Consider the following 71,651-nt stretch of genomic DNA (forward strand, 5'->3'; position numbering starts at 1 on the left):
TTTGTCTTCACGTCTCCATCTCTCACGCTCAGCCCCCGTGGTGTCTCCGTGTGTCAGGCCTCAGTGTTCCCTCTCGAGCATCGTCGTCTGAAGGGGTTAAAGCTCCGTGTTTAATAGCTGCAATGAGCAACGTTCGATTTACATCCGAACCGGTTTTGAACCGATAACCGAATCACTTTTAGAGGGGGTGGTGGAGGTGGCGGGGGAGGTCATTCCGGTGCAGAATAAATCTCTCTCTGGATTCGGTGGTGGTGGTGAATGTGGGGGTGGTGGGGGTGGTGGTGGATGTGGGGGTGGTGGGGGTGGTGGTGGTGTGGGCGGCGGGGGTGGTAGTGGTGGTGGGGGTGGTGGTGCTGGTAGGGGTGGTGGTGCTGGGGGTGGGGGTGGTGGTGGTGCGGGTAGGGGTGGTGGGGGTGGTGGTGTTGATGGTGGTGGGGGTGGTTTGTAGTGGTGGTGGGGGTGGTGGTGGTGGGGGTGGTTTGTAGTGGTGGTGGTGGTGTGGGTGGTGGTGACGGTGGGGGTGGCCTGGGGTCACCCCCACCGTCAGCTGCGCCAATGCGTCACGTGGGGCCCCACATGAGTTGAATATCCAACGCAACATCGTGGCCGCCCCCCTATAATACATACACCAAGTCTCCCAGCAAAACAAACTCCCATGCCGCGATATAGTAAAGACCATCGCGGCTGCCCTCTATCAGGCGTCATCTGGTCGAACACCATATGAGACTAGGCTCTAAAGAAAGCTGTCTCTGGTGTGGACCAATCAGTTTCAAAGACAATGCATCAATTATCAGAGTATTGTTTTTTGTTTGCATTTGACTGCAAGTATTGTGGTTAATGTAAGCATGATTCCTTGCAAAAGGTGTCAGTTTTGTTGCCAGAAAAAATGGGAAAACCCTATTAGTCTATGGGCAGTGTTGAGTCTATGGGTAGTGTTGAGTCTATGGGTAGTGTTGAGTCTATGGGCAGTGCTGAGTCTATGGGTAGTGCTGAGTCTATGGGTAGTGTTGAGTCTATGGGTAGTGTTGAGTCTATGGGCAGTGCTGAGTCTATGGGCAGTGTTGAGTCTATGGGTAGTGTTGAGTCTATGGGCAGTGTTGAGTCTATGGGTAGTGTTGAGTCTATGGGTAGTGTTGAGTCTATGGGCAGTGCTGAGTCTATGGGTAGTGTTGAGTCTATGGGTAGTGTTGAGTCTATGGGCAGTGCTGAGTCTATGGGTAGTGTTGAGTCTATGGGCAGTGTTAAGTCTATGGGTAGTGTTGAGTCTATGGGTAGTGTTGAGTCTATGGGCAGTGTTGAGTCTATGGGCAGTGTTGAGTCTATGGGCAGTGTTGAGTCTATGGGCAGTGTTGAGTCTATGGGCAGTGCTGAGTCTATGGGTAGTGTTGAGTCTATGGGTAGTGTTGAGTCTATGGGTAGTGTTGAGTCTATGGGCAGTGTTGAGTCTATGGGCAGTGCTGAGTCTATGGGCAGTGTTGAGTCTATGGGCAGTGTTAAGTCTATGGGCAGTGCTGAGTCTATGGGTAGTGTTGAGTCTATGGGCAGTGTTGAGTCTATGGGTAGTGTTGAGTCTATGGGCAGTGTTAAGTCTATGGGTAGTGTTGAGTCTATGGGTAGTGTTGAGTCTATGGGCAGTGCTGAGTCTATGGGTAGTGTTGAGTCTATGGGCAGTGTTAAGTCTATGGGCAGTGTTGAGTCTATGGGCAGTGCTGAGTCTATGGGTAGTGTTGAGTCTATGGGCAGTGTTGAGTCTATGGGTAGTGTTGAGTCTATGGGCAGTGTTGAGTCTATGGGCAGTGCTGAGTCTATGGGCAGTGTTGAGTCTATGGGCAGTGTTAAGTCTATGGGCAGTGCTGAGTCTATGGGTAGTGTTGAGTCTATGGGCAGTGCTGAGTCTATGGGCAGTGTTGAGTCTATGGGCAGTGTTAAGTCTATGGGCAGTGCTGAGTCTATGGGTAGTGTTGAGTCTATGGGCAGTGCTGAGTCTATGGGTAGTGTTGAGTCTATGGGCAGTGTTAAGTCTATGGGCAGTGCTGAGTCTATGGGTAGTGTTGAGTCTATGGGCAGTGCTGAGTCTATGGGTAGTGTGAGTCTATGGGCAGTGTTGAGTCTATGGGCAGTCTTAATTTAGGAGCTTTCGTGACTGCAGGAATTATTCTTTGGTTCTTTTCGGTTAAGTCACGTCTAAAAATAAAATAATAAATTAAAATAACATATTACGACGTTTCGATTGCAACACAAGCAATCATCATCAGGCATAAAAGAAATAGCAACAAAAATCTAACTAGAAAACTATAGACAGACATACAAGCAGACAGACATCACAACGGCACACAGAGAGAGGACACAAATCGGCACAAAGAGAGGGGTCGTTTCTGTGACGGTCCCTTAAATATAGAGAGGGGGGGCGGGGACGGAGAGAGGGAGGGGGCAGAGAGAATTAGCATATCATTGAGTGTACGGCAACGTACTGCTGCTGTTGCAAGTAAGATGACAATGTGGAACGGGCACGCAAGCTTGAAAATTAGGAGACAGGCACACGAAAATTAAATAACCTAGCAAAATATCGAAATGTGATGTAATACAACACAGAGAGTCGGTTAACACACAATTAACGCATAGCCTGGTTGATTACGTGTTTCAAAATTTGCTAAGTTAGAATTTTAAGTGTGAAAATTGGCTAGTTGTTCTCTCTGCCTGTGTCCTCTCTTTGGAATTTTCACACTTAAAATTCTAACTTAGCAAATTTTGAATCCTTGCAGTCACGAAAACTTCAAATCTAGAAATACAACACGAATATAAACAAGTGAAGGGACGTCACCAGCACACAAAGCACCAAACATTGGAAGACCCAAGGGGAAGAAATTCACGGCTCTACATTTCTTCTTTCAGGAGCGGCCTGGCTATCACAAATGATAGGGGACGGCCATAAATGACGTCACGCACCTAGGGGGGGGGGGGTGGTCAGACATTTGTGACGATGTGTGACGAAGTGGGGTGGGGGGTTGAGAAATGTGACGTCACATCAAAATGCGCAACTTTAAATAAATATAGACAACACGTTCTACTTAATTAAATATACTTTTTAATAAATGTTTCTCCCACAACATCAGAGTGCAGCGCCACATTAAATACGCACTACAATGACAATAGTTTAAAGCGATTTGAAGGATATTTTATTTGGGGGGGGGCAGAGCTTTATGACGTCATATTTGAGGGGGGGGTCTGACTTTTTGTGACGAGGGGGGAGGGGTCAAAAATCGTCCAAAAATCGCGTGACGTCATTTATGGACGGCCCCATAGCTCAACGAAGTGGCTCATCATCATCATCATCGTCGTCGTCGTCGCAATCTCAACGCAACGTTGGTTCTGAATGTGGAGGGGGGGAAAAAAATCGGAAGACCCCGAGAAACATTCACCCCGACCACAGGGAGAGAGGGAGAGACACGCAAACCTCCAAATGTACAGCCGGTGTCAGGGATCGAACCTACGCTACCTGCCGAATGCCAGGATCTTCACATATCTCACCGATTCTACAAATCCGCCAAGACAACAGTCCTCCTCCTCGCCGACCAGCACCTCTCCCACGGCCCACCCGGCGATTGGGATACGCAACGTTGTAATGTTATGCGTAAATGTGCCAGAACGCGGTGTTTTATCGGAGTCATTTGCAATTATGATGCCGTAATTGCGGCAATGTGCTGCTGTGGCAGGCAACGCGGGCAGATGGCAAATTCCGCGTTCCAGCAACGTGGCGTTGTAAACCCCGGCTGCCAAATACTGGCACACTCACACACAGCCTGGCGCACTCACACACAGCCTGGCACACTCACACACAGCCTAGCACACTCACACACAGCATGGTACACTCACACACAGCCTGGTACACTCACACACAGCCTGGTACACTCACACACAGCCTAGCGCACTCACACACAGTCGGGTACACTCACACACAGCCTAGCACACTCACACACAGCCTGGCACACTCACACACAGCCTGGTACACTCACACACAGCCTGGTACACTCACACACAGCCTGGCACACTCACTCACAGCATGGCACACTCACACACAGCCTGGCGCACTCACACACAACCTGGCGCACTCACGCACAGCCTAGCACACTCACACACAGTCTAGCACACTCACACACAGCCTAGAAAACTCACACACAGCCTAGCACACTCACACACAGCATGGTACACTCACACACAGCCTGGTACACTCACACACAGCCTAGCGCACTCACACACAGCCTGGCACACTCACACACAGCCTGGCGCACTCACACACAGCCTGGCACACTCACACAAAGCCTGGCGCACTCACACACAGCCTGGCACACTCACACACAGCCTGGTACAATCACACACAGCCTGGTACACTCACACACAGCCTAGCGCACTCACACACAGCCTGGCACACTCACACACAGCCTGGTACACTCACACACAGCCTGGTACACTCACACACAGCCTAGCGCACTCACACACAGCCTAGCGCACTCACACACAGTCTGGTACACTCACACACAGCCTAGCACACTCACACACAGCCTGGCACACTCACACACAGCCTGGTACACTCACACACAGCCTGGTACACTCACACACAGCCTGGCACACTCACACACAGCCTAGCACACTCACACACAGCCTAGCACACTCACACACAGCCTGGTACACTCACACACAGCCTGGTACACTCACACACAGCCTGGCACACTCACACACAGCCTGGCACACTCACTCACAGCGTGGCACACTCACACACAGCCTGGCGCACTCACACACAGCCTGGCGCACTCACACACAGCCTAGCACACTCACACACAGTCTGGCACACTCACTCACAGTCTGGCACACTCACTCACAGTCTGGCACACTCACACACAGCCTAGCACATTCACACACAGCCTAGCACACTCACTCACAGTCTGGTACACTCACACACAGCCTAGCACACTCACACACAGCCTGGCACACTCACACACAGCCTGGTACACTCACACACAGCCTGGTACACTCACACACAGCCTGGCACACTCACACACAGCCTAGCACACTCACACACAGCCTAGCACACTCACACACAGCCTGGTACACTCACACACAGCCTGGTACACTCACACACAGCCTGGCACACTCACTCACAGCGTGGCACACTCACACACAGCCTGGCGCACTCACACACAGCCTGGCGCACTCACACACAGCCTAGCACACTCACACACAGTCTGGCACACTCACTCACAGTCTGGCACACTCACTCACAGTCTGGCACACTCACACACAGCCTAGCACATTCACACACAGCCTAGCACACTCACTCACAGTCTGGCACACTCACTCACAGTCTGGCACACTCACACACAGCCTAGCACACTCACACACAGCCTAGCACACTCACTCACAGTCTGGCACACTCACACACAGCCTAGCACACTCACACACAGCCTGGCACACTCACACACAGCCTGGCACACTCACACACAGCCTAGCACACTCACACACAGCCTAGCACACTCACTCACAGCCTGGCACACTCACACACAGCCTAGCACACTCACTCACAGCCTAGCACACTCACTCACAGTCTGGCACACTCACACACAGCCTAGCACACTCACACACAGCCTGGCACACTCACTCACAGTCTGGCACACTCACACACAGCCTAGCACACTCACACACAGCCTGGCACACTCACTCACAGTCTGGCACACTCACACACAGCCTAGCACACTCACACACAGCCTGGCACACTCACTCACAGTCTGGCACACTCACACACAGCCTAGCACACTCACACACAGCCTGGCACACTCACACACAGCCTAGCACACTCACTCACAGCCTGGCACACTCACACACAGCCTGGCACACTCACTCCCAGCCTGGCACACTCACACACAGCCTGGCACACTCACACACAGCCTGGCACACTCACTCACAGCCTAGCACACTCACACACAGCCTGGCACACTCACTCACAGCCTAGCACACTCACACACAGCCTGGCACACTCACTCACAGCCTAGCACACTCACACACAGCCTGGCACACTCACTCACAGCCTGGCACACTCACTCACAGCCTAGCACACTCACACACAGCCTGGCACACTCACTCACAGCCTGGCACACTCACTCACAGCCTCGCACACTCACTCACAGCCTAGCACACTCACTCACAGCCTAGCACACTCACTCACAGCCTGGCACACTCACTCACAGCCTGGCACACTCACTCACAGCCTAGCACACTCACTCACAGCCTGGCACACTCACTCACAGCCTGGCACACTCACACACAGCCTAGCACACTCACTCACAGCCTGGCACACTCACTCACAGCCTGGCACACTCACACACAGTCTAGCACACTCACTCACAGCCTAGCACACTCACACACAGCCTAGCACACTCACTCACAGTCTAGCACACTCACACACAGCCTGGCACACTCACACACAGCCTGGCACACTCACACACAGCCTAGCACACACACAGCCTGGCACACTCACACACAGCCTAGCACACTCACTCAGTCTAGCACACTCACACACAGCCTAGCACACTCACTCACAGCCTAGCACACTCACACACAGTCTGGCACACTCACACACAGCCTGGCACACTCACTCACAGTCTAGCACACTCACACACAGCCTGGCACACTCACACACAGCCTAGCACACTCACTCAGTCTAGCACACTCACACACAGCCTAGCACACTCACTCACAGCCTAGCACACTCACACACAGCCTGGCACACTCACACACAGCCTGGCACACTCACACACAGCCTGGCACACTCACTCAGTCTAGCACACTCACACACAGCCTAGCACACTCACTCACAGCCTAGCACACTCATACACAGCCTGGCACACTCACACACAGCCTGGCACACTCACACACAGCCTAGCACACTCACTCACAGTCTAGCACACTCACACACAGCCTAGCACACTCACACACAGCCTGGCACACTCACACACAGCCTGGCACACTCACACACAGCCTGGCACACTCACACACAGCCGAGATGACAGCAAGCGGCGTTCCTCCGGATCTCGGGTTGTGAGATTCTAGGATCCCAGCAGCGATGAGGATTGGGGCTTGAGTCGATAGTGAAGAAGTGACATTGACGAGGTGTTGGTCGTTGATGATGATGATGTCCGGTGTTTGTCATTGGTGGCAAAGACAGCGTGCGGTTTGCGCAACTCAGCAACGAAATTTGCAAACCCGTTACCCCCAAACAAACCACACACATTAATATTGTTAGGTTTTTTTCGGTAAAGTCACGTAGGTAAAACATTAAAATTAATAAAAGTAAAATAAAATAAAAATCACGACGTTTCGGAGGCAACACAAGCTTCCGCCTTCAGGTGGAACCGTCACAGCCACGACAGCTGTATCAAGTAAATGAGAGATTACAAGAGCTACCACTCCGTTTATATAATGGTTGGAGAGGGGGGAAGGGCCAAGTACAGCACACTTTTTTATTCATATGGTAAGGTGAGGCTTAAGAGGGTGAGCCTTTGTTAAACCTAAAAATATGAATCCTTGCAGTCACGAAAGCTTCAAATCTAGAATTAACACACACATTAATTCTAGATTTGAAGTTTTCGTGGCTACAAGGGTCCATACCCCACTTGATACGGTAATGTTGCTGTGACGGTGCCACCTGAAGACGGAAGCTTGTGTTGCCTCCGAAACGTCGTGGTTTAATTTATTTGTATTCTATTTATTCTTTACCTACGTGACTTTACCGAAAAAAAAAACCAAAGAGTTTAAACCACACACGCGCAAATAAATGCGCGCGCACACACACAAAAACGCGCGCGCGCGTATAAAAATCGCATGGCCATAAAACAAATTACGAAGCGTAGACGCCAAGCAACAGGCAGTTGATTTGTAAACGCGGCGATGTGGTCACGCGCAGACGTTGTCAGAGACACGGCTCCGTGCGCTCGCCGGAAAAGAAAAAAACGCGAGGATGCATTTCCCACCCCGCCTCTCCCTCTAACGAAAAGATATCTCCGCTGGATTTGAAATAATTTCACATCAATCATCCGAGCAGCATTTCCTCGTGGGGCCAGATTAATGTTGTGCACGTGCATCTGTGTACGTACGTGAGCATGCAGATGAGTGGCTGTGTGTGTGTGTGTCTGTCTGTGTGTGTGTGTCTGTCTGTGTCCCCGTGTGTTGGGGAGCGGTGGTCTAGCGGTTAGCGCGCTGTGCTACGAACCTGGCGACCCGGGTTCGATTCCCGCTCACGGCCAACACCCAGTGACGATTATCTGAACCGGTCCCGGGCCTCCCCTAGGTCGACTCAGCCTCAAATGAGTACCCGGTGCGATGTGCAGTGAACATCGCCACTAGGGAGACAAAGGCGGCCGGGACGTGGTGTTGGCCACCCACTCCCTCGTGTGCCGTGCCGGCCTTCATAGATGCTACTCGCTAACAGCACTTGCCCCTACAGTCTGTTACAGGCTACACGGGGGACCTTTGTATTAATGTCAATTGATGGAAATGTGCCGGTTAACTCCCTCGCCCGGTCTACAGGAGGTCGTGGGTTCGATCCCAACCCTGACGCCTGCTGCTGTATATTTGGAGTTTGCGTGTCTCTCTCTTTCTCCCCGTGGTGAGATGTTAACTACCTCGCCTGGTCTACAGGAGGGTGTGGGTTCGATCCCAACCCTGACGCCCGCTGTATATTTGGAGTTTGCGTGTCTCTCTCTCTCTCCCCGTGGTGAGGTGTTAACTCCCTCGCCTGGTCTACAGGAGGTCGTGGGTTCGATCCCAACCCTGACGCCTGCTGCTGTATATTCGGAGTTTGCGTGTCTCTCTCCCCGTGGTCGCGTGGATTTTTGTCCGGGTCCTCCGGGTTTTCCCTCCACGTTTAGAATCAACGTCACCACGCGTTTAGAGTCTTTGACTGCTGCTATACGTTTCCACGTGATGATGATGGTGATGATGGTGATGATGGTGATGATGGTGATGATGGTGATGATGGTGATGATGGTGATGATGGTGATGATGGTGATGATGGTGGTGATGGTGGTGATGGTGGTGATGGTGGTGATGGTGATGATGGTGATGATGGTGGTGATGATGATGGTGATGATGATGGTGATGATGATGGTGATGATGATGGTGATGATGGGGGTGATGATGGTGGTGATGATGATGGTGATGATGATGATGGTGATGATGATGGTGATGATGATGGTGATGATGGTGGTGATGGTGATGATGGTGGTGATGGTGGTGATGGTGGTGATGATGATGATGGTGATGATGATGGTGATGATGATGGTGATGATGGTGGTGATGATGATGGTGGTGATGATGATGGTGATGATGATGGTGATGATGATGGTGATGATGGTGGTGATGATGATGGTGATGATGATGGTGATGATGATGGTGATGATGGTGATGATGATGATGGTGATGATGATGGTGATGATGGTGATTGATGGTGATGGTGATAAGCCCACTTCGGTGAGGCTATCATTTGTGATCGCCAGAGTCGCTTCTGAAAAGTATCTACACAGCTCAGTGGGAACTTACCTGGTAAAATAAAAAGAAAGTTTCTATCTTGCTGGTTCTTTCGGCAAAGTCACGTAGAGTGGAAATAATAAAATAATAAAAAGAAAACATTATTAAATAATTCTCACGACGTTTCGGCCACAACGCAAGCAGCCGTCCTCAGGTGAAGACCAGGTCTGTTGACTCTGTCTTCTCGACAGAACTGTTCTCCACCTGAGGACGGCTGCTTGCGTTGTGGCCGAAACGTCGTGAGAATTATTTAATAATGTTTTATTTTTATTATTTTATTGTTTCCATTCTACGTGACTTTACCGAAAGAACCAAGAAGATGAATCCCTGCAGTCACGAAAGCTTTACATCGAAAAAGTTTCTAGTTTAGTTGTGCTGGCTTTAGGCGTGAGAGTCAGTAACTGCTGGCTCTATAATTTATCAGCGGCATAATAATCATCGTTTTAAATATTTCCCCGAATTCCATCCTCGCGTTTTCTTTTGTTTTAAGTTCACCAAAGCCGCGACTTCCTGCGGATTTTCCTGCCAACTTACAACGACCCCGTAAAAAACAAAAATCTAGTTGATTTTTTTTTTAAAGTACCAAAAAAAATAAAATCGTAATACAAGCAACGAGACCGAACCCTCGACACTTTCATTAAAGTGTCGTAACGCTGGGGTTTGACTTCTTCTTTCTAATTAAAAGTCAGCCAATCCTTCGCGCAAACGCACTCGAGCGGTTTATGAAGCAATTTGAAGCCCAGAGCGCTTCGCCATGCGAGCCGCTGCCCAGAGAGGGAGGAGAGGCGGGGAGACGCGAGCGAGAGAACTCGAGGCAATTGGAATGTCGTCCCCTGATTTACACTCGCGCCCTTTGGGAAGGCACGCGGTTCGCGCGCGCAAACACGCACACACACACGCACACGTACACACCACACACACACCACACACACGTACACACACACGTACACACACATGTACACACCACACACACGTACACACACATGTACACACACACACGTACACACACACATGTACATACACACGCGCACACACACACACGTACACACACACACACGTACACACCACACGTACACACACACACACGTACACACCACACACACACGTACACACACACGTACACACACACGTACACACACACACGTACACACACACACGTACACACCACACACACACACGAACACACACATGTACACACACACGTACACACACACACACGTACACACACATGTACACACACACATGTACACACCACACACACGCACACACACACGTACACACACACACGTACACACACACGTACACACACACATGTACATACACACGCGTACACACACACACGTACACACACACACGTACACACACACGTACACACACACGTACACACACACGTACACACATACACACATACGTACACACCACACACACGTACACACACGTACACACACACACGAACACACGTACACACATGCACACACGTACACACACACACACGCGCCCGCGCGACCACGAGCCGGAGAGAGAAGATTTACAGGACAACAACATCAACAACAACAACATCAACAACATCAACAACAACATCAACAACATCTCTCGCTCGCTCGGCTCGGCTCCTACGCCCTCTCAAAAATGATGTCGCTGTCTCAAGATGTGCTCCGCCAGGCGGTGGTGGTGGCGGTGGTGGTCGCGGTGGTGGCCGTAGTGGCAATGGTAGTGGTGGTGGTGGCGGTGGTGGTGGCGGTGGTAGTGGCGGCGGTGGTGGTGGTGGCGGTGGTGGTCGTGGTGGTGGCGGTAGTGGCAATGGTAGTGGTGGTGGTGGCGGTGGTGGTGGTGGTGGTGGCGGTAGTGGCAATGGTAGTGGTGGTGGTGGCGGTGGTGGTGGTGGCGGCGGTGGTGGTGGTGGCGGTGGTGGTCGTGGTGGTGGCGGTAGTGGCAATGGTAGTGGTGGTGGTGGCGGTGGTGGTGGTGGCGGCGGTGGTGGTGGTGGCGGTGGTGGTCGTGGTGGTGGCGGTAGTGGCAATGGTAGTGGTGGTGGCGGCGGTGGTGGTGGCGGCGGTGGTGGCGGTGGTGGTGGCGGCGGCGGTGGCGGCGGCGGTGGTGGTAGCAGTAGTGGTGGCAGTGGTGGTAGTAGCGGTGGTGGTGACGGTGGTGGTGGTGGTGGTGACGGTGGTGGTGGTGGTGACGGTGGTGGTGGTGACGGTGGTGGTGGTGGTCGCGGCGGTAGCAATGGCAGTGGCGATGGTGGTGGTGGTAGCAGTAGTGGTGGTAGCGGTGGCGGTGGTGTTGGTAGCGGCAGGGCCCTCCTGAATAAGATGTGCATGACTCAGTGTGACTCCTCTGGATAAATAAATAATAAGTAAATAGTTTGACCTTAAATCCTATTTTATTCATTCTTCTTTAAACCTCTTTCGCTAAATCAACAAAACAAATATCGCGTTTGACTGTCGTGCCACGATTAACGAGCATTACTCTCACATGGCAGAGCGGGTGCTAGAATCTTCTTCTCTAGACTGCGTGGATTCACAGGGATCCCACTTCAAGGGATGGATCTCTCAGGAGTGGCTCTGTAGCATCCACTTGCGCAGACCGTGTCTCACACAGCGTTGAAGGATCAAACTGCTCACTGCCACAGATCCGAGTGGACACTTTTGGGCTCATGACGTCGATGTTGAAAGCGCAATTGAGATGAATATTTGGGGGGAAATCTACTTACGAAACATTCGACTTAGAAACTTTCAGAGATACGAACAAACCAATACACGGACTTCTCCACTTACGAACATTCGACTTGTGAACTTTCAGAGAAACGAACAAACCAATACACAGACTCCTCCACTTACGAACATTCGACTTGTGAACTTTCAGAGAAACGAACAAACCAATACACAGACTTCTCCACTTACGAACATTCGACTTGTGAACTTTCAGAGATACGAACAAACCAATACACAGACTCCTCCACTTACGAACATTCGACTTGTGAACTTTCAGAGAAACGAACAAACCAATACACAGACTTCTCCACTTACGAACATTCGTCACACTCTCATCGTCACGCAACATCGTGGCCCGCTAATTCCCCTCCTTCTCCCTTTCCTCCACGTGTGCCACTCTATCTTGGTCCCCTAGTCCTCCTCCTGCTGCTGCTGCCCATCTCGAGCAGACACGGGGGCAGCAAGGCGACAAGCGAAGGGCAGGGACGCCCGGACGGACAGAGAGGAGGACCACTGCCCTCGACTCAAACTGTAAACTTTAATTCTAGATTTGAAGCTTTCGTGACTGCAAGGATTCATATTCTTAGGTTTTTTCGGTAAAGTCACGTAGGTAAAACATTAAAATTAATAAAAGTAAAATAAAATAAAAATCACGACGTTTCGGAGGCAACACAAGCTTCCGTCTTCAGGTGGAACCGTCACAGCCACGACAGCTGTATCAAGTAAATGAGAGATTACAAGAGCTACCACTCCGTTTATATAATGGTTGGAAGCTTGTGTTGCCTCCGAAACGTCGTGATTTTTATTTTATTTTACTTTTATTAATTTTAATGTTTTACCTACGTGACTTTACCGAAAAAACCTAAGAATACTGTAAACTTTGTTTTTATCACAAGCCAACTGCCCGCAGAAGCCAGCTCAACGAAGGTGGCTTCATCGTCGCGCGGGAAATGAATGTCTCGCAGGCAAAATAACTCCGAGCGCGTGAACGTTGATTCTTAACGGAAAATCCACGCGAGCGCGGTGGAGAGAGACGTCGCAAAACCCCAAATTTACAGCAGCAGGCGTCAGGGTCGGGATCGAACCCACGACCTCCTGTATAACTAGCGAGGTAGTTAACATCTCCTAGCCACCGTGATGATGATGAGAGAGAGCAAACTCCAAATATACAGCAGCAGGCGTCAGGGTCGGGATCGAGCCCACGACCTCCTGTATAACTAGCGAGGTAGTTAACATCTCCTAGCCACCGTGATGATGATGAGAGAGAGCAAACTCCAAATATACAGCAGCAGGCGTCAGGGTCGGGATCGAGCCCACGACGTCCTGTATAACTAGCGAGGTAGTTAACATCTCCTAGCCACCGTGATGATGATGAGAGAGAGCAAACTCCAAATATACAGCAGGCGTCAGGGTCGGGATCGAACCCACGACCTCCTGTATACCTGGCGAGGTAGTTAACATCTCCTAGCCATCGTGATGATGATGATGAGAGAGAGACGTCGCAAAACTCCAAATTTACAGCATCAGGCGTCAGGGTCGGGATCGAACCCACGAACCTCCTGCACACCAGGCGAGGTAGTTAACATCTCCTAGCCATCGTGATGATGATGATGAGAGAGAGAGACACGCAGACTCCAAATAACACAGCAGGCGTCAGGGTCGGGATCGAACCCACGGCCTCTTCTGTGCAAGGAGAGGCAGTCAACATCCCTCCTCCGTATGAACACCGCCTGTATTCTTGCCAGACAAGGTATAAGCCTATTGTTTTTTTTCGTAATAATTTAGATGATTATAATTATTTTTGTTGTTGATATTGTTACGATGAGTATCCCATCTAATGAGGCCCCTCCCTGCAAATGCGCGTTTGCGTCCACGGGGTTCACACATCACGGGCTCACGCAACTCCTCCAATGCTTGAGCAAATGTCTTCCCCACCGCCCTCCCCACCTCCTCATCTTCTTTGAGCCGGGAATCTATAAACGGATCGCGCGCGAGTTGTTTTATTTACAGTCTGAGCCAGAAGGCGGAGAGGGCCCGCAAGTGACTGAAAATATTAAGGACATATTCTTTTTTTTTTGGACGACGCTGGTGGTGTAAAATCGTGAATTTCAGGGCAACCCGCGTTTGGCATCTGTTGGGGCACCCCAACCACCAACATCCCCCCCCCGCTCCCCCCAGTCGGGAAGAGATGTTCACGCGCCGAGATGTTCATGCGCCGACACCCACGGCGACGATGAACCGACCTCGCGGCGTGGGAGGGCGCGGCGCTCGTGCCGAACGGTGATTTCGGCCGTGAAATCTGGCGCCGGTGACCTCTCCGAGTCTCAGTGACCTCTCCAAGTCTCCGTGACCCCCGACCCCCCCCCGAGTCTCCGTGACCTCTCCAAGTCTCTGTGACCCCCGACCCCCCCCCCCCCGAGTCTCCGTGACCTCTCAATGTCTCCGTGACCCCCCCCCGAGTTTCCGTGACCTCTCCAAGTCTCCGTGACCTCCCCCCCCGAGTCTCCGTGACCTCTCCAAGTCTCCGTGACCCCCCCCCCCGAGTCTCCGTGACCTCCCCCCCCGAGCCTCCGTGACCTCCCCCCCCGAGTCTCCGTGACCTCCCCGAGTCTCCGTGACCTCTCACCCCCGAGTCTCCGTGACCTCCCCGAGTCTCCGTGACCCCCCCCCCGAGTCTCCGTGACCTCTCCAAGTCTCCGTGACCTCCCCCCCCCCGAGTCTCCGTGACCTCCCCCCCCCCCGAGTCTCCGTGACCCCCCCCCGAGTCTCGGTGACCTCCGATGACCTCTGAGTTTCGGTGACCTCCGATGACCTCCGAGGCTCGGTCACCCCCGACACCTCGGTGACCTCCGAATCTCTGTGACCTCCAATGACCTCCGTGTCTCAGTGATCTCCTTGTCTCGATGACCTCCGATGGCCTCCGAGTTTTGGTGACCTCCGAGACTCGGTGATCTCACTACATCATCTGTCTCCTCTCGACATCTCTCTCATCTCACTACACCATCTGCCTGCATCTCTCTCATCTCACTACACCATCTGCCTGCATCTCTCTCATCTCACGACACCATCTGCCTGCATCTCTCTCATCTCACTACACCATCTGCCTGCATCTCTCTCATCTCACGCCATCTCAATCTCTTGAGTGATCTCATTCGGAATGTATACATTGAATGTATACATTGAATGTATACAGTACATTGAATGTATACATTGAATGTATACATTGAATGTATACAGTACATTGAATGTATACATTGAATGTATACATTGAATGTATACAGTACATTGAATGTATACAGTACATTGAATGTATACATTGAATGTATACATTGAAATTTTTTGAGGGAGGCGGGGGGGAGCAGGGATGGAGGGGGGTGCACACAGAGTGGTGATTGCCAAAAAAAAAATCCGCTTCGCCCCCCCCCCACATCCAATGGGCAACCACCGTCACCTCTACACGATTAGGGGGCACATTCGTGCCCGGCGCAGTTACTGTCCGCAGGCAGCAAGCAGCTGTTGCACCGGCAAGAAAATAATTAAGCGAGGGCCGGCGAAAGCGATGCGACCCCGACGGATGGGATTTCATCACCATCCGTCAAGCCAACAGCAAACAGCAGCAAGCAGGAGCGAGAGAGAGAGAGGAGAGAGAGAGAGCGCGCGCGGGAACGATTTTCGTTCACAATGCGGCAGCATTTTAAAGATTTGCAACGCGCCGCTAAATGGTCCCAGCCGGCTGCTAATGCTGTCACCCCATCCTCGAATCTCACCCAGGTCTGGAGGATCGCTGCTGATGCTGACCCACAGAGATACACAGAGACCCACAGAGATACATAGAGACCCACAGAGACACACAGAGACACACAGAGATACACAGAGACCCACAGAGACACACAAAGACCCACAGAGACACACAGAGACCCACAGAGACACACAGAGACACACAGAGATACACAGAGACCCACAGAGACCCACAGAGACCCACAGCGAGCGGCCACTCCGCTGCTGGATGACGGCCTCCCTCCCCGCACTGCTGATGTGACTCGCGATTAACTCGTTAGGGGGGATGGGGAGCGGTGGCGCAGCGGTTAGCGCGGCTGCATCGCCACAGTCGCAAGACTGTGGCTCGTCTTGAGCGTAACTCTCTTTACACCCAGAGTTGCTGTGTTCCTGCATGTGTCGTTTATGGGTCTCTGTGTGTCTCTGTGGGTCTCTGTGTGTCTCTGTGGGTCTCTGTGTGTCTCTGTGGGTCTCTGTGTATCTCTGTGGGTCTCTGTGTGTCTCTGTGGGTCTCTGTGAATCTCTGTGGGTCTCTGTGAGTCTCTGTGGGTCTCTGTGTGTCTCTGTGGGTCTCCGTGTGTCTTTGTGGGTCTCTATGTATCTATGTGGGTCTCTGTGTGTCTCTGTGGGTCTCTGTGTATCTCTGTGGGTCTTTCTCAATCTTTGTGTATCTCTGTGGGTCTCTGTGTGTCTCTGTGGGTCTCTGTGGGTCTCTGTGGGTCTCTGTGTATCTATGTGGGTCTCTGTGTGTCTCTGTGGGTCTATGTGTGTCTCTGTGGGTCTTTGTGTATGTCTGTGGGTCTCTATGTATCTCTGTGGGTCTCTGTGTATCTCTGTGGGTCTCTGTGTATCTCTGTGGGTCTCTATGTATCTCTGTGGGTCTCTATGTATCTCTGTGGGTCTCTGTGTATCTCTGTGGATCAGCATCAGCAGCGTTCCTCCAGACCTGAATGAGAATCTAGGATGGGGTGACAGCAGCAGCAGCGATCCCAGAAGGGATGGGAATCGGGAGTTGAGTCGGCGGTGGCGAGGAGGTGACATTGATGAGGTGTCGGTCGATGATGATGATGGTGCTGGTGGTTGTCATTGGTGGCAAGGCAACTCCCTTGCAGTTTGGTGACACGGTAGCGACAATGGTTATCTGCACTGGAGCGGGTTGTAAGGACTATCCGGCCTGTGCGGTGTGCGCAAGCCGCGACGGGCACGTCTGGGGCTGATACTCTTAGCTCTTTCGGTAAAGTCACGTAGGTAAAAAATGAAATTAAAATTAATAAAAATAAAACAGTAAAATCACGACGTTTCGGAGGCAACACAAGTCTCCGTCATCAGGTGGGACCGTCACAGCCAGATTTGCTGCATCAAGATCTGTATCTCTGTGGGTCTCTGTGGGTCTCTGTGTATCTCTGTGTGTCTCTGTGTGTCTCTGTGGGTTTCTGTGTCGTCTCTGTGTGTCTCTGTGAGTCTCTGTGTGTCTCTGTGGGTCTCTGTGTATCTCTGTGGGTCTCTGTGTGTCTCTGTGGGTCTCTGTGTATCTCTGTGGGTCTCTGTGTATCTCTGTGGGTCTCTATGTATCTCTGTGGGTCTCTGTGTGTCTCTGTGGGTCTCTGTGTATCTCTGTGGGTTTCTATGTATCTCTGTGGGTCTCTGTGTATCTCTGTGGGTCTCTATGTATCTCTGTGGGTCTCTGTATATCTCTGTGGGTCTCTATGTATCTCTGTGGGTCTCTGTGTATCTCTGTGGGTCTCTGTATATCTCTGTGGGTCTCTGTGTATCTCTGTGGGTCAGCATCAGCAGCGATCCTCCAGACCTGGGTGAGAGTCTAGGATGGGGTGGCAGCAGGAGCAGCAACGATCCCAGAAGGGATGGGAATCGGGAGTTGAGTCGGCGGTGGCGAGGAGGTGACATTGATGAGGTGTTGGTCGATGATGATGATGATGGTGGTGCTGGTGGTTGTCATTGGTGGCAAGGCAACTCCCTTGCAGTTTGGTGACACGGTAGCGACAATGGTTATCTGCACTGGAGCGGGTTGTAAGGACTATCCGGCCTGTGCGGTGTGCGCAAGCCGCGACGGGCACGTCTGGGGCTGATACTCTTAGCTCTTTCGGTAAAGTCACGTAGGTAAAAAATGAAATTAAAATTAATAAAAAATAAAACGATTAAATCACGACGTTTCGGAGGCAGCACAAGTCTCCGTCATCAGGTGGGACCGTCACAGCCAGATTTGCTGCTTCAAGATCTGGCTGTGACGGTCCCACCTGATGACGGAGACTTGTGTTGCCTCCGAAACGTCGTGATTTTATTGTTTTATTTTTATTAATTTTTATTTCATCATCATTCTCTTAGTTATTTCGGTAAAGTCACGTAGGTAAAAAATGAAATTAAAATTTATTTAAAAAAAATAATAAAAAATAAAGTAATAAAATCACGACGTCGTGATTTTATTATTTTATTTTTTATTAATTTTTATTTCACTTTTTTACCTACATGGTGACTTTACCGCAAGAACTAAGAGTACGAATGCTTGCAGTCACGAAAGCGTCACGTCTGGGGCTGCTTTAAACTCGCGGTGACGATGTCTTCCCAGTGCCGAGCCCGGCCATGCGGCTGCGCGATTGAGACGCCGGGAATTGTCGAGGTGGAAACCAAAAACGCGTGACCCAAACCACGGGTTTGGGGGCAACCATGAAAAATACACGTATTTTTTTAAAGATATAAATAAATAAATATATATCCTCAGTCATGCCGCTCTTTTGACTCTAAGAGATAATGGATTAACTGAATAAGTAATTCTCGGAGGGTTAAATGGCTTTCATCTGTGCCCTGGAGGGTAATTGGTTTTTTTTGGGGGGGGGGGGGCAAAATTATTAAATAAATGCGTGGCACATTCGGCATCGCATCCTCCCCGCCACCACCAGCAGCAGCAGCAGCACCACCCATAGGGACACTTCACATACAAGCTCCCCCGTCACAACAAAGTGCAACATCAAAGCACGAGGAAGCAAGGGGGGTGGGTGTGTGGGGGGGTGGGGGACTGCCACTTTCCACCACAGCTCCCCGACAAACCACCGCGTGGGTTGTACGGCACTCGAGCGCGGCCCTCTGTGCTGTGTGTGAAGAGGCAGTCGTTTGGCCCTCTCAAGCGAAATTAATAAAATACAACAACAGAAAACGCTAACGTGCCAGACAAATGTTTACGATGATCAATCAATCGTCATCAGCTGCTGCTACTGCTGCTGCCATGGCCAATCCACTGCTGGATGGAAGTCATCATCACGGTGGCTAGGAGATGTTAACTACCTCGCCAGGTATACAGGAGGTCGTGGGTTCTATCCCGACTCTAATGATGCCTGCTGTATATTTGGAGTTTGCGTGTCTCTCTCTCATCATCATCACGGTAGCTAGGAGATGTTAACTACCTCGCCTGGTACACAGGAGGTCGTGGGTTCTACCCCGACTCTAATGATGCCTGCTGCTGTATATTTGGAGTTTGCGTGTCTCTCTCTCTCTCATCATCATCATCACGGTGGCTAGGAGATGTTAACTACCTCGCCTGGTACACAGGCTAGTCGTGGGTTCTATCCCGACTCTAATGATGCCTGCTGTATATTTGGAGTTTGCGTGTCTCTCTCATCATCATCATCATCACATCACCCATCATCATCACCACAACATCCCCATCATTATCATCATCATCATCACATCACCCATCATCATCACAACACCCCCATCATCATCATCACAACACCCCCCTGACTCACACCGATGACGTCTTATCACCTCTGACAATTGGTGAAGAACACTGCGCTAGGAGGAGGAGGAAGAAGAAGATGATGATTGGGGGAGGAGGATGGGGGGGTGGAGGATGGGGAGAAGGAGGAGGATGGAGGGGAGGAGGAGGATGGGGGTGTGGAATGTTAACGCCACGAGGCATTGCGATGCCTGGGGTCCTGTGGATCGATCAGGCGTTTGTCTTTTCTGGACGTCCGCGTTTTTCCGAACTCTGGTCATCAATCATTCACCACATTCATTCAATCCACTCATCATCATCATCGTCATCATGATCATCATCTACCGTCATCAATTTCGTTTTCACCGAATTCACGCATCACAGATTCGCCCCCATTGCTTCCTCTCGTCGATTTAATTCACCTCGCGACCATCACATTCACACACGCGTGTACCGCACCCTTCTTAATTCACTGTAAAGCGCATTGGTTAATGTGCCTCAATAAAACACATTCATGTGGAGGGAGCTGGTGGGAACGTTGGGTTGCTCGGTCAATGGTCAGGGTCAACGGCGGCGTGGTGTATTCCGCAAATATAGATGCCACTGGTTCTTCACGTTCTGCAAATGTAGATGCCACTGGTTTTTCACGTTCTGTAGATGTAGATGCCACTGGCTGTTCACGTTCTCTAGATGTAGATGCCACTGGTTTTTCACGTTCTGTAGATGTAGATGCCACTGGTTGTTCACGTTCTGTAGATGTAGATACCACTAGTTCTTCACGTTCTGTAGATGTAGATGCCACTGGTTCTTCATGTTTTGCAAATGTAGATGCCACTGGTTCTTCACGTTCTGCAGATGTAGATGCCACTGGTTCTTCACGTTCTGCAGATGTAGATGCCACTGGTTCTTCACGTTCTGTAGATGTAGATGCCACTGGTTCTTCACGTTCTGTAGATGCCACTAGTTCTACACATTCTGTAGATGTAGATGCCACCACCGCCATCTATTGCGTGGCGGTTGAACAGACACGCGGACAGGTTTGTTCGTATCTCTGGAAGTTCGTAAGACGAGTGTTCGTAAGTAGAGGAATCCCTGTACATATTGGAACCTCCGATTAGCACGGTTGGATACGTACGGTGCGAAAAACTTCAACACACATACTGCCCATAGACTAGCACTACCCATAGACTCAACACTGCCCATAGACTCAACACTGCCCATAGAATCAACACTGCCTATAGACTCAACACTGCTCATACACTCAACACTACCCATAGACTAAACACTGCCCATAGACTCAACACTACCCATAGACTCAACACTACCCATAGACTCAACACTACCCATATACTCAACACTGCCCATAGACTCAACACTACCCATAGACTCAACACTGCCCATAGACTCAACACTACCCATAGACTCAACACTGCCCATAGACTCAACACTGCCCATAGACTCAACACTACCCATAGACTCAACACTGCTCATAGAATCAACACTGCCCATAGACTCAACACTACCCATAGACTCAACACTACCCATAGACTCAACACTACCCATAGACTCAACACTACCCATAGACTCAACACTGCTCATAGACTCAACACTGCCCATAGACTCAACACTACCCATAGACTCAACACTGCCCATAGACTCAACACTGCCCATAGACTCAACACTACCCATAGACTCAACACTACCCATAGACTCAACACTGCCCATAGACTCAACACTACCCATAGACTCAACACTCCCCATAGACTCAACACTGCCCATAGACTCAACACTGCTCCGATTAGCGCGGTTGGCTACGTAGGGCGCGAAAGAAGTTCATCACACGCACAGTCCAAGAATCCCCCTCTGCTCCTCCAGATGGCGCTGAAGCCACGCACATTGCGAGGCCGGGCAGCACTGCACACACGAGAAGTCTACGACTGGTAGATAGTAGCAGTTAGTCGTAGTTAGTAGCAGTAGATAGTAGCTACCCGAGTTCGATTCCTGCTCACGGCCACCAACACCCAGTGACGATTATTTGAACCGGTCCTGGGCCTCCCTTAGGTCAACTCAGCCTCAAATGAGTACTTGGTGCTGTGTGTAAACATTGCCAGTAGGGAGACAAAGGCGGCCGGGCGTGGTGCTGGCCACCCACCCCCCTCGTGTGCCGTGCCGGCCTTCGTAGGTGCTCGCCAACAGCACTTGCCCCGACAGTCTGTTGAGGCTACACGGGGGATCTTTGTGTGTTGTTGAAAACAGATCCCGGACTCAGAACGATGAGATTGATTGCTTAAACAAATGCTGCTTCATGATATCACTGTTTGTGCGATGAAGAAGTGTCATCGGCCGAAACGTCGCCTGTTCTATATATTTCCTTTATAAGGCCACGGTTTTATGAATGAATGTGTTGGGTTTTGTTTTATGTGAGCTATGAATCGACTCGTGCAAACGAAGAGATTATACGAGGTTTATACATTTCATAAAGACAAATTTTCACAGAAAAATGTTTAAAGACGGCGATTTAAAAAGTATGCATGTGAACATCGTTCAAGCTTAATACAGGTTTTCTTTGGGTTGGATCGTGTAAATATATAAATGTGTCGTTAAACCCACTACCACCCGACACAGCCAACTAGTAAGGGTTGTCCCCTAAAGAGAACGTCACTGGTACAATTTTAACCCACTTCCCAATGTGCTATCGACTGCAAACTTGGTATACTTATGTCATACTGATGACAATACTATATTCTATCATAGAAATATATTTTTTTTTTTAAACAATCTTTTTTATACTCTTTGGTTGTTTTCGGTAAAGTCACGTAAGTAAAACATATTAAATAAATTAAAATGAAAACAAATCAATTAAATCACGACGTTTCTGAAGCAACCGTCATCACGTGATGACGGTTGCCTCATCACCTGATGACGGTTGTTTGTGTTGGTTTTATTAGATGTTATTTATTTAAATTATTTTTGTATTTTAATTTATTGAATAGTTTTTCACCCACGTGACTTTACCAAAAAAACTAAAAAGTTTGGATCCTTGCAGTCACGAAAACTTCAAATCTCGAACTATTTTTAAATCCTTTATATTAAGTTCGCGTGCTTGCTTGCTTGCTTGCGTGCTTGCTTGCTTGCTTAGGACCGTGCAAATCTTTCGGTCGTTTTTTAACCCACTTCCCGTGATCCAATCGAGCTGACATTTTCCACACAGACTCGTTGTGCCAGACAATTATTGTTCGTGAAAAAAAAATCCAAAATTGTACACTGTTTAGGGAAAACAAATTAAATATTTAATTACCAATTGCTTAATGGTGGCAGACAATCATCTGACGCATAGGTGGCAGCCATCTCAAGCCAGAGGACGAGAGGACTCTAGCCGCCACGCATATAAAGGATTTATAGTGAAAAACTTTGTTTTTACGGGTTTACTTGTTATATGTTACTAGCATAAGTACCCAGCGTTGCCCGGGTGAAAAATATATTTCTTAATAACCTTACATATATACACAGATGGGCTGCTACCCCCCCCCCCCAGCCACGATCTCCTGGGCCGCTGTGCAGTAATATGTACGGCCAATCGTGTCTCGCAAATCCCTCACATTTCGTCCAATGAAACTGCGTATGGTCCGGCGACACACAGACAGACAGACACACACACAGACACACACACAGACAGACAGACAGATTTGCGATTTTATATATATAGATGTTTCGTCTTGGGTCTAATTGTCCATGCTCAACTCACGTTGGCTGTAATTGGCCAGACCCTGACTTATGGCAAGCTTCGGGGCCACTTCCTGGAGTCGTGGAGTTCTTCCAATACTAGTTCATTTCATAAAAGCGTGTTTTTAAAAAAGTTGTTTTTAATATTACTTGTTTTTTTACCAGGTGAAAAGGCCCCACTGAGCCCATATGGCTCTTTTTCAGAAGGCTATCGTCGCAAATGATAGCTCAACGAGAGTGTGGAAACTTATAGCAACCAAATACTTCTAAACGCACGTTCATGAATGAGGGAAAAACCTGGAGGACCCGGAGAAAAATCCACGGGGAGAGCGACACGCAAACTCCAAATATACAGCAGCAGGCGTCGTCAGGGTCAGGATCGAACCCACGACCTCCTGCATACCAGGCGAGGTAGTTAACATCTCCTAGCCACCGTGATGATGAAAGAGAGACGCACACAAACTTCAAATACACAGCAGGCGTCGTCAGGGCCGGGATCGAACCCACGACCTCCTGCATACCAGGCGATATAGTTAACATCTCCTAGCCACCGAGATGAGAGGAACGCATACTCCAAATACACAGCAGGTGTCAGGGTCGAGATTGCACCCACGACCTCCTGCATACCAGGCGAGGTAGTTAACATCTCCTAGCCACCGTGATGATGAAAGAGAGACACACAAACTCCAAATACACAGCAGGTGTCAGGGTCGAGATTGAACCCACGACCTCCTGCATACCAGGCCAGGAAGTTAACATCTCCTAGCCACCGTGATGATGAGAGGAACGCAAACTCCAAATACACAGCAGGTGTCAAGGGTCGAGATCGAACCCACGACGTCCTGCATACCAGGCGAGGTAGTTAACATCTCCTAGCCACCGTCAAGCAGTGGCGATTGCTTGTTTCGGGGAATGCCTTCGCCCAGTAGCAAGTGAACCATGGCTGATGATTATGGCGACAGTCCGTCGTAGTATCTTTCTTTTAAAATGTCAAATTGTGTTGAACTTGTCGCCAGCCGCGCTAATCGGAGGTGCGGGAGGGGAAGGACAACAAACTAAACACAACAAGAAGCAGCAGTTCTAAGGAAAAGAGTTTGACAATCGAGATGATGACCTCAAAAATCGGAAGAGCGTTCCAGACGGCCGCAGGAGCGCGTCTGGAAGCGCCGTGCGATGCCGATGCGGTGACCGCCGCCTTGGTTCCATGGCTGAGCCAAACGCCGCCGATGCTGCAAGGGGACCCGGAGTTGGAGTGACGATGGTTCATAGCGCCTTGTCGAACTCGGCGAGGTCTTGTGGTTTATGGTCAAGCATGTAGCGCGTGTTGAGTGTTTAAAGTTCCGATTTAAAGCTTTCGTGACTGCAGGGATTCATCTTATTGGTTCTTTCGGTAAAGTCACGTAGAAGGGAATTAAGAAAATAATAAAACATAATATAATTCTCACGACGTTTCGGCCACAACGCAAGTAGCCGTCCTCAGGTGAAGACCAGGTCTGTCGGGGAAACAGCGTCATTCAGTGGCCGAAACGTCGTGAGAATTGTTTTATTTTTATTATTTTATTATTTCCCTTCTACGTGACTTTACCGAAAGAACCAAGAAGAAAAAGTGTTTAAAGTGTTTATGACTTGCAAAGCAGGTGTTTTGTTAAGAGCATTACGCAGTTTAAGTTACCCCACCTGGCTTTCACCCCGCCAATTAAGACTTCCGAATAAGATTACAGCATGTTAAAGTTACATAACCCATGCTCACGAATGATGTTTGTTAACTTCTTGAAAAATATTACCATCGGAGAATCCAGTGGCAGTCAATTTAGAACTTACAATGGCAATACAGTAACTATATAGTGCTACAGAACCCAAGTCTTGATTTTATTACAAGATTCTGATCAATTCCATGCAGCTAGGGTAGAGAAACCTTTCCATAAACCGGCTCGCCCCTTTAAAATGTTTCGCTTTGTTCCCAATGTCAAAAAGTGCGCACCTGCGACAGAGGGCAATTGGGTTTCTGCTTCTCGTCGGCTTGATCTCACCTTTTTAAATAACTACGAGGTCATCATAATTGGATATTTGTGACATTTCTGCCTAACATTGTTCCAACAATTGGTTCCCGCTTCTTTGATCATCTCCAGGCTTAAATTCCTTTGTTTCCACACCTCCACCGCCCCCTATTTCATAAAAGTATTTAGCTGCTGCTATAAATATCCACGCGATAAGCCCCTTCGTTGAGGTATCATTTGTGATAACAAGGCCGCTTATGAAAGAGCAACACTGCAGCTCAGTGAGGTCCCTTACACGCAATAATTAAAAGTTTAGTTTGAATCTCTATGGGTCTCTGAGTCTATGGGTCTACGAGTATAGAATCAACATCACCACGCGTTTCAGTGTTTGGCTGCTGCTGTAAATTTACACGCGATGATGCTGATGCACCACTTCATCGAGCTATTATTTGTGATAGCGAGTTCGCTTCTGAAAAAAAATCTCAGTGGGCCTTACCTGGTAAAATACAAAAAAAAGTCAACAGTTAAAACAATGAACACTAAGTGTGTGAATGTAAAATAAAAAGCACAGGCGAACATGAACCCAAACGAGCCGCGTGTATTTTCAACATGTTTTTATTACCTATTACTACAATTTACTCACAAAAAACAATTTAATAAAACAGCGATGTCTGCATGACTAAGTTGTATAAAAATACAAACACTCAATTCTGAAACTGTAGAGTGACGAAACAGTAATGCTCTATTTTTTTTTATTTCATTATTAAACTTAGCTCAATGTCGAAGCCATTAAACTACGCTACCTACTCTTTTGCAATGCTTTGTGAGCTGGTATTTTGCATGTTTAAATACACACTTATCCCGAGGCAAAGGAACACACGTATAGATCATTTTTCTTATTTATACAATCCAAACTGCCTATGTAATATTATTACTCTACCACAAGACAATACAGTCAAAATTGTAATGACATGGAAAATATTTTGTGATCAAAAACACACACGGTTGCATGTTGTCTTTTTTTGCTATTTTGTGATTATAAAAGATCTACCCACCCCCTTCCTGTTTGAAATGTTATTTTTTAAATCTTGTAAAAACTGTGTACAAATGAACCTGATGTTTTTTTATTTTTAAACTTGCACCAGATGCCCTGGTAACCCACCCACCGAGGCATAGGAAACCTACTGCAATGGGGAAAAAAATAAAAAAACAACCACGTATGTATGCATCTGAAAACGGCCTTGGAAATACCTGCACAAATAAACCTGCAACCATCACCACCCCCACCCCAACCGTGCGGAGATCATGCTACGGCCAAATGCCTGGTGGGAGAGCGAGCGAGCGAGATGGGTAGGGCGGGAAGAGAAAAAACAAAACAAATATTCCCACTTTTGCCAACCGCGAATCGACTCGCAAAACCCTGGTGGGGGAGGGAGGGGTTACAAAAGTGAGCGGTGGCGAGCGGCAGAGTAACGCAACGCGCATTCGCGGGCGTTGATTTTTATCTGTCGATGGCTTTTGGGCCATAGCATTGACCCCCCCCCCACCCCCTGTGATGAACGGGGGGCGAGCGGAAGCCTAAACTTCATGCCAGAGTTCTCTCTAGAGAGAGAAGAACTCGGGCATAAAGTTCTCTCTCAAGAGAGAGAAAACTCTCTCTTGAGAGAGAAGAGCCCACAGAAAAACCGCGGACAGCAGCCAACGTCACCACTCGCCGTATTTATCGCTTAAATCGCAAATATCTGAACCGAATTTGCCGTGGTATTTTTCTCCTTTTTACATAAGTACCAATAAAAGAGCACTGCAGTCAATGGCCTGTTGTTGTTTTTACAGAATTTAAATGAGCCGCCAACATCATTACGTCCCGCTAACGCTGGGGAGGGGGAATGTAGGGGGGGGGGGCCCTAACGTGCACGAGGTCACGGGCGTTTGGCTGGAGACGCCCCTTCTCTCCGCTCCACGTTGTGACGGACTGGCGTGCCAGCCGATGGCGAACCCCCCTCGCGGTTCAATACAAGTGGAGGCCCATTGCCACTCCCCTCATCAGCGTGGGGGCCTCTTACCTGGTCACGAGATATGAGAATCGCAACAGCAGCCACTGCCCCCCCCTCCTCCTCCTCCCACCATACCTGTCACAACACGTTACACCTCCACGTAGTGATATTGAGATCGATTTTTTTTGTCGCCCTGCCAAACTAAAAACACAAACGCGCGCGCGCACACACACATTTAATATTTCCACAACACGAAACATTGATGCTATTTCCGCTTTTTTTTTATCCATAGCTCACCACTGAGAACCTGGTCGAATTCGTTGCAGGAAGGGAGAACGGAAGAAAAGAAAAAAACTCCCACACGCAAACAAATAACTCCACGGATAACCCAAAACTCCTAAGATTCAGAGGCCATTTCGAATGGAAACGTGTCCCAACCACCCCGCACCCCATTCACCCCACCGGACAAAAGCACAGAGCGGAGGAGCTCGGCCTAACATACAACGCGGAAGCCATGGTACAACAACAACAACAAGGTACAACGCACCAAATCAAGGAAATGCAGACCAAACACAACTATTTGACAGCACAGTCCAGAGCACACATTTCAGCACAAAAAAGCAGCAATGTTTGCAGGACAGACAATTCGTAAACCAAATTTTTTATATATAAAAATTCTACCTCCCAAATCAAAAATGACACATTTGCATTTGTTAGCAAAAAAAAATGGGGCTTTTGAGTGGGAAATTAAGACAAATAAGTGGAGCTAAGAGGGGGGGGGGGAAATGCAATGCTCTGGGCACTTTGTCCTGCTACAGCATCATTAGCCATTAAATCTTGACTTAAAGCTTTCGTGACTGCAGGAATTCACATTTTTTGGGTCATTCGATAAAGTCACGTAGATAGGTTCAAAGAAAATAACAAAAAAACACTATACGATGTTTCGATCGTAACACAAGCGGTCGTCCTGAACCTATCTCCGTGACTTTACCGAAAGACCCAAAGAATATCGCATCAGCCATTGTTTGGGACAAATTCCAATTTACAGCCACGCCACTGCAGCCAGCTCCAAAATGCACTTCTGCGCACGTCAAAAATTCCCACTTTTGCCAACCGCGAATCGACTACCAAACCCTGGTGAAGGAGGGGTTACAAAAATGAGCGGTGGCGAGCGGCAGAGTACGCAACGCGCAATCTGGGCGTTGCTTTTAATATCTGTCGATGGCTTTTGAGCCATAGCGTTGACCCCCCCCCCCCCCCCCCCGTGATGAACGGGGGGCGAGCGAAAGCCTAAACTTTATGCCCGAGTTCTTCTCTCTCTCAAGAGAGAGAACTCTCTCTTGAGAGAGAAGAGCCCATAGAAAAACCGCGGACAGCAGTCAACGTCACCACTTGCCGTATTTATCGCTTAAATCGCAAATATTTGAACCAAATTTGCTCGGACGCTTGCTTTTTACGCTCAACTTTCAAACGAGCCCATTAAAACGGCTTTCACGTTCATATTTGTTTTACTCCGTTCAAAAATTTACCTCTGCGCTTCAATGCCCCGACCGAACGTCTCGAACGACGTGATTACGCCGAATGACCGAGGGGCCTAACTTGAAGCAAAAGCTCCCGAGGAGTTTCGTTTATTTCAGACGCGTTGGCGCAACCCAGCGGAGTAAAGAGGCCAATGTTTAACGCAGGCGAAATGGGCGACTGCAAACCCGTTGACGTCGGGCGGTGAGAAACTCATCGAGCATCGCTCCGTCGTTTTATCAACAGCAACGGCGGCGGCATCTCACAACACGGGCCCCACAACAAACGCAAGCTGGAATGTAAAACCCACACAGCAGCCCAGCAACATAAAGCACCAACGCGAACACGACCGTGGCACAACAACAACTAATAAGGAAACAAGCGCTCGTTTGCCAGCCTTCCCCCGAGCAAATCTCCACGACAAACTCGGTACACACTCCGACACCCGCTGATAATGCTGCTGCTGCCGCCGCCACCGCCGCCGCTTCTCTCTTACAAGGAAAACTTCAGAGTTTTATAGAACACGTTGGCCATGCTACAAATGGAATTGTAGAAATAATTTCTTTGTTTTACAAAGGTGGGGGACAAGTGCGCTATTGGATTTTTTTTATGCTCGTTAAATATTACTCAAATAAACAAAACAAAAACTTGCTTTGAAAAATAAAAATGCTTAGAGTGCTTGGGAAGTGAGAGCCCAAATAAAAAAACAAAGCACAATTTCAGAAAATTAGCGACACAAAGTCTTACATTTTTGCTTTCATTAACCAACAGTGGGCAACTCCAACGAAAGGTGAGCGGTACTGAAGGAACCCAACATCAAAAAGCAGCCAATTAAAAAGAAAAATTAAAGAAAAACTAAATATTTTCCCGGGACGTCAACACATATAACGCTGTGGTGGCGAGGAGCTGTTATCTCCCTCGACTGGTACGCAAAAAGGGGAAAAACCCTATTATTATGGTACGCAGGAAGTCGTTGATTCGACCCCAACCCAAGTGTCCTTTGCATTTGGCGCTCGTGCGACCTCTCAGCGTTCGCGTGGATTTTTCTACAACGGCCTTGCCCTTCGCATTTCAAACTTAAATTATTTGGCTGCTAATATAATTTCTCACGTGTGATGATGATGATAAGCCCCACTTGGAAGAAATCACGTGTGGAAAGGTCACCTCTGAAAAACAGCTAACAGTTTGGTCTGGCTTTACACGGTACATTTTTTTTTAGTCGACTTAATTTATACGTGGACCTTCCTCTTACACCGTGGGTACCCTTACGCAACATGCTGACACCGTAGTGAAGGACACCGCTGGACTTGCGTGCACGCAAGCCGCTTACACAGAACAACGCATGCACTGCACCCGTAGACTTCACCGACCGATAGTATAATTCATCCGGACGAGTTGCATGGACGCCACACGCAAGGTACGGTTCCACCACCTCTCTAACGCTCCGTTTGCCTCTCTCAAAGTTGTTGGGCAATCATGGCCTCCCCCCTTCCATTCAGCTCCGTCCATAATATTTACTCAAGAACTAAGATGCTCCCAGTCGGGTGAGCACTTTGAAATTCTTTCGCATCGTACGTAGCCGACAGTGATAATCGGAGGCGCATCCAATTGTTCAAATCGCAGGTCGTCATCACGCCTTCAAAACAAACTTTAAACAGAAACATGTTTAACTCTGCCCATTGGACCATTCCAATTGAAGCATTTAGAAAACAAATACGGTGTTGATGACTCCGCGGACTGCCGTTATAATTCTGACAGAATTAAGACCTGCCACTTACTACACAAGTTTGCCTTTCCTAATCAAGGCAGAGTGTGGAGACAACCAACTGGTCCGAATGCGCCCGAGTTTCTCCGAGTGGCGAGTCAAGAAGTTTGATCGCAGAATGGAAGCACCGATAGCCCGAGGTTGTCAGAAGACTTGTCGAGTATCACGGTCAGTGCCACCTGGGTGTGTGTGTAGCGGTTCCAGCCCAATGCACATGCGCACGTCTAGCCAACGGCCACCTCCCCCACCGAGTGTATCGGGTTGCTAAAAAAATATACAAAGTCTGGTAAATTCTCAAACGTTACCTTTAAAATTCGTGATGCTCACTGTAAAAAAATTTTCCCCGGTTCGTACTCATAAAAACATTTTAAAATGTGCTACAAATGCAGGGATTACAAAGGTCGGAATGCCCAAACTATTTGGCCTGAAGATGAGCCCACATGTGAATGGGGCTTTGACAGCTTCCCCCCTCACCCTCACCCCCCCCAAAGAGATTAATCTATTATGCACCAACACTCAAACTGCATCGGACACCCAACGCCTTGGACGCATGGTGGTGTACTCCGCTCTGTAGTGGAAAATACAACACAAAGTTGCGGATACTTTGACCAACAGAAAATGCTCCCCTCTGAAAATATTTAGCTTTTCTGCAAAGTTATTACTCATTTCATTGTATGCCAACTATTTGAGATGGGCAAAACAAGGTGATGTGGCCATTTAATGCTTTTGTTGCCACATCTGACAGGGAAATATAAAGTTAAATAACTAAGAGTTTTATTAAATAATACTGAGAAAGGCAACATCACATGTAAATACATTAGACTTGATCAGATTCCATCCGTACCCACACTTGCCCTACACATTACCAAACAAAAGCATTTTCAGCATCGAGATAAGACTTTCGTTTTTATGTTTCCCCCGCCCCCAAGAATAATCATACACCTGTGTGCCTTTCCAGGTCAAAATCAAAGTGAGCCCAAACTAAAATCAAACCAAAAATCCCAAACAGATAGCCTAAAAAAGAAAAGCTCAATTATCTACGTTTAAAAAATAAAAATCGTGAACGCTGCCAATATTCTAGCGGTAAAAGGTACCCAAAAAAATCAATCTCGGAAAGGTGCTAAAAATCGGTTATGCTCTAAACAGAGAGAAGTCTGTATGCAACTAGCCGCAACAACAAAAAATTATATCCAAAGAAGCTAGTGTGATTCAACACAAATCGGCGTCAGCTGCAGAGAAAAATCCAATGGCTGTTATCTGTCTCACACGCGCGCACACGCAAAACGGGAGGGAGAGAGAGAGAACGATTAAAATAAACGGTAGCCGGGCATTGACGGTGGCGTCGACGATGGCGGCGCTGACGATGGCGGCGGCGACGATGGCGTCGTCTCGACGTTCTTACTCGGCCGCCTTAATGACGCCTCCTTCCGAAGTCGGCGGAGGGCCCGGCATCGCCACCATTGTCGGGCCGGGGCCCGGCACGGCCACGGCCGCCGGCGCCGCGGGGGCCGGGGCCTGCACCACCACGGACGGCGGCGGCGGCGGGGCCTGCTGCTGCTGTGGCGGCGGCGGTGGAGGCGGCGCCTTCAGGATCAGCGTCGGCGCCTGTGGGGGGGCGGCGGGGGGGGCGGCGGGGGGGGCCGAGGGAGGCGGCGCCGCCACCGCGTTCGCCGCGGGGGGGCCGCCCCCCGCCGCCGCCGCCTTGGCCGGCGGGGGCGGGGCCTGCGCCGCGACGGGCGGAGCCTGCGGGGCGGCGGGCGGGGCCTGCGGGACGGGGGGCGTGGCTTTCGCCGGCACCGCCGGGGGGGCCGCCGGCGTCGGCGGCTCGCTGGGGGGGAGCGTGGGCTTGGCCTGCGAGGCGGCGCTGGCCGGAGGAGGGGGAGCGGGCTTCACCGCGTCCGGCGCGGACGCTTTGGGCTGGGAGGCCGGTGGCGTCTGTGCGGCGGAGGTGACGGTGGCGGCCAGCTGCTCCTTCTCGGCCGGCTTCTCAATCGCCGCTTGCTCCTCCTTCGCTTTCATCTGCGGCGCAACGGGGAAGGGGGAGGGAGGGAGGGAGGGCGGGGGGACCCCCAGTTAACCGGAGCGTGCGCTTGCCGCCTAAAAAAAACCCGCGCAAAGACATTCAACGCACGTACGCTCATCGCTCGTATCCTCGCGGTAATTGAATTGCTGTTGCATTCAAATGAAAGGCGGCGATGCACGTCAGGCGTGCTGTAACGGAGCGTCTGACCGCGAGTTAAAACGAAAATAAATATTTCTGCCTCCCGCGAACAAAACGGAGCGGGTCAACGCGGCTCGGCAAACGCGCAGAGTCGACCGCGAACGATCGCAGAATGAGAGACGTGGAAAAAAAAAACTCACAAAATACGCAACGCTTCAGCCCCGTGTGCACTCTCAGAGGCAAGGATAAACCAGCCAGACCAGGTCACTGTCAGGCCATCAGAGGGTTGATCGAAGAGTCTTTGACCCAAAATGCACAGAAGAAATGCACCACTCCAATGGAATGTAGGTCACGGAGACGCTTCGATCGCACCTCATTAAGCAAAATCCAAGGGCCAGATTCACATCTTCGCAAGCCCCATTGCTGTCGACGTAACCATTCGGTTAATTTTCATTAAATATCTTGAAAGTAAAGCCCCACCAATGTATTCATATCTGCCCATTGGGGATGAAAAAGTTCTTAAAAAGCCCAACAACATTGAGAAAAAAAAAATAACGGTGCTGTTACATCAGCTGAGAAATAACAGCTTCAAACACTTCCCCAACATGAAGGCAAGAGAAGACTTTCACCCCCATGCACTCGCAAATGCCCTCCATCGCCCATGAATGGATTGCACGAGGCTGGGTGCCGTTTAAACAACACTGCCCAACTTACCACGACATTTCTAAATCCACACCGCCCACCACCGCCAGAAACGCCACAAGGCTTACAATACTGTGAGAGATGCACACATCTCACCATATTTTCTAGGGGCATGAATTACCCACGTGCAGGGCAACAGGTTTGCCGTTTGCGCGTAACTAGTTCACCGAGGTTCCGACTAAAACACACACTTCCTTCTGCCGATTTTAATACGTTGACTCACATCGTCAACTTTGACGTCAACATTTTTAAAACGACGAGAAGGGGAACACCAAAGGCGCAGCGGCCGATGCCGCCACGCCCGTTCGAAACAAACAAGCATCACGAGTTTGAAAAAGAAAAACAAGCTGCAAGCAAATTGGCCGTCACAGAAGGCAAACCACACACACACAGCAAAACACAGCAAAAAAAAAACACGGCAAAAAAGACAGCATTGCACACAGCAGCAGCGACCCATGGGATTAGTGAAACCTCATCATCTAAAAACAGGGCCGATAGCAGGTTTTGTTAGAGCACAGGGTTAATGCACAGCAGCCGGTAAAATTTTGAACGCCAATTGCATGCAAAGGAACCAAAAAAAAGAGTTTTTTTTATATAAAGCCAACTACAGCTGCGCATTTTCATGCAACTCTCACCAAACTCGAGTGTTAAGTTTCACTTTGCTTGTTAACTGTGTGGGAGCCTATTAAAAATCCAGGTCAACTCACATCGAGCCTCATTACAGAATTGACAAATTCGGGGACACTGGAGACATACACTGCTGCAAGATTTCGTCCAATTGAGCCAACATTAAATTCATTGCTCCGGGACAATGAATGGAGGCATTGCGTCAATTGCCGTTTCAGAAATCCACTAAAGAGCAGGTGGGATCCAATAATTTTGACACCTCCTTCCCCCAAGAGGCAGCAAGCTAAGACGCTAATAATTCACCTACGTGCTGCGCCTGCAGTGATACCACGGTGGCTAGGAGATGTTAACTACCTCGCCTGTTATACAGGAGTTCGTTGGTTCGATCCCGACCCCGAAGACCGTAGATGTGTATTTGGAGTTTGTATGTCTCTCTCTTTCCCCGTGGTCGTGCAAGATTTTTACTCCGGGTCCTCCGGTTTTTCCCTCCACATTTAGAAATCAACATCACGCGTTTAGAGTATTTGGCTGCTATAAATTTCCACGATGCTAATCTACTTCTGTTGAGCTATCATTTGTGACAAACTTGATGCTGTCTTTTGTGATAGCTCAGCTCGCTTCTGCAGGAGCTACGCAGCCCAGTGGGGGTCTTACGGCTCGCAAAATAAAAAATAGTTTAACAGTTTAGTTTGATAAGCGGCGGCGCATTCAAAGGTGGCGCTGTGTTTCGACACAGCGCTGCAGGCAGCGTGGCTTCAATAATTTATGATAAGAGCATTCTCGTGGCCAGTTGTTTTATTTGTGTACATGTAATTTTAAGTGATTTGTTTACCCTGGCCTATACTTTGCCCTCCTGTCTTGTGTTTGTACTGTTTGTTGTTGTAAAGTTTTGACCCCGAGCCCCGACAGGACATCGGTGAAAGAAAAGAGCTTCATAGATTACTGGGTTCTTCCAGTATAAATGCATATTCTGATTCTGTTGAATGACATTAAGGAATTTCGATTTAAAGCTTTCGTGACTGCAGGGATTCATCTTCTTGGTTCTTTCGGTAAAGTCATGTAGAAGGGAAATAATAAAATAATAATAAAATATTATTTTATAGTATTTTCTTTTATTATATTATATGATTGTATTATATTACTACATTATTTTATTATGTTTTATTTTTATTATTTTATTATTTCCCTTCTACGTGACTTTACCGAAAGAACCAAGAAGATGACATTAAGGAAGATGCGACACAGAAAACCTGCTCGCAGCTTGTAGTTGATATGCACCCATTTCCTGTGTGGCTGGGCTGTCCAATACGAGTTTGGAGCATTACCTATGAGACCGATACATTTTCAGTGTGATGGCACCGCAGGAAATCAGAGGCAATTAGTCGATTGCTGAACTAATCGTATCGTCCGCATCTAGCTTGTCGCTTGACTCCTGCACTGTGTAATACGTCACTCCAGTCACATTACAAAGCCACTCTGACAGTGACTTTACATTATTTTTTGTTCCCCAAATAACAAAAGTTTAACATTTCTGTCAGACCGCCCAGGACGCACAGCCAAGCCTAAAGAGCTATCTGTGCTTTAGAGTCGTCTTCCATCCAGTGAAATTTCCTTACGACTGTCGTACTAGTTCCGGGAGAAAATGACTTTCGATTATCTTTTTTACAAGACGGGTCACAGGACTGCCGAATCCTCAAACAGTTTGGTCCACGCCATAAAAAAAACTGAGGGTTGCCTACCAGCCGTTACCAAACAACTGTCTAACAAACATGAAATTCCACGTGAAAATAAACTCACTCATAATAGAATTATTATTATTCCTGAGGTGAGTAAGCCACCCTGTATCCAAACACTCACCATGCAGTTCATTGCAAGGGGATTTTCAGATGCAGACCCCCGAGTCAATTATAATTAGAAAGGGGAATATTGGTCGAATTCTGATTGCAATTATGAATTACATTTGACATCAGATCTGTTGCGCGTTTTAAAAAGCGTCCATCAGCACCCTATCGTTCTTCTCTTGGCAGTAAAATAAGCACCACTTTGTGGGCAGTCAACAGCGAGAGGCTGTCGTTCTACCGATATACCAGTCCATGCCGTAGGAAGGTGGCCTTTGCAGACTCAAGATTCCGCAAATGTTCATGAGCACCTCCTCTAATGCTCGTTGCTTCCTCAATGGGGGAACGTGGCCGGCGATTTTTTCCCCACTTGTTTTATATCCACGACAGTGTCAGGTAACAACAGTGGCAACAGAAAGCGCCCACACAAACTGAATTTGACCTCATTCTACACACGCAAGGTCAAACTGCTTCAGCCTAAGGACCAGGAGGCACTGCAAACTTTTTTTTTAAGTTTACCAGGTAAGCCCCACTGAGCTGTACAACTCTTTTGCAGAAGTGACATGGACCAGAAATGATAGCTCGACAAAGTGGCTCATCACGTGGAAATTTATAACAGCCACACACTCTAAAAGCGCATACCGATTCGAAATGTAGAGGGGAAAAAAACCCACGCGACCACGGACAGACAGACATGCAAACGCCACCGCAATGCCCTACAATAATTTGACCCCCCCCCCCCCCCCCGGTTGCGACGCACACGCGGGAACACAAAAGGAGGCACACTCTGGGAAGGACATTCCTACCGCCGCCACCGTCACCACTCATGCCCAGCATCACCCTCCCTGGTGCCGAGGGGCCGGCAACGCTCAGGGGAAGCGAGCTGCGGCAATCGCTTGCAGGGAACACGCACACGCACGTGCGCGACACCAAGATCTTCCCGGGGGTAGGGGTGGGGTCGGTTCGAGGATTCATGGAGAGGAGGAGAAGAGGGAAGAGGAAGATTGAGGGTCAAGCCATGCGGTGTCACGGCGAACAGAAGGATGCATTCCGAGGTAAACAACTACAACTGTCACGGGCACGAAAAAATATTTTGAAGTGCACACTAAAGCTGCAGTTTAGGCCAATTGTTTAAGTACAGAGTTGGGAAACCGTTTCCTTACCGAGAGCCAAATACGACTGAGGTTACATTTGGCGTGGGCCAAACACATTAACAGATATACGTATGTTGAACTTGTTTAGCACTGTATGTAGCCGACCGCGCTAAACGGAGGCCATTGCAGTGACTGAGGCTTCCGATAATAGGAATGCAGTGTTGCTGGGTCAAAGAAACGTCGCCCTCTCGTACACAATTAGTTTGGCTTTGACGCTCACCCATGACAGGTAAATATTGTTTGGGGGCTGTTTGGAAATCGTCAGCCTCGTGTTTTATGAAATAAAGTGGGGGGGCCTTAGGTTCCCTACCCCCTCCACCCCCCCCCTCCCCCTGTTGCAAACTTAAGCCATGCAATCTGCCATCCTTTTGGAGAAAACATTGAGAAGAGACACCTTTATCGTTAAGAGTAACAGTATAACATGCACTGCACTTGACATGCAAGGGGAAAAAGCGACGAAAGTTAAAAGGGGAATCGTGCAAAACAATAAGCAAAGACATTTGGGGGCATGTTTGTAGTTGGTCCGCAAGCCCGATCGGGTTTCAACACCGTGCACAACAGTGGTACGCGCCGAGTGGCGATCGCGAAAGTCATTCTCCTCCCACTCGCCAAGTTGAAACTATCGAGCGAGCACCACGGAAACACTCCGGAGGTCATTGACGAGCAAAAGCCTCAACGTCTGATTTTCAGAAACACTCCCCAGCAGTGATTGGGACCCACGTGGAGATTTAGTCTCCCCCACTTGTGGCTGCTCACAAGATTCTAAATAAATTCAGCAGAAACCAAACGCGTGAAAGTGCAAGTGCTGGCAAAAGGTCTGTGCTATTGTAGATTTAAACCATTTTTATTTTACCAGGTAAGGCCCACTGAGCTATTTAGCTATTTTTAGAAGCAACATAGATACCACAAATGATAGCTCAACCAAGTGGCTTATCCTGTGGAAATGTACAGCAACCAAATAATCTTAAACGCACGGCGATTCTAAATGTGGAGCAGAAAACCGGAGGACCTGGAAAAAAATCCACACGACCACGGGGAGAACACACAAACTCCAAACAGAGGCGTCAGGGTCGGGATTGAACCCACAACCACCTATATACCAAGCGAGGTAATTAACATCTCGCCACCGTGGTGGCCTGTTTTGTTGAGGGCACCAATTGCCTGGTTAATTTATCCACCAATCTAGAAAAGAATACCCGACGTCTGAATTTTTTACATCTTCAAGCTCACAGAGAGAGAGGAGTGAGAATTGAAGACTTTGCAACTCTACTCTGCCCCACCCTAACCTAAGAAAATAAATAAGTTATCGCCTCGAGGACCTGTAACTTTACACGACAAAGACATTCGCCCGATGTCTGATGAACGATTCACGTTTTCAGATTGTACCGGCAAGTTATTGCTCTGGTGCAGTTAAGGCACTGCTTTGTGAGAATAAAGTTGAGCCAGCCTGGAAATCATGGGCCTCATACTGGTAGAAACCCACTGGTTCCACCAGCCCACAGGGGATTATTGTGTCCGTCCGTCGTGCAAGGAGGGGCTGGGTGGGGAGGGTGGGGTTGGGCTGGGTGGGGAGGGGCTGGTCACCCCGTGGTGCCCTTATAAAACTCAATGTTTAACCTACTCACGCCGGCTTGTGCCCGCCCTCACAGTCGGGCATATTTGCGGAATACACCACGCCGCCGTTGCCCCTGGCCATTGACCCAGCAACCCAACGTTCCTACCAGCTCCCTCCGCAGGAATGTGTTTTTAAGGTGAATATCAAGAGCACGTTTTGGCCAATGCTGTTGCTGTTGGCACCACCATTATATAGCATTTTCCAATGTTTTTAGGCATTTGCACTGGTTTTTGTCTACAGTGTAAAGTCGTCAAGTCGGTTACTGGACAAATATGCAAGGGCAAACGGCTCTATTTTTTGCCCAAAATCCGACTTGTGTATGCGATTCATTTTCGAAAGCTGCTCGCACATCCCACCTCTTCACACATCTGCCCACAACTCAACAATACCCAATGCAATCGGATTTGCAACTGACTTCTTGAAGACGACCAGTAGCCCGGTTCATTTGAAATTCACCCCCCTGAGTTTAAACGCTCACGTACACCGCAACCTAAGGAACAAAAAATCCACTTAAAAAATCTATTTCAACGCCAGCAGCTATTTGGCCCATATTTTTCACTTTCACAAAAAGTCAAAGGTCAGAGAGAGGGTTTTGCCCGACGTCGCATTCTCTCCCACCTCGTCGCCGTTCTTCTCTCCGTTCTCCGCAGGGGCGGTCTCTGCGGACACCTTCTCCGAGGAGGTGCTCACATCGTCGGAACCCAGGGCGTCGCCGGCAGCGGCATCCTCCTCCATCCTCTCCACCTCCTCATTGTCCCGGTTCTCCTCGGAAGCCTCCGCTGACTTTCGCTAAATACCCACCGCAAGCACCCCAACCCCACCGAGGTTGGTGACAGGAGGAAAAACAAAAAACACAAAGTCACATCGAGAGGCTTGTTCCTTACCCGTTCTGCTTCCGTACGCGTACATCGTTGGACCGGAACCAATTCCGAATGGAATCTGAAAAGGCTGTGCGGGAGGGCGTGCGGTCGTGTTGCTACCCATCTCTGCGGCGAGTACAGTACCGTGTCTTTAAAAACAGCAGCGCAACTCCTCCCTAAATAAAACTAATGCTAACCGCTTGCGTGTTCCGAGATTGAGCGGTGAAAGGGGCAACCACCCCTCCAAGTTGTAGACATCTTTGAACAGGAAGGGGTTAATAGGCTTAGTATCCACACTTGTCAATGTGTGTGTCACATATCTGCAAAGCTGACATATACTGAATTAAGTGAAAAGCCAAATAGCACTATTTTTTTTCTTTTCATGCAGCCATTGGCAACCAAGCTTAAACCATCATCCACCGGATAATACAACATACACAGTGGGTGGCCAAAACCCAGATTAAAAAACTCGGGGTCTCAGTTGTGCTGGCCATGTTCTCGGGCCTTGCATTATAACCCCAATCACGCAAACTCCGGTCATCCTTGCAGTGGCTTCTGGCTAACCATTGAACAAAGATGGTGGTAACCACATCGCGCGCTTTCAGATGCACTTCTGCGGCCGTCTCGAGCGCTCCTCCTTCCGATATTCATCTAGACTGACCTCCGATTAGCACGGTTGGCTATGTATGGTGCGAAAGAAGTCCACATACATACATCAGAAACAGAATATTTATTTATAGTGGAGGAATCCCATGAGCTATGAAGATATCCGGTTGGGGTGGGTCAGAAAGTTACAAAAGACGATAGGAGTGCAAAGTATTGGAACGGTAAACTAATTACTTAAAAAAACTAATAAAACTAAACTATTTTATCTTACCAGGTAAAGCACAGAGCTATTAGCTTCTTTTTCAGAAGCGACATGGACACAAATAATAGCTCAACAAAGTGGCTTACCAATTGGGCATTTATCGCGGCAAAATAATCTAAATAGTCTAAATGCATGTTTCTAATTACATTTGAAAAGCCTCCTTCAAAAAGGAAAGCACCAAGATAGGGTTCCGCTTATCACTCTCGCCATAACAAGAACCTCAAAACGACACACGTGCCTACAGATCCACCCCCCCCTCTCACCTTGGTGGGTGTCTTCTTTGGCTTGGGCTCTGGCTTGGGGGGAGACGGCCTCTGCAACGAACGAACAGAGCCCACGAGTTCACCCAACGACCCGCCGAACCAGCAGTCCCAATTCACGTTGGTGGCCGGCCTGAGACCATCAACCGCGCCTCACTTTGAGAGCCCGCCGGCATAACCACCGGGCGGCCGCCGTGATTCGAACCCAGAATCCCAACGGTGCCAGTCGAGCGCTTCAACCTCTTGAGCCACCCGGCCACCTACTGATTGTCTTCATTGGTCAGAGTGCTTTTCAAGTCACACTTTTTCTTCTTGGTTTTTTCGGTAAAGTCACGTAGAAGGGAAGTAATAAAATAATAAAAATAATAAAATAATTATTTTTATTATTAAAAATAAACATAATAAAATAATTGTATTATTTAAAAAACCATAATAAAATAATTATTTTATTATGTTTAATTTTTATTATTTTATTACTTCCCTTCTACGTGACTTTACCGAAAAAACCAAGAAGATGAATCCCTGCAGTCACGAAAGCTTTAAATCGAAATTTAAGTCACACTTTGTGTACACTATTGCTCTCTAGTTCAGTCTCGACTGGAGGACTTAAATTTAAAACTTAACTTTTTTTTATTTTACCAGGTAAGGCCCACTGAGCTCTGACAACTCTTTTTCAGAAACGACCGATCACAAAGGATAGCTCAAGAAAATGGCTCATCATCACGTGGTAATTTATAGCAGTCAAACAATCTAAATGCGTGATGTCGATTCAAAATATGGAGGAAAAAACCGGAGGACACCCCCCCCCCCCCCCCCCGGAGTAAAATCCACGCAACCACGGGGCTAACATGTGAACTCAGGGTCGGGACCGAACCCACTACCTCCTGTATAGTAGGCAAGGTAGTTAACATCTCGCCACCGTGGAGCCTCGGCTTCATCAACACCAAGCTTTCCCCATACATTGAATAGAGAATACAATTCAAGCACATCATGCAGGGTTTGTGCAATGATTTCCAAAATTCGCGTATCCACAGCAGTAATTTAACCAGCCATAATGTTACATTTCCAGCCGCACAAAAATATGACGATGTCGCACGCCACCAGATGACCAATTTGGGCCATTTTCTATAGCACCCAAAACCTTGTGCTCACACGCCATTTATATAGAATCATCTTTATGAGCCTTAGTGACCCAATGTTACAGTCTGAGCTAAACGCATCAACGCTTTCAACCTTAGCTGGGAACCATGAATAACACTCACTGTCATCGCTCGGCCAAGCATTGTAAATGCTCTTCTGTAATTTTGAGCAAAAGGAATATCTCCTCAAGCGAATCATCGACGCTTGGCACATGGCTTGCAGTCCACTGCGGCATGGCTCACTCAAGCATCCACCGTCATTTGGCTTGAATTTTTAAAAAATTAACCCGTAAAAACAAAGTTTTTCACTATAAATCCTTTATATGCGTGGCATCGGTTTTATTTTATTATTCATTTCTGTTTTTCTTGAGTAAGAGTTTCATTTTTATCACATTGGTATTTTAAATTAAATATGACATTTTTTTTTTCCTAAAAAGTGGAAAATTTTGGAATTTTTTTTTCACGAAAATAAATTGTCAGACACAACGTGTCTGTGTGCAAAATGTCAGCTCGATTGGATCACGGGAAGTGGGTTAAAAAACGACCGAAAGATTTGCACGGTCGCAAGCGCACAAGCAAGCAAGCAAGTGAACTTAATATAAAGGATTTAACAACTGCCAAACAGCCGCGACAATAAATCCCACTCGTCTGGGGAAAAATACCGCCAAAATATCAGCACAAGCGCCTTGTAACCACGCCTCCTCCGTCCTCAAAAGTTCCATTAGAATATCACTTCCATGGCGTCTAGCACAAAGGTGTTTGGTCAAAATCCTGTGCTCATTGGCGCACTCAAAAACATGTGGTTGGCACTCGCAAAACCAGTACTGTCGACTGCTGTCTGGTAGCCCAGTGGCTCTGAGCCTCAAGGGCACTGCAGGCAAATACCAGTGGCATGCACTGGCAAAAACAATCATTAAATATTAAAAATGACACCGCAAAAAAAAATACGTTTACGCTCAATTCAGCAACAGGAAACACACGTTACGCAAAACAATAACACAAGAGGAATAATGCACTACAGCCATAGCTGCGCACAATGAAATGCTATTATGGTTGTTTTTTATTGTCCACCACAGCACTGTCATAAAAGAGGGAGCATGGGGGGGGGGGTCAACACGTAGTAACCGTGTTGGCCTAATCCCTTAAGTCAACTCGACTTATGCAACAGCAGACGCTTCGTATTAAACGGACTCCAGCGTTACATAACCACGACGAGGAGGCGGGAAACTTAGCCGTGCGCGTTCGAAAAGATGCAAGCAAACGCGGTCCCACCCCTCCGCTACAGGGATCCGCTAGCCTAAACGACCAGCGGCAGGGCTGGGGATAGAACGCCACGGTTGGTTTAAACGACGACGGAAAAAAAAAACACCGCCCGCCCGACAAAAAAGAACACAAACTCTGCGCGCTAAGCACATTCCTCTGGTTAATCAGAAGCGGATTATGCACTTACCGCGGACAGTCTGGCAGAGCGTCTCCGAGGCTGTGGGCAAAGGGAAAAGGAAGAGGGAGCAAATCACCAAAAACGCAGGGAGAAATGTTGTAGCTGCACAGGCGGGCAGGGGGTGGAACGCTACGCCTAGTTGCATCGTTATTGCAACCGTGAGATGCTCAACTTTGGGCTTCGTATGCATTGTGAACATGTACGCGTGTTGAACTTCTTTCGCACCATACATAGCCAACCGTGCTAATCGGAGGTGTGGGAAAGGACAAACTAAACACAAAAAACTTGAATGTGTGGAATGCAAAGCTGGGCTAGATTTCCACTGAGCGTGAGCAAACAAATTAAGCTCGTAGACAGTATCCCTGCGGTTGGTTTTGCTCACGCGTGGAAAGGCCGTCAATATGTGGCCAGAAAACAACACAAACCCTGCAATGCTATGGGGGTTCTGCGCGTCTAAACGACCAGCGGCTAGGGATAGAAGACCATGGGTTGGTTTGAACAAAAAGCGCACACCATGACGTGCTCAACTATGGGCTTCGTATGCATTGTGAAGTTGAATGTGTGAAATGCAACACTGGGCTATATTTCCACCGACAGTGAGTAACAAATTAAGCTCGTAAGCAGTATCCCTGTGGTTGGTTTTGCGCACGCACGGAAACGCTGTCAACATGTGGCCAGCAATGATACAGAAACGTCGTAATGCAATCTTGGCCAACGGTGTACAATGTCAGGACTTGAAATGAAAAGTACCCACCTCTGCCACTTCCCCTTCAGAAGACTGAAAGACACAAAGCAGAAACCATTAGTGAAATGAGCAAAGTGTACAAATAACATTCATGCAAGTGCTTCAGAGAAGAGAGTCGGTGAGTAGGTCAATGCAGCATCACACAGGTGTACAGCCTAGCTTTCTAGTCACTGGATCCAGTTCACATACAGTTCAGTTAGGACTACTGCTAGCTTTTCATTATTGCTGAGGATTATGAAAGCATGCCGGGGAACTCTTTGCAACAGCAGGTCACTGTGTCAGTGTCCAAGTCCTAACATATTTCTCAAATTTTGACTCAACATTCTACGAATTATAAAATATATATATTTTTACCTGGTTAAATAAAAGACAATCCAGCAAATCAGTTGGTGTAACACTAAATGGTACTCGCGTGATGACAGTAAACAACAATACATTTTGGTTGCGTTGAAAAAATATATTACAGAAACTTTACCACTCTACCATTAACGTTACGTAATTTTAGCTTTTTTTTTCTTGTCACAAGCCCAGAATACATTCTCTGCTTTTCAAACTTACATCCCCCACGCTCCCACTTCATGTCAGTGGCCTATTGTGTAAAGGATCCTAAAGTTTACACTATGAGATCTCCTTTACCAGTGGCAAAATATAGTAATAGGTTTTTACCCTTTTAACTGGTACAAAATCTGACACCTTTATACAAGGCATCATGTTTGCAATAACCTCAACACAAGAAGTCAAAATGCAAACAAAAAGAAACAACTCTGATGATGATAATGATATGCACTGTCCTTGAAGTTGATTTGAGTTGTACGCCTTTTGGCGTCATCTGGTCCAACACCAATGGAGACTAGGCTCTAAAGAAAGCTGTCTCGGGTGTGGACCAATCAACTTCAAGGACAGTGCATATCATTATCATCATCAGAGTTGTTTCTTTTTGTTTGCATTTTGACTTCTTGTGTTGAGGTTATTGCAAACATGATGCCTTGTATAAAGGTATCAGATTTTGTACCAGTTAAAAGGGTAAAAACCTATTACTAGATCCTAAAATTCCATCTCCCCTTCATCTATAATCAACAGCAGCAGTTCAAACTAAACCAGTTAGTGTAAGCCCCTATTCAACTGCATCTCGTGCAGCACGCTGACGGCCTTGAGCCAAGTGGCGGAAATTCCACATTGACAAAGTGGAGAGCAGTCTGTCCACATAACAATCACTGCTCACTTCCCCACAGATTGGTGATACTCAAATTAATGAACTCGGAAGGCAAAACTAAGCTAAGGCCTGATGAAGCTAGTAGTAATTACTGGCGAAACGTCGTACTCCGTTTATAAATGTTGTGGCTTGACTCTCCAACACACAACCGGTGTGCTGTACTAGTGACGAATTGGCACGTTCTGTTTACGTGACAACCCTTACTAGTTGGCTGTGTCGGGTGGTGGCGGGTTTTAACGACACTTATATATTTCCGTGATTTAACCCCAAAAAACATCTATTATGGGTAAGCTAAGGTAGGTTATACTTATACTACTACTGGACAGCTGTGGAAAAAGAGCTCTAGAGCTCATCGGATTCGTCCTGTATAAATATTCAGATACTTTTAATTTTTTTTACATGGAGACACGTATATAAACGAAATGTGACATCGCTGAACTATTTTACGGGAGGTTATAATCGCCGATGCATCCATGCATGACGCCTCATTCAACAAAGCTTCACATTCAAACACAATACGGTTCGTCTCAACAAAAACAACAAAGACACCCTTAACCCCGATTCAAGCCAAGTGGCTCAAATCAGCTCGTGTGCTGCAGGACGCGAGGTGGGTTATTACTTTGCAAAAGAGTGAGATGGATAAACCTCGAGGCAGTCTTCATCCTTTTAGAGACACGTTTAGACGACTTATTTTGCTGCTCTAAATGTCCAAGTGATCGGCCACTTTGTTGAGCTATCGTTTGTGGTGGCCAGGTCGCTTTTGAAAAACGAATGCCTCGGTGGGCTTTGCCTGGTAGGATGTGGATGGATTTAGATGTAAAGCTTTCGTGACTGCAGGGATTCATCTTCTTGGTTCTTTCGGTAAAGTCACGTAGAATTCAATAATAAATTAAATACTAGCATACGACGTTTCGATTGCAACACAAGCAATCATCATCAGGTATAAATTAAATTATTATAAATTAAATTATTTAATTTATACCTGATGATGATTGCTTGTGTTGCAATCGAAACGTCGTATGCTAGTATTTTATTTTATTTATTATTTTATCTTCATACGTGACTTTACCGAAAGAACCAAATAATAATTCCCATCCAACAGTGGAGTGACCGTAGCAGAGCCGTCACCCCGTGTTTACATGCGCGCGTGACGTCAGGCTTGGCGGGAAAGCCTCCCATTGGTCGCCGCCGGCGTGACGTCGGCGCGCACTTTTTCGAACGCGGCCAATGGGACCGCGCCCGGGAACGTTCTCGAACGGCGTCGCCGGCTGCCTTGCCAGCCCCAGAGGTTTTCCCTCCGGAGGCAGAGGCCTCGGCTCTCGTGGTGCCAGGCTCCGAGGTTTTACCTCCGTCGCTCTCCGGCCTCGCTCGGCCAATGCCAGACCAGAGGTTTTACCTCTGCGGGCAGCGTTTTTCTATTAATAGACACGCCGCCAAACCGAGAAGATTATTGCCTCTTGTGTCTGGAGTCCAAGTTTAAACTTTTTTAAAAAGGCGATACACACGAGTATTTTTATGGTACTGTAACTTTATATTTTTGAAGGCTCTGGTGGACTCTACGGTTGCAGAAAGTTGTCTGCCGAACACTTAAAAGACTCGTTTACCTGTCCGGGTTTTTAAAGCTATACCTCCCTGTTCGTTTGCAAGCACCCCGGACGCCGCCGTTTCCCGCGTAGGTTTTTTAAGAGGATGCTAAACCTATTAGATTATTAGGTTGCTAATCCCCACCAAAAACATAACGCGCACAAAAAAACTAATCCACGTTACAAATAAGCCTGGCATTTACAGTGTTCAATAAAGGTCATTACCATCGAGCAATCAATTAAGCCGTGCTATTTCTCAAAACGTCTGCGATGAACACACAAACGCAATTGCAAAGTTTGCACACAAACGCAAAGTTGACCTCGTTCATATTAATTCTAGATTTGAAGCTTTCGTGACTGCAAGGATTCATATTCTTAGGTTTTTTCCGGTAAAGTCACGTAGATAAAAATTAAAATTAATGAAAGTTAAATAAAAAAAATTATTTTTATCTACGTGACTTTACCGAAAAAACCTCGTTCATATTTTCATGTGGCCACCGTTCCGAAGCTGTATCATCCCACAACATACGACTTGTGCACAATGCATCGATGCATTGAGAGTTTAAAAGGTGGCCGCGACATTGTTATTGTTGTTGTAAGCACAACACGAAGAATTAACTTCGTTAAGTTCGATTTTTGAAACACGCGCGCGCGCGCAAAAACAAGTAAACATCACGGCAGCTGAGCGCATCGCACTTGAAGCAACAACTTTCACCAGATCACATCATCAAAAGACCGAGGAGGGGAAAACAAGAGATCAAACGGCAACGCAAATGAAGATAAATAATGACTACTCAAACAACAACAAATATATGATCATGCCGACGCGTTTGAACACTCGGCAGTGTCGCGTTAGGGCTGAAGCCCAGACTCCCCCTTTCGTTTCAGTCAATAATTAAGTTCAAATATAAGTGGATTAACAATCATATTTAATTGCACTTAAAACCAATGAGGTTTTGTTTAAAACGTATTGTCTGCACGCGTAACGGAAACAATGGAAACCAGCCACGGTAACCACACGTCACATCACCGGTACGCGCTTATTATCATCATTAACACGCCAATGTTTGCGGTCAGAATTACAAAAAAAACACTAGTAGCAACCACGCGTCGTGTACTTTAATAACGAAACCAAGTTGTGTAACTTTTAACCAAACACGACTTCTCACGTGGACAGGAATCAATTCCGAGCGTGGCTCACTCAGCAAGAAGGTTTGACAGACCACCACCTCAAAGGTAACAACAGTCGTGCCCATTTGCAAGCACTCCGCTATTGCAATTCGTCTTACAACTACATAATACTACAACAACAACCACACCTGTGCAGTGTGTCGGCACGCAGCCCCCCATTGCATTCATCCACTGCTGGATGACCTTGCCTGGTAACTCTGAAGCAATGCCACTTCGCGAAGCCGTTGCGTAAAAAAAAACCCAAAAAAATCCACAGCACCGCAGACACGATTGCACTTTTGTAAAACACTCTCTGGTGTCCCCCCCCCTCTTTCCTTAGTTGCACACCACAAAGTGCAACTAGTGCTCAAACAGTTGCATTGAACACGTGCATTTTAAACCACGGGGCGTGCGGAGTCGTTTTCATTTCTCACAAACAAGGTGGGCAAGAGAACGCCTTCGCTAACCTCACAAAGCGGCGATTCGTAAGCCGCTCACCTTGTTACAGACCAATGGACCACCCCCCCGTGCCTCTTATAAATCGCAACCCTTCATCCTACAAAGTCCCATCGCAAGAGGAGAGAAGCGCGCCATACACACAAATCGACAGGCAAAAAAACGTTTTTTTGCGGTTTAAAACTCAATCTGACGGGACAAGAATACCGGGTAAACAGCGCGGGTTTTGTGAAGTTTATCGTTACGACGCAGCCTTCATCCAGCAGTGGATTTGACGGCTCTGGCCCGTGGGTTTACGATGTTTTTTTTTGCTTTCCGACACGCGGAACCACAACCACACACACCGACAACCTCAACCACCACCCTCAACCAACGTCAACCACCCTCAACCACCACCAACCACCCTTAACCACCACCCACAACCACCACCAACCACCCTCAACCACCACCAACCACCCTCAACCACCACCAACCACCCTCAACCACCCTCAACCACCACCCACACCAACCACCCACACCAACCAACCTCAACCACCACCACCCTCACCACCCTAGTGTGTGGGTCGTTGAGCTGTGGCTGGTGAGAGCAAAGCAGCCGAGGTGGGCCAGTGTTGTTATTCTCTACAACCCCATCACCAACAAACACCAACCAAACCCGCCACCGTTAATTAAAACTCCCAACAACAACCACCACAACAACAACCACAACAACAACAACAACCACCACAACCGTCGCCGCCAAACCGCGCGCAAGCGACTTTCAACGACGACAACGACGACAAAAAGAGCGCCACGGCCCAAACGTGGCGCTGAGGAGAACCCGCGACAGGAGACGAGGAGGAGGAGACGAGGCCGAGGCGAAGCTTTGTAACATGGCCGACGGGCGAGAGTGCCCGCCGCCGTTCTCCTCAAGCGACCGTCAACCACCACCACCATAGCCGCCGAGGCCGCCAACCACCACCGCCATCGCCCGCCCGCCCGAGAAGAAGAAGAACAACAACAACCCCCAGAGGCACGCACCTTTCTCTTCGGCATCGCTATGCAGGCGGCGGCTGCTGCTGCTGGGGGGGGGAGGGAAGGCGATGGGCGTCACGACGGATGGAGGAGAGGGGCTCGCAGCCGATGTTTGTCCTCTCGTCTTCGTTGTCGTTGTTGTAATGGGGGAGGAGGGAGGAGGCAACGACAGCGGGGGGGGGAGGGGCGGCCGGAGGGGTGGAAGGGGTGGGGGCTGACCGGGTTTGGCTTCCGTCTGCAACGGCAGCGATTGGTGGAGGCGGGGAACGAGAAAAAGGGGGCGGTGCTGTAGAGCGAGGAGGCGTGGCTTAAATGTAAGGGGCGGGGCTAGAAAGTGGAGGGGAGGGGCTGGTGAGCGGCGAAGGGGTTTGGCTTCCGTCTGCAACGGCAGCGATTAGTAGAGGTGGGGACCGAGAAAAAGTGGGCGGTGCCATAGAGCGAGGAGGCGTGGCTTAGGAAGAGATGTAAGGGGCGGGGCTAGAAAGTGGAGGGGAGGGGCTGGTAAGCGAAGGGGTGGGGGCTGACCGGGTTTGGTTTCCGTCTGCAACGGCAGCGATTGGTGGAGGCGGGGACCGAGAAAAAGGGGGCGGTGCCATAGAGCGAGGAGGCGTGGCTTAGGAAGAGATGTAAGGGACGGGGCTAGAAAGTGGAGGGGAGGGGCTGGTGAGCGAAGAGACGGGGGCTGATCGGGATTGGTGGAGGTGGGGACGAGAGAAGGACAGGAGGCGGGGCTACGTGACGGGGTGGGAGGTGGCAGAGAGGCAGTGACGAGAAAGGGGGCGGGGCGTCGAGCGGGGGCTGTGAGGGAGTGGGTGGGGTGGGGGGCACGCAGGCGAGGAGGCTTGGCTGGGTCACGTAGCCCGCGTCGCGTGGCCCAAGCTGATTCTGTTTGGCCGGACAGAGGTGTTCAAGTTCAAGCTCATTTATTAGGTATAGCCCTGTGAGCCATTCGGCTCTTGAATCGGGTGCAACCGCAACAAACAAAAAAACATCTTTAAGTGAATATGTGACTAAGTGCAAACAGAAAATCCAAGAAAAGACAGCAAAATATTGCAGAAGTGGGTGGGTGGAGGCGGGTGGGTGGGTGGGTGGAGGAGAGACGGAGCTAATGCCGAGTGGACTTGCCCAGCAGCTGCGGTCTTCAAGATCGGCCTCTGTGGAGGAGCAAGGAGGAGCAGGAGGGTCGTGGAGGAGGCGACATGGAAGTTGGACGCTGTTTGCCCTCCGCAACAACAGCGGAGGGGCAGGGGAACGACGCTCACAGCAACAATGAGCGGAGCGCCGGGGGGGGGGGGGCACAGGTGGTGCATCTGCCAGTCGGCTCGGTCACTCAACCCGTGGCACCTGGGTCTGTCCTTCTACACGTGCACCTGGTCTGGCACAAGCGCCGTGGTTGCATCACCGCCAGTTCGTGAAATTTAAACCACGCCCCCTTCTACTCGACCTGGGACCCATATCAGAAGAATCGGAATCTGTATTTATACTGCAGGAGGAATCCGATAAGCTATAAAACTCTTTTTTTTCACAGATGTCCAGTAAGGGCACGGAGTAAAAACGTTACAACAACAGTTACAAAAGCTCGATCGGAGTGCAACGTACAAGAAAGATAAACAAATCGGACAAATTTCGATTTAAAGCTTTCGTGCTGTAGGGATTCATATGCCTGGATCTTTCGGTAAAGTCACGTGGTTTTACCGAAATCAGCCAAGCACAAACAAATACAACATTCAACCATCCGCATCCGACCAGGCAAAGCCCAATGAGACATTCACTTATATTTTTGAGAAACGATCTGACCACAAATGATAGCTCAACAAAGTGGCCCCAATCATTTGTATATTTATCGCACCAACATAATCTAAATTCATCGGAATAATCTCTTAACGGAGAGCGTCCGTGTCGATAATATCTGGAAACTTATTTGGTGATGCTTGCTCTACATTGGCAGTCCAGCACACGCACAAATAACGCAAACTCAACCCATTCGTCAAACACATTCCTGCGGAGGGAGCTGGTAGGAACGTTTGGTTGTTTGGTCAATGGCCAGGGTCAACGGCGGCGTGGTGTATTCCGCAAATATGGCCGACTGTGAGGGCGGGCACAAGCCGGCGTGAGTAGGTTAAACGTTAAGTTTTATAAGGGCACCACGGGGTGACCAGCCCCTCCCCACCCAGCCCCACCCTACCCAGCCCCTCCCCACCCTCCCCACCCAGCCCCTCCCTACCCAGTAGCTCCCTACCCTCCCCACCCAGCCCTTCCTCACCCAGCCCCACCCTCCCCACCCAGCCCCTCCCAACCTAATCTGATGATGATTGCTTGTGTTGCAATCACCTGATGATGATTGCTTGTGTTGCAGTCGAAACGTCGTGATAATTTTTATTGTTTGATATTTTTATTATTTCCCTTCTACGTGACTTTACCGAAAGAACCAAGAATATGTATTTGCTTTTTAATTTGTAAATTATTTGTTTACCTTTCTTATACATTTAAACTCCGATCGTGGTTTGTAACTGTTGTCACGTTCTGACCCCGTGCCCCTACTGGACCATCCGTGAAAAAAATAGCTTTATAGCTCATCGTATTCCTCCAGTATCAATACATATTCTGATTATGATATCACGTGATGGCTCTTAGGGGCCGTCCATGAATGACGTCACGCACCTAGGGGGGGGGTGGTCAGACATTTTTGACGATGTGTGATGAGGGGGGGTTTGAGAAATGGGACGTCACATCAAAATGCGCAACTTTAAATACATATAGGCAACACGTTCTACTTAATAAAATAGACTTTTTAATAAATGTTTTCTCCTACATCAGAGTGCAGCGGCACATTAAATACGCACTACAATGACAATAGTTTAAAGCGATTTGAAGCATGTTTGATATTTTTTGGTGGGGGGGGGGGCAGAGCTTTGTGACGTCATATTTGAGGTGGGGTCTGACTTTTTGTTTTTTATTTTTATTATTTTATTGCTTCCCTTCTACGCGACTTTACCGAAAGAACCAAGAAGATGAATCCCTGCAGTCACGAAAGCTTTAAATCGAAATATTATGGCTTGTTGGGGGTTTCCCGCCTTCGGGAAGCAAGCGGGGCAAACCGTCATTGCAAGCAAGCCCCGCCCATCTCAGAGCCCCGCCCCTCACCAACGTTGTGGGGGAGGGGGGGAGTGGGCGCGTGCGCGCGCGCTGATTAGCCGCAGGCGCGACCACGTGATCGCTCCCTCGCGTGCGCTCGGCGCGAGACTGGGCGGAGAGGTGGGGGAGGGGGGGGTGTTGGGAGGGGGGGCGGAACCCACGTGGTCCCACCACCCCCCCACCTCACTCACTGGCTAATGGCAGACAAGGCATCCACACTCACTCACATGTTGGTGGCAAGTCCCATTCATGCTGACGGGTACAACGCGCGGAGCGCAGGCGTGCAGTGCCGTGCCCTGCTGTGCCGAGCTGTTGGTTGATTCATGCAGCGTTGTGGTCTTTAAGATGTTTTCTTGTTCATGTTTTTGTTTGTTGCGGTTGCACCCGATTCAAGAGCCGATTGGCTCACAGGGCTACACCTAATACATGAACTGATGATGATAATGAACATTTTCACTTCGGGGGGCGTGTATGGGCGCCGTGGTGGCGAGGTGTTAACTACCTCGCCTGGTGCACAGGAGGTCGTGGGTTTAATTCCGACCCTGACGCCTGCTGCTGTATATTTGGAGCTTGCGTCTCTCTTTATTTGTTTATGTTTTAGAGGAAACAAGAAGATGCTCGGTGTAGTCGGCACTTTGCTTCGTTCATCATTTCGTTTTTTTGGTGTTTTTTTCCAATGCTCTTTCACTCTCCCCCCGTGGCCGCGTGGATTTTTTTTCTCTTACCACCCCGGCCCACATTTAGAATCGCCGTGCCTCCGGAGTTGTTTGGCTGCGATAAATTTCGACTCGATAAGCCACTCCGTTGTGCTGTGATGCGTGGCCAGGTCGCTTCTGAAAAAAAGGCGAAACAGCTCAGTGGGACTTATCTGGTAAAATAAAATAGTTTTAAATTCGTCTTTGTGGGTGGTGGGGGGGGGGTATTGCACAACAGCGGCTGCTGTTAACCGCACAACGTTTGTGCCAGGCTAGGTGCACTTTTGACGGGTCATGAGGTTGTGCGGTTCTCTGCGCATCCGTGACCACACCTCGTGCACAAGCGCACGTGAACGTTGGAGCAACGTTGCATATTTTACTGGGTGGCTAAAAGAATTGTGGCATCGAACGAATTTTTCGCCGTGATGGGTTGATTGCCCTCTGTGACAAAAAAATAAAAAAATTGCTTCATAGCCCATCAGATTCCTCCACCGCTATGAATAAAAAGATTCTGAATTTGAACCTGCCTTTACACCTCCAAAAATGGGGAAGGAACTGATACGTCCAGTCCCGATTTGGGGTGGCGGTGGTTGCAGTGGCTGGCTCGACGCCCTCCGCTTTAAATTTCGATTTAAAGCTTTCGTGACTGCAGGGATTCATCTTCTTGGTTCTTTAGATAGAGTCACGTAGAAGGGAAATAATAAAATAATAATAATAAAACATAATAAAATACAATTCTCACGACGTTTCGGCCACAACGCAAGCAGCCGTCCTCAGGTGAAGAACTGGTCTGTCTGCAGGGATTCATCTTCTTGGTTCTTTCGGTAAAGTCACGTAGAAGGGAAATAATAAAATAATAAAAATAAAACATCATAAAATACAATTCTCACGACGTTTCGGCCACAACGCAAGCAGCCGTCCTCAGGTGAAGAACAGGTCTGTCTGCAGGGATTCATCTTCTTGGTTCTTTCGGTAGAGTCACGTAGAAGGGAAATAATAAAATAATAAAAATAAAACATAATCAAATACAATTCTCACGACGTTTCGGCCACAACGCAAGCAGCCGTCCTCAGGTGAAGACCAGGTCTGTCGGGGAGACAGCGTCTGAATGGCATTCAGTTGTCGTGAGAATTATTTTATTATGTTTTATTTTTATTATTTTATTATGTTTTATTTTTATTATTTTATTATTTCCCTTCTACGTGACTTTACCGAAAGAACCAAGAAGATGAAGCCCTCCGCTTTGCCAGCACCGCACTGACCGGGCATGGTGAAGTATGGTCAAACAGCTCCCATGACCCGCAGTGCATGGCATTGAGTGGCATTCGTTTCGACGTGGATTCGGCAAAAAAGGGGCCGAGCGTGATTTAATAATTATTTAGTTAATGCTTATCTTTGTGACAGCTCGTACAGTGCACAGAAATGTTGATTCTATCGCTTTTCGCAACAGTGCGGAGTTTTTGTGACATTGTCCCAAGAGCTTGGACTGTACGATGCGGCGGTAAGTGCCAGAACGACCGTGGAGCTGGCGAGCTAGGTATGGGCCAGCTATGTGGAAGCTATGGGCCAGCTATAGGCCAGCTATGTGGAAGCTATGGTCCAACTATGTGCCAACTGTGGGCTACCTATGTGCCAGCTATGGGACGACTATGTGCCACCTATGTTCCAGCTATGGGCCAGCTATGCAGCAGCTATGGGCCAACTATGTGCCAGCTATCACCCAACTATGTGCCAGCTATCACCCAACTATGTGCCAGGTATGAGACAGGTAAATGGTAGCTATGTGCTAGCTATGGACCACCTATGGGCCAGCTATGTACCAGCTATGGGCCAGCTATGGCCCATTATGTCCCAGCTATGGCCCAATTATGTGCCAGCTATGGCCCAACTATGTGGCAGCTATGGGCCACCGATGTATCAGCTCATGGGCCAGGTATGTGGCAGCTATGGGCCAGCTGTGGCTCAACTATGTGCCAGCTATGGACCACCGATGTATCAGCTCATGGGCCAGGTATGTGGCAGCTATGGGCCAGCTGTGGCTCAACTATGTGCCAGCTATGGGCCACCGATGTATCAGCTCATGGGCCAGGTATGTGGCAGCTATGGGCCAGCTGTGGCCCAACTATGTGCCAGCTATGGGCCACCGATGTGCCAGCTATAGGCCAGATATGTACCAGCTATGGGCCAGCCATGGGCCAGATATTGACAATTCCTGCAATTCTTAGGTATCCACCGAAAAGTGAAATTTTTGAATAGAGGAAGCGGGTTAACGTTGCTCTATTTGCGTGTTTTGTTCAACGCGACGTCCGACGTTTTGCTGCACGTGCTGGGAGCTCGTTCAGCAAGTGAATTGAGTTCAGTTGAATGTTAATCCAGTTTCCGAGCCACCTTCCAAACAAGTGGCGCGAAACGTCGGACATTATTACAGTACATACATTTGTTTTCGAACGACCAGATGTACACATTCGGGTGATTTCTGTTGGCATCGGCCACGCGAGTCGGTCACCGTGGTGCAGTGGCGTAGCGAGGATATTTTGCGCCCGGGGACAAACTATAAAATTGGCGCCCCCCCCGCCCCCGTTTAATCACATACCAAAATGTAATTACATGACATGTAGGCTGTGTGTGGCGGGATATATAAACTTTTAGGTCGAGGTGTAGATTTGTGCAGTAGTTTCAGGCTGCCGCGCCCGCCGCAATAAGTTATAATGTAACGTTGTAAGCCTCATTGTGGCGCCCCTTTACCTTGGCGCCCGGGGACACATGTACCCCCCTGCCCCCCCCTCCACCTAGCTACGCCTCTGCCGTGGTGTGGCGGCTCCACATTCACGCTTTCCAGCAGCCAGCGTTGGCGATTAGACCGTGCTGGTGAGTCATAAGACGACCAAACCCGCGTTCTGAATTCTCTATCACGATTTTGCCATTTCGTGTGGGCCGGCGTCATGGTCCAGATTTGGCAAATTATGATTTCATTAATTGACAACAACAACAACAACGAACTACTCGCGAACAACTCATTACCCGCCTGCGAAAACTTGGCAGGAACACTCAGAGCTAGGGAGAGTATTCGAGATTTTTTTTTTTACCTATAAACTATTTTTGTAAGAATAGGTTTTACCCTTTCCGGCAATTAAACAGGTGTTAAGATGTTAAAGTATATGTGGGTTTAACCACATTGACCACAAGCAGTGTGGTTAATGCAGACATGATTCCTTGCAAAAGGTTTCAGTTTGGTGTTTTAACATCTTAACAACTGTTTTATTGCCAGAAAGGATCAACCCTATTCTTATATTTTGATACTGGCAAGGGAGGTCCCATGATATTTTACCAGGTAAGGCCCTTTTTTTCATAAGCGACCTGCCGATAACAAATGACAACCCAACGAAGTGGCTTATCACGTGGAAATGTATAGCAGCCTAAATAGTCTAAACGCGTGATGTTGATTTTAAATGTAGTTGGGTAAAAAAATAAACGGAGGACCCTGAGAAATATCCACGCGACCACGGGAAGAGAGAGAGAGACACGTAAACTCCAAATACACAGCAGCAGGCGTCAGAGTCGGGATCGAAAACACGACCTCCTGTATACCAGGCGAGGTAGTTAACATCTCCTAGCCACCGTGATGATGATGAGAGAGAGAGACACGCAAACTCAAAATATACAGCAGGCGTCAGAGTCGGGATCGAACCCACGACCTCCTGTACACCAGGCGAGGAAGTTAACATCTCCTAGCCACCGTGATGATGATGAGAGAGAGAGAGACACACACAAACTCCAAATATACAGCAGGCGTCAGATTCGGGATCGAACCCACGACCTCCTGTATACCTGGGCGAGGAAGTTAACATCCCCTAACCACCGTGATGATGATGAGAGAGAGAGAGACACACACAAACTAAAAATATACAGCAGCAGGCGTCAGGGTCGGGATCGAACCCACGACCTCCTGTACACCAGGCGAGGTAGTTAACATCCCCTAGTCACCGTGATGATGATGAGAGAAAGAGACACACAAACTCCAAATATACAGCAGGTGTCAGAGTCGGGATCGAACCCACGACCTCCTGTATGCCTGGGCGAGGAAGTTAACATCTCCTAGCCACCGTGATGATGATGAGAGAGAGAGAGACACACAAACTCCAAATATACAGCAGGTGTCAGAGTCGGGATCGACCCCACGACCTCCTGTATACCAAGCGAAGTAGTTAACATCTCCTAGCCACCGCGGCGATAAGGTAAACCCCTTCCCGTGCCATGCCCTCAAATGCCCTCTCTGTCTAACCACAAGCAAAACGACACCCCGCCCCCCTCCCCATGAGACGAAAGAGAATGAGCAAAAGTAAGCACGACCAACTTTCGAGAGTGATAGAGCCTCGCGACGTTGTGTCAAAACCCGACTTCTGGGGCCGGTGTTTCTCAATCGCGCCCGTCGCCTCTCGTGCAATTTTAGGGAGAGATTGCTGAAATAAAGACGGGGTGGTGGGTTTTTTTTTATGCTGCTGTTGTTGCTGCTGTTGCATTTTTTTTTATGGTTAGCCAAGTCTCGCAAGGTTCATTTGTATAGAGTGGCGGCGCGAGGCATAAGCGACCCAAGGAAGGAAGCTTCGTTCCAATCTTGATTTGAAGCTTTCGTGACTGCAGGAATCCATACTCTTTGGTTCTTTCGGTAAATGTTTCGGTAAATGTTTTATTTCTACCTACTATAGTTTTAATCTTAACTGTGTGCCGATGTGTGTTCTCTCTCTATGTATATTTGTGATATCTGTGTGCTTATATGTCTGTCTATAGTTTTCTGGTTAGATTTTTGTTGCTATTTCTTTTATACCTGATGATGATGATGATGATTGCTTGTGTTGCAATCGAAACGTCGTATGCTATTATTTAATTTATTATGTTATCTTTATACGTGACTTTACCGAAAGAACCAAAGAGTACTATTGTTTTATTTGTACCTACGTAGAAATAATACAAAAATAAAGCTTCGTTACCCCAAGTGGCTGTACCGGCAAAGAGCTTCATGAACACAAATTGTGGACGCATGAAATATGAGTTCAAACTTCTGCACTCTATAAAACAACCACATGAAAGTTGAAATCAAAAACACACTCCCACGGAATCTAAATCTTATCTGCAATTGTCTTATCTCATCCTCACTACGTGTCTGTGTTGATCTACATCGGTCTTATCTCGCAATATATCTCGTCTGTATCTCTTCTATCATCTCACTAGGATTGTATAAGTTAATATATATATAAATGCGCGAGCACCACAATTTGAAATAACAACAACAACAACCGCCATTCGCCACTAAGTGCCGGTGACGTCCCCACGGCGCTTGTGCCAGGCTAGGTGCACGTTGAGGCTACGTGAAGTGTCGAACGCCCGCCGGCAGGAGGCCACGGAATAAACCCAGATGCCATGGGTCGACTGGCAGATGCACCAGCTGTTCTCTCCGCTGTGCCGACGCGTTAGATTTTATCTGCCCGGCGCTCCGCTCGTTGTTGTGAGCGTCGCTCCTCCGCCGTCATTTGTTGCTGGAGAGCGACTGCCTCCAACTGCCCAGTAGCAGCAGCGTCCTTCACGAGCCTCCTCCACAGGCACACACACAGATAAAGACCCCCCGTATAGCCATAACAGTCCTTTGGGGCAAGTGCTGCGAGCAGCTATGAAGGCCGGCACGGCACACGAGGAGGCCGCCTTTGTCTCCCTACTGGCAATATTTACACACAGCACCACGTACTAATTTGAGGCTTAGTCGACCTAGGGGAGGCCCAGGACCGGTGCAGATAATCGTCACTGGTGTTGGTGTCCGTGAGCGGGAATCGAAATGGGATTGCCAGGCTCGTAGCGCAACGCGTTAACCGCTGCACCACCACTCCTCCTACACACACAAACAAAGACAAAGATACCCCGTATAGCCTGTAACAGACTGTTGGGGCAAGTGCTGTTAGCGAGCACATACACACACTCCCAAGCAAACACACACACACTGCGCAAGCAAGCGAACGCATTCGGCCGAAGGAAAGTGTCCCCATAGAGAGCTGGAAACTTAATCGCGTGCCAACAAACCCACCCGGGGCTTCTGACAACGGAAGGAAAAAAAAATTAACCCGTAAAAACAAAGTTTTTCACTCTAAATCCTTTATATGCGTGGCAGCTAGAGTCCTCTCGTCCTCTGGCTTGAGATGGCTGCCACCTATGGGTCAGATGATTGTCTGCCAGCATTAAGCAATTGGTAATTAAATATTTGAAAAAAATTCTCTCAACAGTGTTACATTTTGGAAAACATTTTTCACGAAAATTAATTGTCACGCACAACGAATCTGTGTGGAAAATGTCAGCTTGATTGGATCACGGGAAGTGGGTTAAAAAACGACCGAAAGATTTGCACGGTCGTAAGCAAGCAAGCACGCAAGCACGCAAGCGAACTTAATATAAAGGATAAAAAAATGAACCCGTAAAAACAAAGTTTTTCACTCTAAATCCTTTATATGCGTAGCGGCTAGAGTCCTGTCGTCCTCTGGCTTGAGATGGCTGCCACCTATGGGGCAGATGATTGCCTGCCACCATTAAGCAATTGGTGATTAAATATAATTACTTTTTTCCTAAAAAGTGTAACATTTTTGAAAAAATGTTTCACGAAAATTAATTGTCACGCACAACGAGTCTTTGTGGAAAATGTCAGCTCGATTGGATCACGGGAAGTGGGTTAAAAAACGACCGAAAGATTTGCACGGTCGTAAGCGCGCAAGCAAGTGAACTTAATATAAAGGATTTGAAAAGAATAACAACCCACGTGGCGACACTCGTTCGTCAATAGCACCGGGTGGCCTTAACGTTCAAACAAATAATGAAAAGGGTAGCGGACGATTCTAGATTTGAAGCTTTCGTGACTGCAAAGATTCATACTCTTAGGTTTTTTCGGTAAAGTCACGTAGGTAAAAAATAACAATTAAACAATAATATAAAATAATAAATAAATCACGACGTTTCGGAGGCAACACAAGTCTCCGTCATCAGGTGGGACCATCACAGCTAAATTTACGGTATCAAGTGAGGCAACATTCCAAGAGACAAGCTCTTAAATACAAGTTGGGGGGGAGGGGGGGGAGGGGCTTATCTGAATGTAGCCAATGAATGGAACGTGTTGGGGGGGGTGGGCGGGGCTAAAAGAACAATCGGTGCACCTCAACTCGGGGTTGCAACCGGTGTTGGCTGACAATCCAAATACAAAAAGGAGAGTACTGTTAAACGCTGGGGATGTCAACACTTTTTGTATTTGGATTGTCAACCAACACAGGGTAGAACGACAACTTGTGCACCTATTGTTCTCTTTTAGCCCCGCCCACCCCCCAACACGTTCCATTCATTGGCTACCACATTCAGATAAGCCCCTCCCCCCACTCCCCCCTTAACTTGTATTTAAGACCTTGTCTCTTGGAATTCTTCCTCACTTGAGACAGTAAATCTAGCTGTGACGGTCCCACCTGATGACGGAGACTTGTGTTGCCTCCGAAACGTCGTGATTTATTATTTTATTTATATTATTGTTTAATTGTTATTTTTTACCTACGTGACTTTACCGAAAAAACCTAAGCGCATCGGGTGATTGTTTTCCCCACACCACGTAAATGCATCGCCCATCCACGTTGCTACGACGAAGGGCTTGCAGTAATTCCACTTGGGCACAAAGCAGAACGGTGACAGCTGGAATGGTGTCAGTGCAAGGGATCACCCGCCTACTTACGCACTAGTTCGCTTCTAGGGGTCTGTTCGTAAGTCGAATTGTTCGTAAGTAGAAGGCGTCCCCGCATGAGATGAGTGGAAGGGAGTTTGACAACGTGGAATTTTGGGGAGAGGCCCACAGTTGCCGACATCACCTTTAACTCCCTTCGATTTAAGACCGAAGCAGGGAGGACTTCTCCACGACTCTGGCAGTCGCCTGATGAGGCTGGTTGTAAATCTCCGGCGAAACTTCACAGTCCTCGTTGAATTGTCAAACGCTGTTGTCGGTTTACTCTCCAAACACACAAACGGGTGTGCCGAAGTAGTAACGAATTTGCCACGTTTTGTTTGACGTGACAAACCCCTGCTCGTGTGGCTGTGTCGGGTGGTGGCTGGGTTGAACGACACATTTATAATTTACACAATCTCTAACTCCACCTCCATCTGCCCCCCCCAAAAAAACAAAACTTTACTACGGAAGAGAATTGTCGGGCTGAGTAGCGACGTCATTGAACAGTTCCACAAACACCGCCGTCGCTCCGACTTGAGTGGGGACTTTGGGGGGGCACGGTGGGGGGGGGCACGGTGGGGGGGGGCACGGTGGGGGGGGCACGGTGGGTGGGGGGGGGGCACGGTGGGGGGGGGGCTCATGGTGGGAGGAGGGGGGAGGCTGCTAGGTGGTAGCCGCCGTTTAGAAGAACTGACGCAGCATACGAAAATAGACGCGGCATCTATTAATAGCGCGCGCACAGAGGTCAGCGAGAGGGAGAGAGAGAGGGAGGAGGTGGTGGTGGTGGAGGAGGAGGAGACCCAGGCCGCTGTGTTCACAGGACTTCTCCCTGCGACTCGCTTTAGGGGGCTGGTGTGGCCATTCATTCATCGTCGCCGTTCAAACAAAACACGCCGCTTCTGAACAGCTGATGAGGCGGCGGTGCTACTCGAAGCGCAGCCCCTGCAGTTGCTTGGCACGCTACACTGCTGCGGGCGGGGAGCTCCAGACAGCACCCTCCACAGGGTGTTTGGCCTACTCTTCCACGGTGGTCTTGATGGAATGGAACGGGGGCATCTCACTTAAATGTCCAGTGTGATAATTCACTGTGTAACGCGATTTTTGTTCCAGTGTAGTACGTGTTATTTTCAATTGCTTACGTCTCAAAAGTACAGAAAATGGCTATGATTCCCCACAAACTTTGCTTTTGTGACCAGGACTTTACGTAAAGGAATGAGACAAATGCACACCACGTGTTCTCATTGATAATAGCTACATTTCAAAATGTCACTGTCCTGGTCACAAAAGCAAAGTTTGTGGGGAGTAACAGCAATTTTCTGTACCTTTTGAGGCATAAGCAATTAGAAAATAACACTTACTAACCAGGAATTTTTTTTATTCTTAGGTTTTTTTCGGTAAAGTCACGTAGGTACCGAAAAAACCTAAGAATATGAATACTTGCAGTCACGAAAGCTTCAAATCTAGAATTATTTTTTTTGTTACACAATGTAACCATTTCTAATTATGTAATTTTACTATTTTGCCAGCTAAGGCCCCACTGAGCGATGTGGCTCTTTTTTCAGAAGCGACCTGCCCACAAATGGCAGCTCAACGGAAGTGGCTCATCACGTGTGCAAATGTAGAGCAGCAGCCAATTCCTCGTAAGGGGGCCGTCCATAAATGACGTCACGCACCTAGGAGGGGGGGGGGTCAGACATTTGTGACGATGGGGGGGGGGTTGAGAAATGTGACGTCACATCAAAACGCGCAACTTTAAATAAATACAGACAACACGTTCTACTTAATTAAATCGACTTTTTAATACATGTTTTCTCTTACAACATCAGAGTGCAGCGCCACATTAAATACGCACTACAATGACAATAGTTTAAAGCGATTTGAAGCATGTTTTATTTTGGTGGGGAGGGGGGCAGAGCTTTGTGACGTCATAATTGAGTGGGGGTCTGACTTTTTGTGACGCCGCGTGACGATGGTGGGGGGGGGTCAAAAATCGTCCAAAATCGCGTGACGTCCCCACCCAGCCCCACCCCTCCCACTCCCCACCCAGCCCCTCCCCACCCTCCCCACCCAGCCCCACCCTCCCCACCCTCCCCACCCAGCCCCTCCCTACCCACCCAGCCCCTCCCTGCACGACGGACACAATAATCCCCTGTGGGCTGGTGTAACCAGGAGGTTCCTACCAGTATAAACACTCTGATCCCGCACGACTTATACAATGTGCATCTCTCACGGCTCTGTCCACGAACTCGGGCTGCCTTGCACGAGACTCTGCTGTTACGTCTCACTCATCTGTCATGTGCTCTTCGACATAGATGTACAGTATATATACACACACATGTACAGCAGAGCAGAACGGTTAAAAATAACTCGCGCTAAATATAAACACAAAGGAAACACCCAGGGGCTAACCGAGCACTGTCCTCCTTAATATAAAACGACAGTGCTTCATATTATTGGCTCTTTCGGTAAAGTCACGTAGAAGGGAAATAATAAAATAATAAATAATAAAACGATTAAATTCTCACGACGTTTCGATTGCAACACAAGCAATCATCATCAGGTGTGAAATCCACAGCAAGAAAACATTTTTGCAAGAACTTTTTTTTTGCAATCGAAACGTCCTGAGAATTTTATTGTTTTACTTTTTATTATTTTCCTTCTACGTGACTTTACCGAAAGAACCAAGAATATGAATCCCTGTAGTCACGAAAGCTTTAAATCGAAATTTACAGTGCTTCAATTACAAAGATCCCCCGTATAGCCTCAATAGACGTTTTGGGGCAAGTGCCGATTGCGAACGCCTATGAAATCCGGCACGGCACACGAGGAGGTGTCGGTGACCAGCACCACGCGCGGCCACCTTTGTCTCCCCAATGCTAATGGTTGCACGCCGCACTGATGTAGTATTTTGAGGCCGAGTCGACCTAGGCGAGGGCTCGGGAACCGGTTCAAATGTGCACCGCCTCGAATCGGTCCGTGAGCGAGACTCGATCTCGGGATGCCGGGTTCGTAGCGCGGCGCGCTAACCACTGCACTGCCGCTCCCACACACACACACACTCGCTCCCCCGTGTAGCCTTAACAGACTGTTGGGGCAAGTGCTGTTAGCGAGCACCTATGAAGGCCGGAACGGCACACGAGGGGGTGGGTGGCCAGCACCACGCCCGACCGCCTTTGTCTCCCCAGTGGCGATGTTTACACACCGCACCGGGTACTCATTTGAGACTGAGTCGACCTAGGGGAGGCCCAGGACCGGTTCAGATAATCGTCACTGGGTGTTGGCCGTGAGCGGGAATCGAACCCTGGTCGCCAGGTTCGTAGCGCAGCGCGCTAACCGCTACACCACCGCTCCCCCACACACACACACTCTCACACGCTCCCCCACACACACACACGCGCGCTCCCCCACACACTCGCGCAGTCTCCACTCGGTATAGAGGCACTGCCGGTGTGTGTGTGTGTCTCGCCTGGCCTGGGTGCTGTCGCTGGAAGAGTCGTGTCGCTTGCTTTTTGGAGCGAGAGGGAGTGAGAGAAGGGAGAGAGGGGAGAGAGTGAGGAAGGGAGAAAGTGAGATATGGGGAGATGGAAGATACGCTCGGTGTATGCCCACTTCCCCATCAATGTGGTGGTCCAAGATACTGGCAAGCTGGTGGAGATCCGCATCTTCCTGAGCGAGAAGTACACGTGACGCGTGTAGATGAGGCCTGGTGTGACATGTGCCCTCTCCACCAATCAGACGGATGAGCTCATTCTTGAACTCGTCTCAAGTTCTGCTGCTCTCATTCAGCAGGCCACCACCGTTACAAACAAGGACATCCGCATGTCCCTCGATGGCATCTACGTGAGCGAGAAGACCACAGTCCAGGAACACGAGAGCTACTTGAGCCAAGGGTTTAGCAAGCTGACATGGGGAGGATGATTTCCATCATTCCAAGGCAGTGCTACGAATGGTGAAAGTTCTCTGAAGACCTGTCTGTGTCCTTACCACCGGACAATTCTCCACAATAAAATGACAAAAATTTAATAAATAAAAAGAGAGTGAGAGAAGGGAGAGAGATTGATTTTGTTGCACAATGGTAAAACAGGTAAAATCTTTCATTTAAAAATTGGGGGAATCACATAAAGCAAAGCAATGGAAAAAATAAATAAATATATAAATTATGAGCGAAGGGCTGGGAGGTGCAGATGCAGCACTTGTCGTAGTAAAAAAATATATACATAGAAAACAGGGGGAACATAGACATCGAGTAGGGAGAGAAGGGGGGGGGGGTAGAGAGAGGGGGTAGAGAGAGGGGGTAGAGAGAGGGGGTAGAGAGCAGAGGTGGGACAAAGTCATTGTTATGCAAGTCCAAGTCGAGTCGCAAGTCATCAAATTCATGACTCGAGTCTGACTCGAGTCCAAGTCACATGACTCGAGTCCACACCTCTGGTAGAGAGAGTGTGAAGGGGTAAGAAGACGGCGCAGAGCTTTAGATATATTGTGAAATCTTTCATTTAAACAGGGGGGGGGCACATAAAGCAAAGCATTGAAAAAAACAAAACAAAAACGAAATGATGAACGAAGCAAAGTGCCGACTACACCGAGCATCGTAAAAAAAGAGGGTGGTAATGGGATAGGGCAGGGAGAGAGATAAGGGGAGAGGGAGGGTGAGAAGAAGGGATAAATGGAGATAATGAGAGTGGGAGGGAGAGAAAGAGAGGAGAGGGAGGGAGAGGAGAAAGGAGAGAGAGAGAGACCCAGCGATTACATAAAAATATCTGACAAGCACAGTTCATTTGAGCTCACCACCACACACATGGCACACTCAATTCCGTACAGTGCACGGCTGTGCTGTGGCAAAGCATTTTTCAAAAGCCATGAATTCACACTATAAGGTCATCAATACATGCGGCTTGTTTTTGCATTAACGGTTACCGCATACAAACCGGTAAAACCCGATATAGACAGCTTGACCTCAGCATATGAATGGCGAGTAATGCGTATGTGTATGAGTGACAACACGTGCACAGATGGGGTATTGCGGTGTGTGTGTATACACTGCACATGTATCATGTCCATCATAGTTTTTTTGGGGTTAAATCGCGTATAAATATATAAATGTGTCGTTAAACCCGCCACCACTCGACACAGCCAACTAGTAAGGGTTTGTCACGTAAACAGAACGTGGCCAATTCGTCACTAGTACAGCACTAGTGTGTAGTGTAGTGTATAGTGTAGTGTATAGTAGTGTATAGTGTAGTGTGTAGTGTAGTGTATAGTAGTGTATAGTGTAGTGTATAGTGTAGTGGTATAGTAGTGTAGTGTATAGTAGTGTGTAATGTAGTGTATAGTAGTGTATAGTGTAGTGTATAGTGTAGTGGTATAGTAGTATCTAGTGTAGTGTATAGTAGTGTAGTGTGTAGTGTAGTGTATAGTAGTGTAGTGTATAGTAGTGTGTAGTGTATAGCAGAGGTGTGGACTCGAGTCATGTGACTTGGACTCGAGTCAGACTCGAGTCATGAATTTGATGACTTGCGACTCGACTTGGACTTGCATAACAATGACTTTGTCCCACCTCTGGTGTATAGTGTAGTGTACTAGTACAGCAACACCGGTTGTCTGTTGGAGAGCCAAGCCACAACATTTACAATCTGAGTCCGACGTTTCGCCAGTAATTACAACCGGCTTCATCAGGCGACAGCCAGATGTCGTGCCTTGTATAATGTCCCATTAACACGTAGCAGGCTTTCGCGACCAATATTATTCATAATATAGGTTTTTGGTTTAAAGCTTTCGTGACTGCAGGGACTCATCTTCTTGGTTCTTTCGGTAAAGTCACGTAGAATGGAAATAATAAAATAATAAAACATAATAAAGTAATTCTCACGACGTTTCGGCCACAACGCAAGCAGCCGTCCTCAGGTGGTAAAGTCACGTAGAATGGAAATAATAAAATAATAAAACATAATAAAATAATTCTCACGACGTTTCGGCCACAACGCAAGCAGCCGTCCTCAGGTGGTAAAGTCACGTAGAATGGAAATAATAAAATAATAAAACATAATAAAATAATTCTCACGACGTTTCGGCCACAACGCAAGCAGCCGTCCTCAGGTGGTAAAGTCACGTAGAATGGAAATAATAAAAGGGGTGTGCTGGAGAGTAATGTCAATTCCTCGGCTACGTATTGCAGCGCTCTGTGTGTGTTGTTGTTGTTGTTGTGACCAATGTGGACTTACTCCGTCTATTCGAGAGGAGGAAGTAGAAGAAGGAGGAGGGGGAAGAAAACCCGCAGACAAAATGGTTAAAGGGCTGTCCCCAAAATATTGGAGACCAAACTGAATGAGTGGCTGCCATGAGCTATAAGAACGGGGTGGGGGCGAATACGAAACGAATACGAAACTAATATTAAACTAATATTAAACTAATATTAAACTAATATTAAACTAATATTAAACTACTATTAAACTAATATTAAACTAATATTAAACTAATATTAAACTACTATTAAACTAATATTAAACTAATATTAAACTACTATTAAACTAATATTAAACTACTATTAAACTAATATTAAACTAATATTAAACTACTATTAAACTACTATTAAACTAATATTAAACTACTATTAAACTAATATTAAACTACTATTAAACTAATATTAAACTACTATTAAACTAATTAATATTAAACTAAACTAATATTAAACTAATATTAAACTAATATTAAACTAATTAATATTAAACTAAACTAATATTAAACTAAACGAAGACTAAATTCAACGAACCCATGAGCCGTGCACTCTGGCCAGCTCCTGTTCACTCAATCTTGAAGGCGTCTTGCACGGGGTTGGGGCTCGCACGAGGGGGGGGGGTGGGGGGGAGCGCGTCTCTTCCACGGGTTTCTGTTCATGGCAGTGTCCCGACGGTGAGTGGGATAATCTCCCCAGGCTACTGCGCCACGCGTGGAGGAATGCTGTGGTCAGTGCACTGCCATCGGACGGCGGTGTGAGCAACTGTACTTTGGAAATTTAAAAAAATACAAATCCACGACATGCCGCGCATACACACACAATGCACCTCCCCCCAGATGTACCCAGATGATGGAGACACAGATGTCTCGGTGCTGTCAGCAAGCAAAGTGTCACGGGCAGTCGTTTCAGAAGCCCACGGGATCGAGGGGCAACGTGAAAAGGACCCAGGACCGGTTAAGGGATATCGCTCGCCGCCGCCGCCGCTGATCTGATGCGAGCCGTGGCCGGGAATCGAACTCAGATCCGCCGTGGGTCTTGGTGGGGCGCTCTCGCACACACAGAGGCAAAGATTCGCCCGTGTAACCTTGAACGGACTGTAGGGGCACGTGCTGTTAGCGAGTAGCCACCTATGAAGGCCGGCACGGCACACGAGGGGGTGGGTGGCCAGCACCACGCGCGGCCGCCTTTGTCTCCCCAGTGGCGATGTTTACACACCGCACCAGGTTCTCATTTGAGGCTGAGTCGACCTAGGGGAGGCCCAGGACCGGTTCAGATAACCGTCGCTGGTTGCTCGTGGCCGTGAGCGGGAATCGACCGGGGGCTGCTCCAGCACGCAGACAACAAACACAACAACAAACACAACAACAACAAACACAACAACAACAAACACAACAACAACAAACACAACAACAAACACAACAACAAACACAACAACAGCAAACACAACAACAACAAACACAACAACAACAAACACAACAAAAACACAACAGCAACAACAAACACAACAACAACAAACACAACAACAAACACAACAACAAACACAACAACAAACACAACAACAAACACAACGACAACAAACACAACAACAAACACAACAACAACAAACACAACAAACACAACAACAACACAACAACAACACACACAACAACAACAAACACAACAACAAACACAACAACAACAACAACAAACACAACAACAACAAACACAACAACAACAACACACACAACAACAACAAACACAACAACAAACACAACAACAACAAACACAACAACAACAAACACAACCATAAAAACAAACACAACAACAACAAACACAACAACAAACACAACAACAACAACAAAAGACACCCCCCCCACCCCCCACCGTATCAAGAGACTGTTGGGTCCAGTGCTGTTGGCGAGCACAGACAGACGGACAGGCGAGGCAGGCGACACACACACACGGCTGCTCCATCGCATCGCTTCCGCTGCGTGGAAAAAAAAATCTCGCAACGAAGCCTCCAGCTGCGCTACAGTGCGCGCGCTGACATTTCAACACGCGCGCGCGCCACACACACACACGCGCACGCGCGCGCGCGCGCCACACACACACACGCGCACGCGCGCGCGCGGGTCACACACACACACGCGCACGCGCGCGCGCGGGTCACACACACACACGCGCACGCGCGCGCGCGCGCCACACACACACACGCGCACGCGCGCGCGCGGGTCACACACACGCACGTGCACGCGCGCGCGTGCGTGCACGAAGCAAAGGCAAAGTTGGAACCCCCCGCAAAACCTACGCATTTCACAAGTAGTACTAATCGCATATCTGCATTTCCCATAAATATGCTAAATTCCTCTTGATATGCAGATTGTTTTGTCAAGGCGCCCTTCCCCCCTCCATCCCAGCTTAAATAGTCGCTCCAAGCCTGGGGTTGTGTCATTCAGACTCTTCTCGACAGACCTGGTCTTCATCTGGGGACGGCTACTTGCGTTGTGGCCGAAACGTCGTGAGAATTATTATATTATGTTTTCTTTTTATTATTTTATTATTTCCATTCTACGTGACTTTACCGAAAGAACCTAAGAAGATGAATCCCTGTAGTCACGAAAGCTTTACATCGAAATTTAGTTGGAACCCCGTCATAGCCTTCGTCGCACGACGTGGCCGGAGCCGCACTTTGGCTTTCTCGTTTGTGGCCGAGTGGATCTAGGCGAGGACCCTGGTCCCGTTTAAATATTCTCCACCACCACCCAGTGCGCTAACCGCTGCGCCACCACTCACCCACACACTCGCACGCGCCTACAGACTAGCACAGACACGCTGAGCAGACAGCTGGCGTGCCCTCGGCTGTGTGTGTGTCTGTGTCTGTCTGTACGCGTTTGTGTTGGCGTGTGACCATGTGTCATGCAGTGTCTGTGTTCGTGTGTGACTGTGTGTGTGTGCTCATATGTGCTCTGCTAACAGCACTTGCCCCTACAGTCTGTTAAAGGCTACACGGGGGATCTTTGTCTTGTTTGTGTCAGTATGTGTGTCTGTATGTCAGTACGTGTGTGTCTGTATGTCAGTACGTGTGTGTGTGTATGTGCGCGTGTGTGTGGTGCTCGCTAACAGCACTTGCCCCTACAGTCTGTTAAGGCTATACGGGGGGTCTTTGTCTTTGTGTGTGTGGGGAGCGGTATTGTAGAGGAACCCGGCGCCCCGAGTTCGATTCCCGCTCACGGCCAACACCAGTGACGATTATCTGAACCGGTCCTGGGCCTCCCCTAGGTCGACTCAGCCTCAAATGATTACTTTGGTGCGGTGTGTAAATGTCGTAACTGGGGAGACAAAGGCGGCCGGGCGTGGTGCTGGCCACCCACCCCCTCGTGTGCCGTGCCGGCATTCATAGGCGCTCGCTAACAGCACTTGCCCCTACAGTCTGTTACAGGCTACACGGGGGATCTTTGTCTTTGATGGACACAGAGAAGCTGACGCGTGTGCAAACTCAACGACATTTTCATCATGTCATCACCACCACCGCCACCGCCACCACCGCCACCACCACCACCGCCACCGCCACCACCGCCACCGCCGCCACCACCGCCACCACCACCACCGCCACCACCACCACCGCCATCACCACCACCACCGCCACCACCGCCATCACCACCACCGCCACCACCACCACCGCCACCACCACCACCGCCATCACCACCACCACCACCGCCGCCACCACCACCGCCACCACCACCACCACCGCCGCCACCACCACCGCCGCCACCGCCATCACCGCCACCACCACCACCGCCATCACCACCACCACCGCCGCCACCACCACCGCCGCCACCACCGCCACCACCGCCGCCACCACCACCACCACCACCGCCGCCACCACCACCGCCGCCACCACCACCGCCACCACCACCACCACCGCCGCCACCACCACCGCCACCACCGCCACCACCGCCGCCACCACCACCACCATCGCCACCGCCACCACCACATCACTGCACAGTACAGCAACGCCGTATCGCTGTGCCCGACTCGGTGCGACTGAACTTTACGTGAAAAAAAAGTCAGATGCGTGAACATCCATAGAAAGTTTAAGTCTTCGAACACCGTCGCTGGGTGTGCATCGGTCGGAGATGATGTTACCTCCGTGCGTGTGTTTGAACTTCGTTTTGACAACGAAATGTAACGCCGCTCCATTTGCATTGTTAAGGAATAACTGATGGGAGGCGGCGGGG

General features: G+C 48.6%; 1 protein-coding gene across 1 annotated transcript; it reads right to left on the reverse strand.

Moving 5' to 3' along the window:
• Window positions 1–31,550: 31,550 nt before the first annotated feature.
• Window positions 31,551–49,786, reverse strand: LOC144735873 (uncharacterized). Its single transcript, XM_078618437.1, has 6 exons — window positions 49,644–49,786; window positions 44,211–44,234; window positions 43,466–43,495; window positions 40,880–40,930; window positions 39,507–39,677; window positions 31,551–32,810 (listed from the first exon to the last, which is right to left on the reverse strand). Exons 1-6 carry the CDS (start codon window positions 49,656–49,658, stop codon window positions 32,190–32,192), a joined length of 912 nt encoding a protein of 303 aa, XP_078474563.1. The 5' UTR covers window positions 49,659–49,786; the 3' UTR covers window positions 31,551–32,189.
• Window positions 49,787–71,651: the final 21,865 nt, after the last annotated feature.

Source organism: Lampetra planeri, chromosome 57 (assembly GCF_965212315.1).
Source record: "Lampetra planeri chromosome 57, kcLamPlan1.2.h2, whole genome shotgun sequence".
Lineage (NCBI taxonomy): Eukaryota > Metazoa > Chordata > Hyperoartia > Petromyzontiformes > Petromyzontidae > Lampetra > Lampetra planeri.

Coding starts and splice junctions, on each gene's coding strand:
- LOC144735873 (XM_078618437.1), bottom strand. Junction 40,931..43,465: donor GCTCTGCCAGACTGTCCGCG/GTAAGTGCATAA, acceptor CGTTCGTTGCAG/AGGCCGTCTCCCCCCAAGCC. Junction 39,678..40,879: donor CAAAGAAGACACCCACCAAG/GTGAGAGGGGGG, acceptor GTGGGTATTTAG/CGAAAGTCAGCGGAGGCTTC.